The sequence below is a fragment of the Cardiocondyla obscurior genome, linkage group LG09 (genome assembly GCF_019399895.1).
Source record: "Cardiocondyla obscurior isolate alpha-2009 linkage group LG09, Cobs3.1, whole genome shotgun sequence".
NCBI classification, from domain to species: Eukaryota; Metazoa; Arthropoda; class Insecta; order Hymenoptera; family Formicidae; genus Cardiocondyla; species Cardiocondyla obscurior.
In genome coordinates, this window is record NC_091872.1 from 1,695,765 (window position 1) to 1,767,853 (window position 72,089).

The 72,089-nt window shown below is 42.6% G+C and overlaps 6 protein-coding genes, 2 long non-coding RNA genes and 1 pseudogene across 8 annotated transcripts; 5 read left to right on the top strand and 4 right to left on the bottom strand.

Moving 5' to 3' along the window:
* Positions 1-2,954: 2,954 nt before the first annotated feature.
* Positions 2,955-6,540, bottom strand: LOC139105299 (uncharacterized). The gene is made up of 3 exons (XM_070661312.1): positions 5,805-6,540; positions 5,214-5,459; positions 2,955-5,161 (listed from the first exon to the last, which is right to left on the bottom strand). Exons 1-3 carry the CDS (start codon positions 6,538-6,540, stop codon positions 2,955-2,957), a joined length of 3,189 nt encoding a protein of 1,062 aa, XP_070517413.1.
* A 567-nt stretch (positions 6,541-7,107) lies between these two features.
* On the bottom strand, positions 7,108-8,151 carry LOC139105300 (uncharacterized). The gene has a single exon (XM_070661313.1). The coding sequence runs from the start codon at positions 8,149-8,151 to the stop codon at positions 7,108-7,110; it is 1,044 nt and encodes a 347-aa protein (XP_070517414.1).
* A 12,324-nt stretch (positions 8,152-20,475) lies between these two features.
* LOC139105365 (uncharacterized) lies at positions 20,476-22,592 on the top strand (annotated as a pseudogene).
* A 79-nt stretch (positions 22,593-22,671) lies between these two features.
* Positions 22,672-25,203, top strand: LOC139105301 (uncharacterized). Its single transcript, XM_070661315.1, has 3 exons — positions 22,672-23,083; positions 23,210-24,280; positions 24,437-25,203. The coding sequence occupies exons 1-3, from the start codon at positions 22,672-22,674 to the stop codon at positions 25,201-25,203; spliced, it is 2,250 nt and encodes a 749-aa protein (XP_070517416.1).
* A 757-nt stretch (positions 25,204-25,960) lies between these two features.
* On the bottom strand, positions 25,961-28,409 carry LOC139105361 (uncharacterized). The gene has a single exon (XM_070661413.1). It carries the CDS (start codon positions 27,961-27,963, stop codon positions 26,833-26,835), a length of 1,131 nt encoding a protein of 376 aa, XP_070517514.1. The 5' UTR covers positions 27,964-28,409; the 3' UTR covers positions 25,961-26,832.
* A 5,325-nt stretch (positions 28,410-33,734) lies between these two features.
* LOC139105302 (uncharacterized) lies at positions 33,735-34,937 on the top strand. Its single transcript, XM_070661316.1, has 3 exons — positions 33,735-34,170; positions 34,273-34,569; positions 34,693-34,937. Exons 1-3 carry the CDS (start codon positions 33,735-33,737, stop codon positions 34,935-34,937), a joined length of 978 nt encoding a protein of 325 aa, XP_070517417.1.
* A 13,470-nt stretch (positions 34,938-48,407) lies between these two features.
* LOC139105426 (uncharacterized) lies at positions 48,408-49,190 on the bottom strand. Its single transcript, XR_011546189.1, has 2 exons — positions 49,114-49,190; positions 48,408-49,032 (listed from the first exon to the last, which is right to left on the bottom strand). It is a non-coding gene; the product is annotated as an uncharacterized lncRNA (long non-coding RNA).
* A 15,880-nt stretch (positions 49,191-65,070) lies between these two features.
* LOC139105294 (uncharacterized) lies at positions 65,071-67,407 on the top strand. The gene is made up of 2 exons (XR_011546159.1): positions 65,071-66,702; positions 66,783-67,407. It is a non-coding gene; the product is annotated as an uncharacterized lncRNA (long non-coding RNA).
* Positions 67,408-68,929: 1,522 nt separating this feature from the next.
* On the top strand, positions 68,930-70,105 carry LOC139105303 (uncharacterized). Its single transcript, XM_070661317.1, has one exon. It carries the CDS (start codon positions 68,930-68,932, stop codon positions 70,103-70,105), a length of 1,176 nt encoding a protein of 391 aa, XP_070517418.1.
* Positions 70,106-72,089: the final 1,984 nt, after the last annotated feature.

Sequence of the window (72,089 nt, forward strand, 5' to 3'; positions counted from 1 at the left end):
CGAACTCTGAGGCTCGCCGGGTGAGGTCTTCTAGGTTGTTTATATCTCCGATTCTAATGTACAGCTTATACTCGGGCCTCATATTCTCGTAGACCTGGTCGAGAATTTCGTCGGCTGACAGTTTTTCAGCGCGGCGTGCCATGGTCAGTAAAGCGGTGGCGTATTGTTTGAATGGTTCGCCAGCCCGCTGTATGCGGCCATGAATCTCCCGGGTTAACTGAGCACGGTATCGGTGCGGCAGATAAAAATTGCGGAAACTGTCTTGGAAGTCGGTCCAGCACCTCCATCGGGCCTGGTTATTGCGAAACCACAGCAATGCGTCGCCCTTCAACATTTCCGGCAATCCAAGTAATAGGAGATCTCCGGGATAGCCGTAGGCGCGCTGAAGTTCCTGGATCCGTTCAAGGAATGAAAACGGATCCCGCCCGTCGAAGTGCACGCCCCACTTCCGGATCTGGTTGATAGTTTTTGCATGGTCGATTGCGCCGAGGAGTTCCTCATTTCGTGGTGGTAGTGGTTCTGCCCGGTCGGGGGCGGTTTCCTCCATGTCGATTCCGGGGACGGGTGCTTGTAGTGGCAGTAACTCCTCCAAGTGGCTGAATGCCGGGAGCGGATGATGCCGCGGCGTGCCGGCCGCAAAGGCCTCTATTTGAGCTGAGGTATTTAACTCGACGCTGGTTTCCCCTCGGAGGCCACCTGATTGCGACTGACTTTCCGGCTTTGGCGGCACCGTTCTATTTACTGCCATCGGGGGTTCGTAACTGGGGTTAGATTCCACAAATCTTCGCAGGCGGTATCGTAATTGATCGCAGGGGCTGTCGTTATCGATTTGTAGGCGGGTCAATTCTTCGGACAAGTCTCTTTTGGATAATTTATAGATCCAGCTCTTCATTTAGCTTTAATCACGTCTCAGTTCGGTCAGGTTTCTGTTCGGGCGCCATGTAACGCGGTAATTTTATCAAGGGAAAGCTCGCCGGGAACCGGGGTACGAGTAAGTAGTGAGACGTGATTAAAACGTGAAAAGACATAAACGATACTTTATTATAGACTTAAAGAATAAATGGTAACACACAATAAAGCTTTAATACAAAGAAAAAGATAATTCTAACGTTACGCAGAACCAACACAAAAATACTTTAGTCGCTCGGTGGAACGGTACACGACCAGCCTCGAACTGACGGATCGATTGGTGCTACGCTCTGTGGGTGGCGGTATACGGCCGCGAGCCGTCTTTGCGTGGTCCAAGGTGGGCCCCGTGTTCGGGGGTCACGCGGTCGTGAGGCGGCGGCGCAGCGTGTGGGGCAAGCCCTCCGAGTTGTATCGTCTGAGCGGAGCGGCGTGCTCGCGGGTCGGCGACGTGGTGTGTAAGAAGTTCTCCGAGTCGTGTCGTTCGGACGGGAATACGCGGTCGCGAGTTGACGGTACGATGTACAAGATAGGCCGTTCAGGCCGTGACGGTCGGACAGGTTTCGCGGTCGCGAGTCGGTGGTACGAATACACAAGATAGGCCATTCAGGCCATGACATTCGGACAGGTTTCGCGTTCGCGAGTCGGCGACGCCGGTTACATGGTAGGCCGTTCGGGCCGTGGCGGTCGTACAATTACCGCGGCGCGTGAGTTCGCGGCGCAAAGTCCAGGGAGGACCGTTCGGACTGTGGCGAGGGAGATCCGCGAGCGTCCGGACGAAGGAAGGCTTAAGAACGCCCGAGTCCTGGGGGGGAGGGTAGCGGTGTCGAAGGCCAGGTGAGCCTGGTCGAGGACAGGCTCGGGAGCGCCCGAGTCCTGGAGGTAGCGGTATCGAAGGCTGGGTGAGCCCGACCAAGGACAGGCTCGGGAGCGCCCGAGTCCTGGAGGTAGCGGTATCGAAGGCCGGGTGAGCCCGGTCGAGGACAGGCTCGGGAGCGCCCGAGTCCTGGAGGTAGCGATATCGAAGGCCGGGTGAGCCCGATCGAGGACAGGCTCGGGAGCGCCCGAGTCCTGGAGGTAGCGGTATCGAAGGCCGGGTGAGCCCGGTCGAGGACAGGCTCGGGAGCGTCCGAGTCCTGAAGGTAGCGATATCGAAGGCCGGGTGAGCCCGGTCGAGGACAGGCTCGGGACCGCCCGAGTCCTGGAGGTAGCGGTATCGAAGGCCGGGTGAGCCCGGTCGAGGACAGGCTCGGGAGCGCCCGAGTCCTGGAGGTAGCGATATCGAAGGCCGGGTGAGCCCGATCGAGGACAGGCTCGGGAGCGCCCGAGTCCTGGAGGTAGCGGTATCGAAGGCCGGGTGAGCCCGGTCGAGGACAGGCTCGGGAGCGTCCGAGTCCTGAAGGTAGCGATATCGAAGGCCGGGTGAGCCCGGTCGAGGACAGGCTCGGGACCGCCCGAGTCCTGGAGGTAGCAATATCGAAGGCCGGGTGAGCCCGGTCGAGGACAGGCTCGGGAGCGCCCGAGTCCTGGAGGTAGCGGTGTCGAAGGCCGGGTGAGCCCGGTCGAGGACAGGCTCGGGAGCGCCCGAGTCCTGGAGGTAGCGGTGTCGAAGGCCGGGTGAGCCCGGTCGAGGACAGGCTCGGGAGCGCCCGAGTCCTGGAGGTAGCGGTATCGAAGGCCGGGTGAGCCCAGTCGAGGAAGGCTTGGGAGCGCCCAAGACCTGGAGAGTCGGATGCTGGAGTGCTCTCCAGCGAGGAAAAGGTGCCTCGTCTGCGTATGAGGCAGCTTATATACCCGTGGGTCCAAGAGTGGGGGACCTCCCACTCCCGAGCGGTCGGTGGCGGTGTGCGGTGTGGGCGGTTGGGCGGCCCATGTTACGCATTACGGTGATCCGCGCTACGCGCTGCGGGCGGCTGGTCGGCTCGCGTGATTTTAGTTTCTGGTCGGGACCGCGCAATATTTCGGGCGAAAACGATGGTGGTCGCGGCGCGGGGTCTACACGGTTTTAACTCAGAGGCCTAGGGCCAAAAAATTATAATGCTATTGAACTATTGTTCAATGGGCAATGGGCAAAGATATTTGACCGCTCGTTTGAGCTCTCCATGAGTTGTTTTAACTGTCGCAGCGCGTACAGTTCCGTCTTCTTCTGGATGGATCGAGGTGATACGTCTTAATAGCCATTGCGTACAAGAGATGTTTTTGTCTTTAATTAGTACGATCGCGTCGACTTCCACCTTAGGCCCATCTTTGATCCATTTAGTTCGCTTCTGTAACTCGTTTAAGTATTCGATACTCCAGCGCTTCCAGAAGTCTTGTCTGACTTTACTAATGTGCTGCCAAACGGACAGTCGATTATCTGGAACTGATGATAATTGCGCTTCCGGTAGAGATGTAATAGGTTTTCCGATAAGGTAGTGAGCAAGTGTCAAAGCAAGTGGATCGTTAGGGTCGGAAGAAATACAGGTTATAGGCCGGGAATTTAGAATACCCTCGATTTCGGCCGTAAATGTATTCAACTCTTCAAATGTAAAAAGAGAGTCACCTATTACTCGTTTGTAATGGTGTTTAAATAACTTGACCGACGACTCCCATAATCCACCGAAATGTGGAGCCGCAGGAGGGATGAAGTGCCATGATATTCGTTTTTCGATAGCATGGTTGTATATTGAATTTTTGTGATCGTCGGAATTTAGTAGCGCGTACAAAACCTTTATTTCATTATTCGCGCCTACGAAATTCGATCCATTGTCGGAATATACATTGCTAGGAACACCACGTCTGGCTGTAAATCGTCTGAACGTCGCTAAAAATCCATCGGTGGATAAATCGCTCACTAATTCGAGATGTATGGCCTTAACGACCATGCAGACAAACACGCACACGTAAACCTTTATCCGAGACCGATTTCTGTACTTTTTTTCTTTAATATAAAAGGGCCCACAAAAGTCAATTCTAGTATTATCGAAAGGAGTCGCCCTTTGTATACGAGATGATGGAAGATTGCCCATTTTGTATGTAATCGTATCTGGAGTAAATCGCCGACACCGTATGCATGAGCGTATTATACTTCTAACTTGGTTACGGCCGTCCAAGAGCCAGAATTTGCGACGTAAAATATAAAGCGTCGTCTGAATCCCGGTATGGAAATGATTCTCGTGAATCTCGCGAATAATTTTGTCCGTCAGTTGATGCTGACTAGGAAGCAAGATCGGATGTTTTTGCGAAAAAGTTAATTTAGACGCCTGTAACCGTCCGCCGACATGCAACAAACTTTTATCGTCTAAAAATGGGTTGAGATACACTAATTTTCCGGAATAAGATGTGCGATTGTCTTTAATAATTTTGATGTCTTTGTGGAAGTAAGAAGATTGTATTATTTTCAAAATATGTTCCTCAGCTTCGATCACTTCATCTGAGGATAACGGACCAGAAAATCTATTACGGGTTTTGAAACGGCGACAATAAGCGATGATACGGGATAATTTTGAGAATGAGGAATAATTTTTGAGAAATTCGGGTTCGTCAAGCGTAATAAGTAAACAACTATTTGTTTTCATTTCCGGTATTGTGATAATTGGTATTGTTTCATTGTGCCATTCAGATTCGTTTTTTAGTAACCACGCGGGTCCTTCAGGCCACAATTTATTATTTATAAACTGACGTGGCAATTGACCCCTAGAAAGAGCATCGGCCGGATTATCTGATGTGCGAATGTGACGCCATTCTATTAAGTTAGTAATTTCGGATATTTCAGTGACCCGATTCGCAACGTACGTATTTAATAAATATGGAGATGTTTTTAACCAATGCAAGACGATGGTCGAGTCACACCAAAAAATGATTTTGTCAGGATTAATATTGACCGTTTTAATAGTCTCGGAATACAATTTTGCCATCAATAATGCGCCACATAACTCTAAACGGGGTATAGTTATAGTCTTCAACGGAGCAACGCGAGATTTTGAGCAAATTAGTTTAATAAAAACTTCACCGTTATTTGCTATAGAACGCACGTATAAACATGCGCCATAACCGTTGTTACTTGCGTCACAAAAGTCATGAATTTGTACATTATTGTATTCTTTGCATATAACCCGACGATCGAACGATATGCAACGCATATTTTTTAGTTGATGACAAAATTCTGACCATTGTGTGTGGATACTCTGTGGTAGAGATTCATCCCAGTTTATTCCTGTTCGCCATACGTCTTGCATTAATCGTTTAGCGAAAAACACTATAGGACCTATCAACCCTATCGGATCAAAGATTCTCGCTATTTCCGATAAAACCTTTCGTTTCGTTACCGCTCCCGAAATTTCCATAATGTGTCGTATAGCAAATTTTGTCGTCTCGCGTGTTCCAGGTAACTCCTAGCGTTTTTAAAGATCGATCATTATCTAAAATTAAATTCATATGCACCGCCTCGATGTCTAAGTCGCTAATTATATGCAGATCGTTAGACGCCCATTGGCGTATAGCGAAACCGCCTCGACTCAACAATGCGATTATTTCGTCCCTAATCGCGCGTGCTTCGTCGAGTGTGTCGGTACCTGATAATAAATCATCGACGTACATATGATGTTTTAATACATTCGATGCTCTCGGAAACGATTGAACTTCGTCATCGGCAAGTTTGTGTAGCGTACGGATTGCGAGATACGGCGAGGAAGACACTCCGAATGTAAGAGTGTTTAACTGAAGCGTTTTTATTACCGAATTTTCACGCCAAAGTATACGCTAGAATCGTCGGTCGTCTTCGTGTACTAAGACTTGACGATACATTTTTTCTATATCTGCAGAAAAGACATAATTATATGATCGGAATCGGATAATATGTGAGAATAACTTGTCTTGTATCGTTGGTCCGACCATTAAGATGTCATTTAATGAGATACCATTGTTGGATTTCGCGGACGCGTCGAATACGATGCGAACTTTAGTGGTGTTGCTTAAATCTTTGAAAACGGCGTGGTGTGGCATATAAAAACCATGATCGGAAGGCGTTTTTATTTCGGATATATGATTTAACATTTTATATTCTTTAATATTTCGTTCGTATTCAAGTTTCAAATTTGGATTGGAAGTTAATTTGCGTTCTAAAGAAAATAAACGTTTTAATGCAATCGATCGCGATTCGCCTATGGATTTATTTAAAACGCGAAATGGAAGACGAACCACGTAACGTCCGTCTTGTCTCCGGGAAACTGTTTTGATGTAAAAGTTTTCACATTCAATCTCTTCCTTAGTAGAATACGGTTTGTTTGTAAAAACTTCTTCAATCGTCCAAAATTTCGTAATTTGATTTTCTAAATTTGATAAATAACATGAAGATGTTTCCGATTCTGATGTTATCGACGCGTCTCCTCCGATAACCCAGCCTAAACGCGTTTTCTGCAGATATAGATCTCGATCATTTTGAGATAAGTTAATTTGACCGACGAAAAAGATTGACAACGTAGGACCGGAACCGATTAATAAATCTACGGGCCTAGGTAGATGAAAATTAGGGTCTGCTAACTTTATGTTCGCCGGTATTGCAATAGTATTTCGTTGACAAATCTCTGATGGAATGGAATTTGATATACTCGGAAGAGTCAGACAAGTTAAATTCTTTGAGAAATTGCTGTGCATTGATTGAATAATGACTCGCGCACTACTCTTTGATACCGTGCCTGTAGCATTAATTGTATTGACCGGTAATGAGTGACCCTCCGCCTTTATTTTTTATCGTTTTATTAACGATTCGGTTATACAATTCGCCGTAGCACCCGTATCGAGCAATGCTCGACATTTTATCGATTTCATACGATTAATATCGCTTACGCGTACCATTGCGCTAGTCAGCAATTGAGGTGATAAACTATGATTAATAGCAAAAGTGTCAATCGAATTTTCATCGGTAAGCTCCAATTGTCAATCCCTTTGTGTCGCGTTAATTTTATTTGTCTCGGACTTATTAACGGATGTAAAATTATCAAGATGTAACAGAGTGTTATGCCGTTTTTGGCATATCGTGCAATTGGAAAATTTGCATTGCATACCGCGATGTGAACGCATACAGTTATAACAAAGTTTCGCAGATTTTACAGTATCAATACGTTGCTGAACCGTCATTTTCTTGAACGCGTCGCATAAGTATAGTGGATGTTTTTTAGTCTTACATACAGAACAATTTCGCGTGGCGTTCGTCATAAATGATTAGTTCGATATTTTTCTACGTTTGTTCGGTGGCTCAGCCTTACTTTTTTCTGTATCGTTTAATTTAACACGTTCTCTCTTTGACGCACACACGGCAGACTTGTATAAAAATTCATACAATTGGTCAAGATTCGGAATCTCGTCGCGACCGAGGCTAGCCTCCCATTTCTCCAACGTATTTTTTGGCATCTTATTTTCTATAATATGTATTATCATCTCTGGTCCCACTGTAACACCGAGCGCTTTGAGTGACGCGAGATGTTGTTGCGTGTCGTCGGCGAGCTTTGATAGGCCTTGCGCGGACTCTTTGTCGTATGTCGGCAGATTTAAGATCAAAGATAAATGTCTAGAGATCAGGATTCTTTTAACCTCATATGCCTTTTCCAATAAAATCCACGCTTCCGCGTAGTTGATGCCGTCTACTGATAAGACGCTTATTTTATTGGCGGCATCGTCTATTAAGGCTGATTTTAAGTAATGCAATTTATCTAAATTTGATAAATCGGGCTGAGAACTTATCAGATTCTGAAAGTTATTTTTAAGCGTTAGCCAATTTTCATATTTACCGTCGAATTTCGGCAACGGTGCGTCCGGTAATTTAATTTTACGTTTTGGCAAAACCGATACTGAAGTTTCTGGACGAGTATCGTTACTTGCGGTACTGGTATTGACGCTTGAGGTAGTAGCCGCGTTTAGATGGTCTTCAATTCTACTTGCAAGTGCATAAAAACGGTCTTGGACTTGTGTAAATTCACTCTGATGGTTGTCATCAGATTCTAATAGAATGAGTTCATCGTTTAACTCTTCAAACGTATGATATAGCGCGGTCAGACGAGCCAGACGTAATTTTAATGCGGTGTTATCTAATTTTCCTTTATCAAACAGATTCGCGAGATTAGTGATTTGAGATTTTAGTGACACTCGTTTTTGAACGATAAATTTACTCCAGTAGGGAATAAACACGGGGAAGCAGGGGACGAAAAAACCGCGATGAGCGGAGAGGTAGCCGTAGGTGGGAAGAGACCGGGGGTATCCGTCACCCATTCATATACCCCCCCCGGTCTCTTTTCACCTACGGCTACCTCTCCCCGCGCTCCTCTCATCACGGTTTTTTTCCCCGTCCCCTCGCCTCCCTCAACGCTCCTGAGTTAGAACCCGTGTTTATTCCCCCCTCACAACACCCCGCACTAGCAGCTACCATTCACGTCAACCCACCCACACATTCCCCAAATTTTTATATAAAATATAAATAATTGATATTAAAAACTTACGTTTTTAGTTTTGCCGCATTTTTTTTACCGGCGGCAATTTGCTGTCGACAAAAGCGAATCGTTTCCCGTGGGTGCACAGATTTAATCTTTTGTCCACGACGTAGCCGCACTCACCACCCACGGGATTTTCGGGTATAGAACGAGGGGTCCTGTCAAAAGTTAATGTTTCCCCTCGTTCACACTCACCGCGTATGCGGTTATCGTAATATAAGTTTAATTGTGCCGAATTGTTTTTTTGGTGTGCGCCACACCACACACCACCCGCACTAAACGGGGTACGATGCCCCAACTCGCTGCGCGCGAGAATGTGTACCAACGATGAGCACTTATCCATCTAATTTTTTTAATATGCGTGTTGCACTTGAAAAAATCAGCATGCGACTGACAGGCAACAGCTACGAGCTCACTGCAGACAGTCAGAAAGTAAAAACGAAAGCATTTTTTTATCAACAGCAGTCCCGAAGGTGTGACATATACTCGTGAGAATCTTTTACAGCGTTTAGCACGTTTGAAACTTAAGATGCATTCTATCACGCAATGAGAGATTAAGAAATTATTTCATTTAAAAGATGTATCTCGAAAATGTGACATATACTTACGCAAATCTTTTTACATTTAATTCTGAGTTTTTAAAGAAATATGTATGAGATCAATCAGTAGTTCATGGATATTGGGGAAAAAATGCAACAATAAAAAATTTTTTAATATAAACATTTAAATTATATATATTTATTATAAAATATAACATTATTTGTATATTTTGATGGCAATAAAAAATGTTTTAATATAATATAATATTACTTTCGCGCTCCGAATACTAGAGCTAGCAGCTCACAATCAACAATTTGATTCCCATCATAGCAATCGCTAGCATGTATCACGCTTACAACCTCGTCACGAGTTTTAGCAGTAGAAGCGATGCTAGCAAATCGTGCAAATTTCGAATCAATTATTTTAAGAAAAGATGTTAATTTATTAAACGCTAATGTAATACACTCATCAAGATCAATCATTTTAAGAAATGTCGATTCCATCATCATTAAGCATTTGCCAGCAGATTCAAACCGCAGGACATCCATGCCATTAAAGTTGCGTAGTCTGGCTGTCAACGCACCGAGGTACACGAAGTCTTGAGGATTTTTAAAATCGTTGTGGAGCAAACTTAAAATGTCTGCACGATACTCGCAGAGTGATTTCCAAGCCTCGAGAGATAGCGGCATTTCCAATCCTCGATTATCGCCAATAATAATTTCCACATAACTAGGTGTTCCAACATTAACACCAATTTCTAAATATTTATAACTCGTAGCCGTCAATGCATATCGCTTACATAGAATACGGATTGCATGATCTTTAGATGAGCTAGTGTAAAAACAAAAAAATGACCATATAAAGTTTTTATTAAAAAAAAATTTTTTAGTTAGAAAAATTAATACTCACTCATTATTTACACATGATGTGCTAGATGCATTAGCTGGCGTGTAATAATTCATATTACACACATATGATGTATTAGCTGGCACATTAAATTCCATATTTGTATTAGTTGGCACGTAAAAATCCATCATATTAAAAACGGTAATAACAGATCAGTTTGATGCGCATGTTACATTTAATGTGATATAATTGTTCCGAGATTTTTTATATATATATATTCCCACTACTAAGAAGAAATGCATCAATTAAGTGGGGGGATTAAATCTTCAAATTGTGTAAGTTTTATTCCTAGGCAACACACACAGGACACATGTTGCATGGAATTATCATATACATTGGAAGTCCATAATTACCACATGATCTACCGCATAATGCGTTTTGAGTATCAATTTCATGTTTGCGAATGGCAATCATTGGCCCACCCACATCAGCTAAATTAATCATACATGGTGCACATACTGCAATAGCTTCACTAGGTGTGCAATAATAAAAAGACAACATACAATGTTTAGTACGTCCATTAAACGCGAAAAGTTGTGGTGAATCTATTTTTCGAGAAATACAATCTTCGAGATCTTCACTTTGATCACTCATATAATCACTATCGTTGGGCAATCCAATATCGTCCTCATCAGATAAATCCATTAATTCTCCATTGTCATTTACAGCATTTAAATCAGCCATATTCTCTTAACACAAAATATAAATTTAGTGAACTGTCACCCGATGGTATTTATATAGATCACATTTGTAGGTAATAGTGGGGATCACAAGAATTAGTCTTACAATAAAAAATGATATCATAAAGATGTGGCCTGAGGCCACGAACAGGTATAACTTCAGACCCCGCGCCGCGACCACCACCGTTCGCCCGAATTAATCGCGCGGTCCCGTCCACAATTAAATTAAATTAAGCACGGGCCGACCAGCCGCCCGCGGCGAGTAGCGCGGACCCTTCGCAACGAACAACATGGGCCGCCCAACCGCCCACACCGCGCACTGCCACCCGACCGTTCGGGAGTGGGGGCCCCCACTCCCGGGCCCACGGGTATATAAGCTGCCTCGAGCGCAGACGAGGCACCTTGTTCCACGCTGGGGAGCACCCCAGCATCCGATCCTCCAGGTCTTGGGCGCTCCCAGGACTTCCTCGACCGAGCTCACCCGGCTTCCGAAACCGACTTCGCTCTTGACGACTCGGGCGCTCCCGAGCCTTCCTTCGACCGGGCGCTCCCGGCCACCCTCGACTCCGCCATCTAAGAGACTCGGGCCCTCCCGAGCCTTCCTCCGACCGGGCGCTCCCGGCCATCCTCGACACCGACATCTCCGAGACTCGGGCGCTCCCGAGCCTTCCTCCGACCGGGCGCTCCCGGCCGTCCTCGACACCGACATCTCCGAGACTCGGGCGCTCCCGAGCCTTCCTCCGACCGGGCGCTCCCGGCCATCCTCGACACCGACAACTCCGAGACTCGGGCGCTCCCGAGCCTTCCTTCGACCGGGCGCTCCCGGCCGTCCTCGACACCGACATCTCCGAGACTCGGGCGCTCCCGAGCCTTCCTTCGACCGGGCGCTCCCGGCCGTTCTCGACACCGACATCTCCTAGACTCGGGCGCTCCCGAGCCTTCCTTTGACCGGGCGCTCCCGGCCATCCTCGACACCGGCCTCTCCGAGACTCGGGCGCTCCCGACTCTCTCTCTCTCGCTTCTTCGCGCCAACACGGCCCTGGCGTTCTGACGCACGATTAAATAAGTCGCGGCGCCGCCGACTCGCGAACGCGAAACCTGTGCGTCCGACACGGCCCTCACAGCCTGGCTTGTAATCCGCGCCGCCGACTCGCGAACGCGAAACCTGTGCGTCCGACACGGCCCTCACGGCCTGGTTTGTAATCCGCGCCGCCGACTCGCGAACGCGAAACCTGTGCGTCCGACACGGCCCTCACGGCCTGGTTTGTAATCCGCGCCGCCGACTCGCGAACGCGAAACCTGTGCGTCCGACACGGCCCTCACGGCCTGGCTTGTAATCCGCGCCGTCGACTCGCGAACGCGAAGCCTGTGCGCCCGACACGGCCCTCACGGCCTGGTTTGTAATCCGCGCCGCCGACTCGTGGACGCGAAGCCCGTGCGTCCGACACGGCCCGAGCGGCCCGTCCTGTAACCCGCGAAGACCTGTATAACCGACACGGCCTGTTACCTAGGATAAGTCCCGAAGCGACCCGCACTAGCGTTCCCTGGGAATCCAGCTCACGGCAGATAGCCGTTTTTCGTGACAATTTATTCTTGAGTTTATTTCTGTATATATCTTCCTTTGTTAGATTAAGTGTATTATTTCGACTAAATATTCTTTCTTACTTTTATTAATAAATTCTTTATTTTTCGACTAACCCAAGTCTCGGTTTTCTTTATACTCGTACCCTGGCTTCCGACGAGCTCTCCGGACCGGAAATTACCGTGTTACATGGCGCCCGAACAGGGACCTGACCAGACCGAGACTTGAGTTAACACGAATGAAGAGCTGGATTTACAAACTGTCCAAAAACGATCTAGCCGAAGAATTAGCGCGAATTCACATTGACAATAGCGGTCCTTGCGGTCAATTGCGACACCGACTTCGAAGGTTTGTAGAAACCAACCCCGACTATAAGCCCTCGATGGCCCTTAATAGAACCGATCCACCGAAACCACAGCCAGCCATCCTCATGGAGGTACCAGACGACGAGCTACACGCCTCCAAGCACCTAGATGCGTTCGCGGCTGGCACACCGCAGCACCAACCGCTCCCAGCATTCAGCCACGTGGAAGAACTGTTACCATTTCACGCCCCGGCACCAGAAGCTCGGATGGAGGGTGCCGCCATCAGTCGGGCCGAAACGAGTCCCCCTTGTGAGGACGAATCTGTCAGCCTGACCGATCACGCGAAGGTCATCAATCAAATTAGAAAGTGGGGCGTCCACTTCGATGGAAGAGACCCGTTCGCATTTCTCGAACGCATCCAGGAACTACAGCGAGCATACGGCTACCCGGGGGACCTTTTGCTGCTAGGGCTACCCGAGATGTTAAAAGGAGATGCCTTGCTCTGGTTCCGAAATAACCAGGACCAGTGGAAACGTTGGACCGATTTCCAGGAGAGCTTCCGGAACTATTATCTGCCCCACCGATATCGAGCCCAGCTCACGCGAGAAATACACGGCCGAATACAACGAGCGGGAGAACCATTCAAGCAATATGAGGCCCGAATACAAATTATACATCCGAATTCGAGACGTGAGCAACTTGGAGGACCTCACTAACCGGGCAGCCGAGTTTGAAGATATCAAACGCCAGGAGAGGGAACATACCGAGAAACAGCAAGCCAGTCGACCACCGGCAGTGGCCGCCGCCGTCGCCTATAGCCGAGAAGAGTGCTGTTGGCGCTGCAAACAGCGAGGCCACACCAGAGCCGAATGCCGACGCCCCGCCGTAAAGTTTTGCTCCCGTTGTGGCAAGGACGGCGTCCTAACAAGGGATTGCCACCCGTTGACGGGAAACGCACAACGGGCCGGGGGCATCGACCACGCCGACCGGCCCAGCACCAGCCAGAGTTAAGGTTTCGGCCCCGGCCGCACCTGCCGATCACGCTCGGGAACAACGAGATTGAGGCATTACTCGACTCGGGATCCAAACTGTCATGCGTCAATGCCGAGGTAGCAAGGTTGGCCGAAGACCTGGGCCATCGTCGGCAGGCGAATCGACAGCAGGTCAGACTGGCGGACGGAGAAACCACGGAGACCGCCGGTAGTCTGCAACTTCCAGTCTGTTATAAAGGGAGGACGTATCAGCACGAATTTACAATCATGCCACACGCTCGCACGCCCATGATCATAGGGATAGATCTCTGGGAACGGATCGGTTTAACCCTGCGGATCCCACCTGGCAGCACTCGACTGAAACAAGCATGCGGGTTGAACAAGGCCGGGTTGGCCACGCAAACACCAGAAGAGGAGGATCGCCTCAAACATTTTCTCGAGGTAGAACTTGGCAAGTTCCGAGATGTGCACGGGCCTACCGATAAAATTACTCACCGGTTACGCCTGAAAACCGATCAACCAATTAAACAGAGATACCGCCCACGCAACCCAGCCATGCAGGAGGTAATAAATCAGGAAGTCAACCGAATGGAGCAAGAGGGAATTATCGAACTCTCCCGCGGGGCATGGAGTTCGCCAATTGTGCTCGTCAAGAAGAAGGACGGCCGGTATCGGTTCTGCATCGACTATCGTAAGGTCAACGAAGTGACCGAAAAGGACGCATACCCGCTGCCTCAGGTTAATGCCACGCTCGACAAGTTGCGAGGAGCGCGATACCTAACTACGCTGGACCTGAAGGACGGCTATTGGCAGGTGCCACTGGAGCCGGAAAGCCGACCGATCACTGCGTTCACGGTCCCCGGCCGAGGCCTGATGCAGTTCAAAGTCATGCCGTTCGGACTGCACTCAGCGCCGGCCACGTTCCAGCGGCTCCTGGACGCAGTGATCGGTCCCGAATTTGAGCCGTGGGCACTGGTTTACCTCGACGACATTATCATCCTCAGCCGTACGTTCGATGAACATCTAGACCACTTAAGGACAGTTTTCGAGCGCCTGTGTGATGCGAAGCTACGCCTAAATCCAGAGAAATGTTATTTCTGCCGACCACAGTTAAAGTACCTGGGACACATAATTGATCGCCGGGGTATACGCACCGACCCGGAAAAAACGTCAGCCGTAACCAACTGGCCACCACCAACAACCCTCCGCCAAGTACGACAGTTCCTGGGCATGGCTTCATGGTACCGCCGATTCATCGAAAATTTCTCCAGCATCGCGGCCCCGCTGTCACGTCTTACCAGGAAACATGCCCGTTGGAATTGGGGCCCCGACGAGGAGAAGGCGTTCACCGGCCTGAAAACCGCACTAACAACGGCGCCAGTACTGGCCTGCCCGGACTTCACTCGCCGCTTTGTACTCCAAACGGACGCTAGCACCAGTGGCCTCGGCGCAGTATTGACACAGCACTTGACGGAAGGAGAACGGGTGGTTGCGTACGCCAGCCGCACACTCAACAAGGCGGAGAAAAATTACAGCGCCACGGAACTAGAGTGCTTGGCGGTTGTCTGGGGTATACGAAAAATGCGTGGATACGTCGAGGGTTATTCTTTCACGGTAGTCACCGACCACCAGGCATTGAAATGGCTGCAGCGCCTGGAGGAGCCCACTGGACGACTGGGGCGATGGCTGTTCGAGCTGCAGCAATTCGACTTCGACGTACGTTACCGACGAGGGGCGGCCAATCAAGTGGCCGACGCACTCTCCCGACAGCCGATCGTGGCCAGCACCGAGGCAGTAACCTCCGACAACTGGTACCAACGTATCCTCAACGGAGTGCGGGAAAACCCAGCGAACTTCCCCGACTACAGGGAACAAGAAGGACGCCTGTTCCGTCACATCCTACACGAATTAGATTTTAAGGAGGTCGACCTAGCAACGCAGTGGAAACAGTGCGTGCTTAAACCAGAGCGACCACAGACGATAGCCCGGCATCATGAGGGCGTTAGCGCCGGACATTTTGGCACCGCCAAAACCATTGCCCGCATGGCCAGATTGTTCTACTGGCCGGGCATGTTTCGCGATATCACCCGCTTCGTAAGACAATGTAAGAATTGCCTCGCCTATAAGGTGTCACCTACGAAGCCAGCCGGGAAACTACACACGGCACCAGTATCGGCACCATGGCAACAAGTCACCATGGATCTGATCGGACCCTTGCCCCGCTCTCGGAGGGGCCACACGTGGCTATTGGTCATGCAGGACCGATTCTCAAAATGGGTGGAACTCCAGCCGTTACGTAAAGCGACCGCCGGGGCAGTGGCCACCGCAATAGCAGAAAGAATCTTGTACCGGCATGGGTGCCCTGACCAAGTAATTTCGGATAACGGCACACAATTTAAGTCTCACTTACTAAAACGGCTGCTGACGTCTTGGCACATCCAGCATCGCACGACGCCCATCTACACCCCTCAATGCAATCCGGTCGAGCGGACTAACCGCACCATCAAGACGATGATTGCGCAATACACGCAACGACATCACCGACGCTGGGACGAACAGTTAGGCCCCATACAATTCGCATTTAACACCGCTCAGCACGATGCGACTGGATTTACACCCGCCTTCCTGAACCACGGACGCGAGTTAGCACTCATGCACCCCGACGACCGCCGGCATGCCACGCCAACGACACCGCACCGAACTCAGCGCGCGCTGCAAGAGGCTTTTCAAGTCGTCCGCGTTAATCTAGCTCGAGCATTTCAACGCCAAGAAATCTCCTACAATCTACGACGACGAGACTGGCGCCCCCAAATAAACGACGCCGTGTGGAAAAAAGAACACCCACTGTCACGAAAGTGCGAAGGCTTCAACGCGAAATTAGCGCCAAAATATTCGGGCCCGTTTACAGTGGCCAAATTCCACTCGCCAGTTATTGTGGACCTCCGTGATAGCCGAGGGCGCTGGCAGCGCCGAATTCACATTCAGGACCTAAAGCCGGATCCCCCACCACCGCGACCCGGCCAATCCACGGCCAAGGGACCCCCACAGTTAGGATATATAAAGCATGCACGACCAGAACAGCCATCAGTCGAGCAATCGAGCGACAAAATGACGCAGAGAGAAAAATTACGCGAGTTATTCGGCAGTCTTAGCGAAGGAAGCGACTCGCCGCCGGCCAGTCCGCCGCCGGGGACCTGGCCTCCTCCGGTCGATCCGAGCCTACGCTACCCGGTGCCGCGAGTAGGAACGAGTATCCAGCGGGGAGATAGCAGCCAACAGAGACGCACCCGCTGGCTGGAAGAACCTCCACCAGCACTTCCAAAAACATCCCGGAGGGCTCAAGGACCGTTCCGACCAACCGAGGTCCCGGCCGCCAAGACAGCTGTCAACGTTCCGGCCACCGGGCAGCCAGGAAAGGGCCCCGGATCGAGTAAAAAGACGCCAAAGCCAGGAACGCAGCCAGCCGATGCTACCAAGGCGGCTGCCATGCCGGGCCGACTTAACGCAAGCAGCGGCCAAGGAAGGAAAATGGCGACCGAGCCACCACGTGGCGAGGCGAGGGCCATGGCGAGCCGACAGCGGGAGCGGCTTCCGAAGGCACCACCGGCACCGACGAAGGTTCTGACGATAAGATCTCGCGGTCCACCACCACCAGCCGGACCAACGATACGAGAGATAAGAACAATCCGACCACCAAGATCCGAGGTCGTGGACATAGCCGGGATAGAAAACATCACGGCTGCCAGGGACCAACCGCGGCCATCTTGCCCGGCCACGAGACCTGGAACCAGCAGCAGGACCGTTGAGCACGGGACGCGGCCGGCCGAACCAACCGTCACCTCCGTACCGCCAACACCAGCACCGGCGGTACTACCAGCGGACCCGAGGGAGATGCCAGCAACATCGGTTTCGCCGACGTTCAGCAAAACAACCGGACCTACGTCAACGGGAACGTCCGCGGTGCTCGCCATGCCACTGCCTCCATTCGCGATAGGGCTACTACAGCCCACAGCACCACCGGCGGCCCCTCCACCAACTCCGCCGGCATATGTACGCGAGAAGGGCTGGGCAGCAAGGCCAGGCGTCCTGCTCGCAGTACCCATCCAGCTACCGGACGGAGAGTACACATCGATGCTGATGTCCGCCATCCGCCAGAACAGGAAATGGCGAGCCCAAACCTCGACTGGGAGATGGCTGCTACGTTTCGCCCCGGACGGCCGTCTATCACTACTCCAAAAGCTCCCGGAGGACGCATCAGAATAAGAAGGGGGTGATGTGGCCTGAGGCCACGAACAGGTATAACTTCAGACCCCGCGCCGCGACCACCACCGTTCGCCCGAATTAATCGCGCGGTCCCGTCCACAATTAAATTAAATTAAGCACGGGCCGACCAGCCGCCCGCGGCGAGTAGCGCGGACCCTTCGCAACGAACAACATGGGCCGCCCAACCGCCCACACCGCGCACTGCCACCCGACCGTTCGGGAGTGGGGGCCCCCACTCCCGGGCCCACGGGTATATAAGCTGCCTCGAGCGCAGACGAGGCACCTTGTTCCACGCTGGGGAGTACCCCAGCATCCGATCCTCCAGGTCTTGGGCGCTCCCAGGACTTCCTCGACCGAGCTCACCCGGCTTCCGAAACCGACTTCGCTCTTGACGACTCGGGCGCTCCCGAGCCTTCCTTCGACCGGGCGCTCCCGGCCACCCTCGACTCCGCCATCTAAGAGACTCGGGCCCTCCCGAGCCTTCCTCCGACCGGGCGCTCCCGGCCATCCTCGACACCGACATCTCCGAGACTCGGGCGCTCCCGAGCCTTCCTCCGACCGGGCGCTCCCGGCCGTCCTCGACACCGACATCTCCGAGACTCGGGCGCTCCCGAGCCTTCCTCCGACCGGGCGCTCCCGGCCATCCTCGACACCGACAACTCCGAGACTCGGGCGCTCCCGAGCCTTCCTTCGACCGGGCGCTCCCGGCCGTCCTCGACACCGACATCTCCGAGACTCGGGCGCTCCCGAGCCTTCCTTCGACCGGGCGCTCCCGGCCGTTCTCGACACCGACATCTCCTAGACTCGGGCGCTCCCGAGCCTTCCTTTGACCGGGCGCTCCCGGCCATCCTCGACACCGGCCTCTCCAAGACTCGGGCGCTCCCGACTCTCTCTCTCTCGCTTCTTCGCGCCAACACGGCCCTGGCGTTCTGACGCACGATTAAATAAGTCGCGGCGCCGCCGACTCGCGAACGCGAAACCTGTGCGTCCGACACGGCCCTCACAGCCTGGCTTGTAATCCGCGCCGCCGACTCGCGAACGCGAAACCTGTGCGTCCGACACGGCCCTCACGGCCTGGTTTGTAATCCGCGCCGCCGACTCGCGAACGCGAAACCTGTGCGTCCGACACGGCCCTCACGGCCTGGTTTGTAATCCGCGCCGCCGACTCGCGAACGCGAAACCTGTGCGTCCGACACGGCCCTCACGGCCTGGCTTGTAATCCGCGCCGTCGACTCGCGAACGCGAAGCCTGTGCGCCCGACACGGCCCTCACGGCCTGGTTTGTAATCCGCGCCGCCGACTCGTGGACGCGAAGCCCGTGCGTCCGACACGGCCCGAGCGGCCCGTCCTGTAACCCGCGAAGACCTGTATAACCGACACGGCCTGTTACCTAGGATAAGTCCCGAAGCGACCCGCACTAGCGTTCCCTGGGAATCCAGCTCACGGCAGATAGCCGTTTTTCGTGACAATTTATTCTTGAGTTTATTTCTGTATATATCTTCCTTTGTTAGATTAAGTGTATTATTTCGACTAAATATTCTTTCTTACTTTTATTAATAAATTCTTTATTTTTCGACTAACCCAAGTCTCGGTTTTCTTTATACTCGTACCCTGGCTTCCGACGAGCTCTCCGGACCGGAAATTACCGTGTTACAAAGATTGCATCAGAAATGCAAGATTTGCAGGCACCTCACGTGCTACTGCATTGCATTGGAAATGCAAGATTTGCAGACGCCGCACGTGCCAGTTATCTCAGGCAATGATGTGGATTACAAGCGTTGTGGCCTGCGGCCACGTACTTTAGACCCCGCGCCGCGACCACCACCGTTCGCCCGAAACAATCGCGCGGTCCCGAACATAGTTAAATTACGCGCGGGCCGACCAGCCGCCCGCGGCGAGTAGCGCGGAGCTACGCAACAGGGAACATGGGCCGCCCAACCGCCCACACCGCGCACCGCCACCCGACCGCTCGGGAGTGGGGGCCCCCACTCCCGGGCCCACGGGTATATAAGCCGCCTCGAGCGCAGACGAGGCACCTTTTCCGCGCTGGGGAGCACCCCAGCATCCGATCCTCCAGGACTTGGGCGCTCCCAAGTCTTTCTCGACCGGGCTCACCCGGCCTCCGAAACCGACTTCGCTCTACACGACTTGGGCGCTCCCGAGCCTTCCTTCGACCGGGCGCTCCCGGCCGTCCTCGACACCGACATCTCCGAGACTCGGGCGCTCCCGAGCCTTCCTTCGACCGGGCGCTCCTGGCTCTCTCTCCCTCTCGCCGACACGGCCCTGGCGTTCCGTCTCATAGGCAAATTAAGTCGCGGTGCCGCCGACTCGCGAACGCGAAGCCTGTACGACCGACACGGCCCAGACGGCCTGGCTTGTAGTCCGCGCCGCCGACTCGCGAACGCGAAGCCTGTACGACCGACACGGCTCAGACGGCCTGGCTTGTAGTCCGCGCCGCCGACTCGCGACCGCGGAACCTGTACAACCGACACGGCCCGAGCGGCCTGGCTTGTAAACCGCACCGCCGACTCGCGACCGCGAAGCCTGTACGCCCGATACGGCCCGAGTGGCCTGGCTTGTGATCCGCGCCGCCGACTCGCGAACGCGAAGCCTGTACGATCGATACGGCCCGAGCTGCCCGTCCTGTAAACCGCGTCGCCAACTCGCAACCGCGGAAGCCTGAATAACCGATACAGCCTGTTACCTAGAATACATCCCAAAGCGACCCGCACTAGCGTTCCCCTGGAATCCAGCTCACGGCGGATGGCCGTTTTGTTCAACTCATCTTTAGTTCATTTCATTTGTTTATTCCTTTGTTTCAATTATTCTTAGATTAAGTGTATTATTTTGACTCTATATTATTTCTTATTAATAAATCTTTTATTTTACGATTAACCAAGTCTCGGTTTCTTTCCACTCGCACTCTGGCTTCCGACGAGCTTTCCGGACCCGAAATTACCGTGTTACAGCGTTTAGTCTTAAATGAAAAAATAGTGATTTTATATAGGCGATAATGTTATGAAGATTGCATCAGAAGCGCAAATTTGTAGGCGCCGCTATTAAAATGTAATAAAAATAATATCATATAAAGATTGCAAGATTTGCGGACACCACACGTGCTACTGCATTGCACTGCATTGGAAATGCAAGATTTGCAGACGCCGTACGAGCCAGTTATCTCAGGCAATGGTGTGGATTACAAGCGTTTAGTCTTAAATGAAAAAAAACAGTGATTTTATATAGGCGATAATGTTATGAAGATTGCATCAGAAGCGCAAATTTGTAGGCGCCGCTATTAAAATGTAATAAAAATAATATCATATAAAGATTGCAAGATTTGCGGACACCACACGTGCTACTGCATCGCACTGCATTGGAAATGCAAGATTTGCAAGATTTGTAGACGTCACACGTGCCAGTTATTTCAGGCAATGGTGTGGATTACAAGCGTTTAGTTTTAAATGAAAAAAACAATGATTTTATATAGGTAATAATGTTATGAAGATTGCATCAGAAGCGCAAATTTGTAGGCGCCGCTATACACATGTGCTGAAAAAAATACTAAGCAAAAATTTGTAGACGCCACATGTATGTCACTTATTACAATATGCACGTGCAAAACTGCTAACATTAAAAAAATATAAAATTATCAGGCGGCTTCCAGTGTTTCATCTGTTCTCCATCGTTATGAAGGTTAATACTTAAAATGCTGACATAATCGCTATGAATTCATTGAACTTACTTAAAAATGTAAACGTAGCAGTTTGTCATATACCACATATAAAACTGTGGAGCATACATCACATTTTATCATTTAACATATTGAAATCTCGAGAATAAAATGGATCGACGAGAACAACAGTTGACAGCGCAAGCAGATCGATTGACTTTAGAAGAATTTAATGCATGGAATCAGCAATGTGAAGAATATATCGAATTATTGGAGGACCAGGGGCGAAATAAACGTACAAGATTATCAATCGGTGCGAAGCAATCACTAGTTGCATGTATTGCACGTATCGAAAGTTTAAGAGATTTAACAAAACAACGTTTCATTCATGTGGGTGCTGGACATAATACAAAAAATAAAGGACTTTGATGGAGTGAAATTGACACAGCTTTTGAAAGCCGCATATTAACTGGTGTGGTAATTAATTCAAACTATATCGAGCCTCGCAAATTTCTGGAAGATGCGCAAGACATTGTATTAAAACATGTGCAAAATGTTATGCATAAACATAACAATATAAAAATTAATGTTGTATTTAATGGTGAATTTGTAGCTAACAATAAAACTGCAAATAAAAGTGTGTGCACAAAAAACTGTGAACTCTTTCGTTCAAGTGATCTACAAGAGTGGTACGAGTCACGCATTATCGAGCCTATTCTCACATCCTTGGATGAATTTTAAGAACGTGACAGCGGGTGGGCACTGTCGCGTATACATAATTTGATGATAAATGTAAATAAACACAATCCATTACATGCTGGGTGCCATGTGATATTACCACAGGAAATTAAAATGAAAAGAGCTGTGATAAATATACAATCTGCTGACAATGCATGTTTCGCATGGTCAGTGGTAGCCGCTCTATACCCAGCCGAGAAACATGTGGATCGAATAATATCATATCCACATTATGCAACAGTGTTAAATCTTGAAGGTATTGAGTTTCCAATAACTATGAAACATGTTAAAAAATTTGAAAATCTTAATAATATTTCCATCAACATATATACGATTGAGAAGAAAAAAATTCTACCAATACAACTCACAGATAAAGTACGAGAGAGACACATTCATTTGTTGTACACACAGCGAGATAATGATGTTGGACATTTTTCATTGATAAAAAATTTATCACGTCTTATAAGTTCACAGCTTAGTAAAACAAAGAGTAAGAAATATTTTTGTGATCGGTAAGTATAAAATGTAAGTAAAAATGTTTTTTTCTTTTATACAATAAAAAATTTTTAATGCATTTATATTCTTTATTCCAGATGCTTACATTACTTTAGTTCAAGTGAAAGATTAATGGTACACAGCGTAGATTGTGGAAAAATTAATGAGTGCGCAATTATATTACCATGTGATGAAAAAAAATGGTTAAGTTTTGACAACTATACTAGAAAGGAACGAGTTCCATTTGTGGTATATGCCGATTTGGAATGTACCCTAGAAAAAACGAATGCTGACTCTACCACATCTACATGTGCACACCAACATCATAAGGTTTTTAGCATAGGGTATTATGTATGCTGTTCATACAACAAGTCGCTATCAATGTATCGGTTTCATCGCGGTAATAACTGTGTCGCATGGTTCGCCGAGGAACTTAAAAATTTAGCGCATAATGTAAAAACAATTTTATCAGCTAATGTACCCATGGCTGATTTTACACGAGACGAGTTGGAAAATTTTAACAAAGCTACACATTGTCACATATGTGAAAAACCATTTGTATCAGATGACATATGAGTCCGCGATCACTGTCACTTAACCGGTCGATATAAAGGACCAGCACATTCAAATTGTAATATAAATTATATGGATTCGAATTGTATTCCCATAGTTTTTCATAATTTATCGGGTTACGATGCACATTTTATTATCAAAGAAATTGCAACTGCCTATGAAGGAACTATAGAACTGCTTCCCATAACGAAAGAAAAATATATATCATTTACAAAAAATGTTAAAAGCACCACTGATAATAGAAATAATTGTATAAAATTAAGGTTTATTGATTCATTTAAATTTCTAAATACGAGTCTTGAGAAGTTAGCATCATTTCTAAGTAAAGATAAATTGCGAGTGTTGCGATATGAATTTTCTAATCTAACTAATGAAAATTTTGATTTATTAACACGTAAAGGAGTCTTTCCATATGAATATGTTGACAGTATTAAAAAATTGGAAGATGTATGTTTGCCTCCATGTGAATCATTTTACAGCTCATTGACTGATGATACAGTATCCGAAAATGATTATGCACACGCTATAGATATCTGGCAACGATTCTCAATTCAAACGCTCGGAGAATACAGTGATCTGTATTTAAAAACTGATGTCTTGTTATTAGCTGACATATTTGAAAACTTTAGAGACAGCTGTATAGTGAGTTACAAACTTGATCCCGCATATTATTACACCTTACCAGGTTTTACGTGGGACGCGATGTTAAAACACACGGGTGTAAAATTTGAACTTCTTACTGACATTGATATGGTTATGTTTATTGAACGTGGTATACGCGGCGGTTTAAGTCCATGCTCAAGCAGATATGCACGTGCCAGTAATAAATATATGCAGTCATATGATTCATCAAAATCATCAACATATTTAATGTATTTTGATGTTAATAATTTGTATGGATGGGCGATGTGTCAACCGCTACCATATGCCGATTTTCAATGGGTTGACAATGTTTCTAATTTTGATGTGATGAGTGTGCCACTAGACTCCCCCAATGGTTATATTTTCGAGGTTGATTTAGAGTATTCACAACGTTTACATGATGCGCATGCCGATCTGTTATTCTGTCCAACGCGCGATAAGCCACCCGGTAAGCGGCAGGACAAGCTTCTCGCAACCTTATATGATAAGAAGCGTTACATCATTCATTATCGCAATTTACAGCAATGTATTAATCATGGACTGCATCTTACAAAAATACATCGCATATTACAATTTAAACAATCCCCATGGCTACGTGTTTATATAGAACTTAATACCAAATTTAGAACGTTTGCAAAAAATAATTTTGAAAAAAACTTGTAAAAATTAATGAATAATGCAGTATTTGGAAAAACTATGGAGAACGTGCGTAATCATGTTGATGTAAGGCTCGTAACACATTGGGAGGGCAGATTTGGTGCTGAGGCATTGATCTCGAAACCGAATTTTCATAGTCGTAGCATTTTCGCCGAAAATCTGGTAGCGATTGAAATGCGTAAACTTGAAGTGAAATTTAATAAACCGATCTATGTTGGAATGTGCATTCTGGACATATCTAAAACATGTTTATATGAATTTCATCATGAGTACATGCAACCTCTTTATCAAAATAAATGTAAAATTATGTATACTGACACAGACAGTCTTATATATCATATAGAGTGCGAAGTTTATGAGATTATGAAAGGTGATATTAATAGATTTGATACAAGTGATTACGCTTGTGACAATGTGTATGGTATTCCACAAGTCAATAAAAAAGTACCAGGTTTGATGAAAGATGAAAACAATGGAGCGATTATGACTGAATTTATTGGACTTCAAGCAAAAATGTATGCATTACGAGTAGATGGTAAAAAAGATACAAAAAAGATTAAAGGTGTTAAGAGTAATGTTGTCGCCAAGAAGATAACGTTTAATGATTACACACGATGCTTGAAGGAGGAAATAGAAATTACGCGTCAGCAAACATGTATAAGATTTAAGCTGCACGAAGTGTATACTATACGTGAGGAAAAAACTGCTTTAAGTCCATATGATGATAAACGATATATTATACAGGATTCTATTGAAACATTACCATGGGGGCATTATAAAATACCGTTGTAAAAAATTTTATATATATTATACATTATACATTATACATTATACATTATACATTATATATTGTAAATAAAAAAATTTTTTTAATTATAGAAAATTCTTATAAAACGTTATTCTTGCATATCTATGAGTTATGCAAATTATTAAATCCCAGCCACTTTACATAAACATTATTTCCTTGTTTTCGTAACACTTTTTCAACAAGATATACATCAGGATTATTTACGTGAAGCAATTCCTGTTCATAGAATCCTCCAGCGATAGGTTTTCCACAAGAATCCTCCAACAAGTATGTCACAGGATTAGTTTTTTGCACTTTGACGATTGTAAATACTTCCGTAGTCCAATTTGGTGTATAGTCTTTTTCAAATATTGTTTTGAATTTGCTAACACGTACTGAATCACCAGTTTTAAACCGTGCTGGAGCAGCAATCTTTATGCGGCTGTAGACCGTTGCCAAGAGTTTGCCTGCGTTTGCAGGGGTAACATCGACAGGTCGCATACCAATAGTTCGATGTTTTCGCATATTATAATCCAAAACAAGTTGCTGCAGTGAATCAAGCCATTTATAATTTCCATTGAGTGTAAACATTTTCCACATAGCGTTTTTAAGCGTTTGATTAAATCGTTCGACAACTGACGCTTTCATTACAGTGTATGTAGAATAATGGTTAATATTATGTTTTTTTAAGAGTTTTTGTACGTTTGCGTTGTAAAATTCTTTTCCTTTACCAATTTGAAGATTATTCGGACATTTTTTATTATTGCGAAAGATCTTTGCAATCGCTGTTGCAACTTCGATACCGCTTTTTGTCTTTAATGGTACAGCCCATGCATGCTTGCTCAGCACATCGATAACGGTGAATATGTAGTGGTAACCTTGGTTGACACGTGTGTATGGGCGCATCTCGACTACATCAGCTTGCCACAAGTCATCATACCCACGCACTATGACACGCCTTCGAGAAAAATTTCTTCTCGCCGGTGTATGCAATTCGTTTACCAATTGTAGTTTTTCTGAGCTTATTTTCTTTGACATTTTTTAAAACTATGAGATTTACCGCACTATTAAAAAAATTTTTTTCATAAATATGAACAATAGCAACACCAAAAACGATAACAAAAACGGTATTAACAATAGAAAACGGCAACGGCAACGGCAACGGCAACGGCAACGGCAACGGGAACAGCAAACGGCAACGGCAGCTGTTTAATTCTGTTCACCGCGAATAAATTTATTGCGAAGCGTGTTTACCACAACCTGTAGACTACTCTGTAGTATTTCCATTTTCTTATTCAATTCATTTAGTTGATCTTTTAAATTCAGTACATTCTGTTGAACATTATTATTAAGTTCCACAATTTCATTCTTTAAAATCTGTAAATTTTGTTGAACATATTGTTTGTTGACAGCATCATCATCGTCCAAAGGTTCAGCTACATGCTTAATTTTGTGTGATCGCGCGTCGTAATCGGTGGATGTTACACAAAGAGCGTTATCACGCACGTAATTTCTAACTAACGCATTATATCGATAATGTTGATTAGTATTACTTCCTCCACCATCTTTAAGCAATGTTCCAAACTTGTTAATCGGCATTTCGATATCAAATGATTTAATTGTGTATGCATACTTCAATTTATAATAAGCCCCACTTCGCGAAGTTCCTCAATAATTGATAAAATCTCATTGTCGTGAGCGTTATGACCTGCATAGCGTGAGGCTTCGAGCAATCGAAGACGATCTACGAGCTCGTTTGGATCATCCCAATGAACATAATCGATTTTATTATTGTTTAATGTTACAGCGTATGGTATACCTTGTCCAATTTTTTTACTCAGCACAGGAGCGATTATATTCTTATATTTGTGACCTTTGTTACTCTTTACTTGATTTTGAGAATTGTAGTCACGTTTATGTGCATTCGTTGCCATGAGTATACTTTTATAATTTTCTTTATCGGTATCAGTATAACTGCTCTCATCGGGAAATCTCATAAAAATCAATTCGTAAAGTCCCACTGTTCCAGGATACTTTTTACCATCTATCAATATATTATCATTTTTATCTAAATCAACACGCTTGTTGCCAATCATCGTTCCATTGTCGTTGAAATAAACTCCGTAAACGCTATCGATGTTAATAGATTTTTTTCCGCTCAAAACAGCGCCTAGATACTTTTGCCCCAACGGTCCATAATGAGTTTGAAGAGTCTTCCAACCTTCTGATGTTTGCAACTTTTGTCGAATAGATGTTACCAACGGTTCATCTGCGGTATCGAAAACGTCTTCAATGGAATGTGAGTGTGAACGTTCCCTTGATGAAAAATTTCGTTGTTGCGCAAACTTAGGCGTCTCGTTTAATGTGAACGGTATGGTGTGTGATCGTTTTAACGCTGATTTAATTGGAGTCGATGCTGTTATCGGTGACGTTGCATTTGATCGTTTTCGTTTTGGTGTCAATCTACTTTCATCTTCTTCTCCCAATAAAGATATCAGCGATGTATTTATTAATCGATTCCGTTTTGGTGTCGATCTACTTTCTTCTTTTTCTTCAGGAAATGATATTGGAGATGCTGTAATTAATCGTTTTTGTTTTGGTGTTAACACATCTTTTTTTTCCGGAAAATACGATTCGTTCTTTGATATGGCTGATTCAACTTCGTTGTTTCCAACTGTGTTTTCTACAATCTGTTTAAGAGGCTCAACGATGGGTTTAAAATGTCGCTCCAACGCGATATCTTCTTCCATTTTTCCCGTCTTCATGGCATGATACTTTTTGCGAATCGAATCGCTCGTTTGAGCAATTTTCTTCGCAATTATCTCTCGATTTTTAAGTTCACTGTTGTTATTCAAATTGAGCTTGACAGTTATCAATCGGTGTATCGACAACGACTGATCACATTATGATACCACGAAGTCGTTAAATCCCTTTCTATAGCGACCGTTTGAAATAGCACTGTCCTTATCAATCACCACAAATCCATACTTTTGTTGCCAACATATTCGACACAATTTATCAAAATCTTCGAATGACATATCAGTGTTAACATGATCATTATATATATGTTTCATATTTGTAACATCCTGTTTAAATAGAATTAAAAAATTCGTATTGTCACGTATAAGATGCTTCGGTATTTTCGCATACGTTTGACAAAGATAAAAACTGTCAACGTTCACGTGTCGCCCCATTGCAAAGTATTCTCTTGCCGCATCCTGCTTATCACATGCTATGTCATCAAAAATAAATATAGAATTCGGAAGTGCTTCGCTCGGTGGAACAACATCAATATTATTTGAAAATGTGAAATAATTAATTTCTTCTATTGGTGCCAATATCTTTTTCAAATACTGATATTTTGGTTGTTGCAACGATTTCGAGTATACATATACGTTTTCAAATCGTATACCATGCGGACTTTCAAACAGACTTATTAATACATTAGTTTTGTCGCAATTTGATGGACCACAAATGATAGCGCGAATAGAACTCGGTAACATGTTTCCATGTCTATGTAACACACACTCGGATAATAACTTGTCATCGAAATTCACCACCTTGATTGGTGGCGCTTGCTGTATGAACCGCATTCTACCTTCTAAATGAGATCAATATCATCCATGCTGATATATTTATAGTTGTGTGCATAAAAATTAAACGCTCAGTATTCACTATGTTTTTGTTGCTGTCGGACGATTGTAATATTTGTGATTTAACCGCTGAACAACTACAACATATTCCAAAAATATTCTTATTACAACGATTTTCACAACATATTGACTATTTGTGGTGTTACGTCAGAGGTAGGAAATTTTAAATGGGTTCATTCACCGTTACTCGGATGCTTAGGAAAAAGGCACAAGAGTAGGTAAAGAGGAGGAAATGGCTTGGAGAGCGACGTAACAGCCGATCCTTGCGTGGCGCGTATTTAAAGGGCCACGCGTAAACGCACTAGGAATGGGTTCGAGTCGGTTGAGTGGAGGAACTAGTGCGTAATATTTGTTCTTTTTAGGGAAAGAAATTTAATTCTTATTCCCTGGGATAGAACCAGAGGTGGTTTTCGCAACAAGGGTACCAGGGTTAAAATAAATAACTGATTCAGAAATTCCAATTATGAAATGCGTAATTTTAATCTTAATTAGAATACAAAATTTGAATAGAAAAATAGGTTAAATGAATTTAAAGAGATTATGAGGTAAAAAGAGAGAGGAAGAGGGCTTAATAAAAGATATAATTTAAACATTTTTAAAAAAATAAAAAAAAGAATGAAAGAAAATGAATTACGAATTAAATAATAAAAAAAAGCTAACAATAATAATAACGATTGGTGAACATTATTCTAGATTAATTTCTATGAGTGCTGTTATCCGGGCCGTCGACCTCGGGAATACCCTGTCGATCAACCTGATCGGAGCCAGGAAGGGATGTTCTATTCCGGGATAGTAAATGAGGATATTATGGTCAGGAGTCGCCCTCCTGGCTTCCCTCCTGATCTCCTCGGGATCAAAGGAATCAGGGCCTATTGTATAGGCCCTTTCGGGGACGGGATCCGTCCACGGAGTGCAGGTGCTCCGGAGGAGTTCGAGGAGAGGATCTACGACCTCTCTCTGTTCCTCTTGCTCCTCCACGAACTCTACGCTCGGGACGGGGGAAGGGGAACGTTCCGAGCTGTCAGGCTCATGCCAAGAGATGGTCTCATCTTCAGCAAAAGAGTCGACCTCCTCGGGTTCCCCAGGGTAAGGAGTCGGTGACCGGACGGGAGAAGAGCATGCCTGAGGAGCAACTCCAGGAGAAGGTCCGGACGAGTTCAAAGAAACGTCCGGAGTATAGGAGGGAGTAGTGGGGCGGAACAGCTCCGGCTCAGGTTGAGGGGGCGAGGTCGATCTCGGACGCGACGGCGATGGTGTTCGCCCCGGAGTATTCTCTTCCGTTTCTAAATCTTCGTGGTTAATTGGCGAGTTGGGAGGCACGGAAGGCAGAGGAGACCATGAACGCTCTGTTCTGAGTTTCGGAGCTTCCGGTGTGACCTCCCTTGGCGCTGCCGCGAATAAGAACTGGACAAAGAAACTTTGAACCAGTTCTCGCAACTCGCGTATTTTGCGATTTCTTCGGGCGCGACTTTTCTTGATGGATCGAAGATTTCTTGATTCCACTAAAAGGTATCAATTTGAGTTTAATTTTAAATAAAATGATTAAAGCGGGAAATATGTCAGGGCAACACGCCGCATTCCTCCTTCCGGATCTCTCAATAGATCGCTTCGAAAATTCTCCCGGTACCTCTGTCCGGATAGGCCATCACTCGAGCTAAGGTTTAGATAGTCACCATTTACTGGCAGCATATCGTAACCTCTGACAGGAGGAGACCCATTAACCGAACCGAATCAAGGGAGAATCCAAAGGATACTAGAGAGATACCTACTCCGGAAAGCGCAAACGGCACCCTGGCAAAACCCACGTCATTTATTTTTCAAGAATAAGAATTTTAGAAACTTTAGAATTTTAGTGGAATCATTTTAAAAAAAAGGGAAGGAAGTAATGAGGTTAAATGAAATAATGAGACTTACTTTTCGATGTCTTCGGTTGCTCTTGGACGAGTCCCTTGCAACTTCTTTATTAAGATCGGCACAGCAGAGGGTCACAAGTCACACACAGTATCAATGATATGATCGAGGTAAAATTCAGAGACTGAATGAGAGCGAGTCCCGCAGGAACACGCGGTTTAATAACCTCGGAAAAGGGGTGGGCTAGCGCCGGATTTCCATTTTTGGAAAAGTCAGTGCTCTGATTTGGCGGCCATGTCCCTCCACTTTTCCTTTTTCTTAATTATTGGTTACTCCGATCTTATCCCTTCTCTGATTTTCTTAAGCTCTAGTTTTCGTCCTTAGCTTTTTTAATTAGTGGTGTGGAGTTCCCGATATCTATTGGCTCGAGAGAAAAAACTCGGTTGTACGAAACTCCGCCCGCATGGCTTCCCCTTCCAACCTTCCAGAATATTGTCATTAATAGTCGGGGAAAAATTCCTAAGGACCCCCTTTTCGTTATCACCGGGTCGCGTTTGTTTATGGGATCCGGTCGCGTGTCATATTCTTATGACTGTGGAGCTTTCACCCTCTTTGTTTACGTTTCGTAGTCGCGGTCTCAAGTGCTTCACTTATCGCCAGATATTTGATATCGATTCCAAATTGTTTTAGGTTCCTTCTAATATTCTTTAAAGAGTTTTCTGTTTATATTTCCCGTTGGTATCTATGCTGTGATTGTTCTAAGTTTCATTTAAGCATCCGGCGATAAGAATTTCAGAGTGTAAATTATTTCTTCTGAAAGCTTGGAAGTTCTCTCTCGTCACCAAATAGTCACGGTTTACTCCTTTTATCTAATTTATTGAACGCGTGTCGGAAAAAAGGAGATGTGGAGTCCGAGGACGTAACAGTGGAATAAGCTTCCTGAACACTTAAAGGCTGATTTAGATGTTCAACATTACCGTCGATGTTTAAAACATTATAATTTATTGAGTTATGAAACGCATGTTGACGGTCCTGCGCCATTAATAAAAAACTGTATTGAATGTCTGAGAAAATTGGGCGAGGCTTGTTAAACAGAGCGATTAACGCACTTCCGTTTGAATTGCACATACCAGGGTACCAGTTTTGTGGCCCAGGAACTCGATTAAACGAACGATTTGCCAGAGGAGATTGTGGAATTAATCCGTTGGATGCGGCTTGTCGCGATCACGATATAGCCTACTTACGTAGCAACAATCTCACAGAGCGCCACGTGGCTGACAATATTCTTGCCAATAAAGCGCTGCAACGTATTAACGCAGAAGATTCAAGTTTTGGTGAAAAGGCCGCAGCCACGACCGTATGGGCAGCTATGAAAGCAAAAACGAAACTTGGTATGGGCTTATGTGTAGCGAGGAAGAATACGTTGAAGAAGAAAACGGTGAAGAAACGAACACTTCCGATAGCAAAACGTGGTGGCGTTATACCGCTTCTGCCCTTACTGGGTGCTATCGGTTCGCTCGCCGGTGGAGCCGCAGGAATCGCAAAAGCTGTAAATGATAAAAAAGCCTCACAACGCCAACTTGAAGAAATAAAACGTCACAATTACGCCATGGAAGGTCGCGGTGTTTATCTCGCTCCATACAAACGTGGTGGTGGAGTTCGAAAAAATAATGGAAATAAGAAAGGAAAAAAAAAAAACGCCGATGAGACGTTAAAACTTCCCAAAGGTGCTACTACCGATATACAGTTGCGACAATTAGCGAAACACATGCGCATTCCATATTTTAGAGGCGTTTTTATGCGTGACACTACCGATTGGGGGAATACATCAAAACGAGAGCGGTATTGTGAATTTAGATAAAGTTGAAGGATTAGGTACCCACTGGGTGGCATATGCGAAAAGAGGAAATTGCGCTATGTATTTTGATAGTTTTGGTAATCTTCGACCGCCACAAGAACTTGCTCGATATCTGGGGAATGATGCAACACAAATTGAATATAATCGCTTACCATATCAACGATATAATCAAAACAACTGTGGGCAATTGTGTCTACAGTTTCTACAGACGATTAATACACAATTTAAGAACAAACATTATGCGCTGTAAACTCAGTATCAAACATGTCGCTGACGCTCACGTTATTGGGCAAAAGTAGTATCCTCGCGGTGAGCTACTTTCCCGCTATAGATTTAAGCGATGGAGAATATGAACTCGAGCTGGCTGATTTTGAAACGTATTTTACAATTCCTAATGTAAACTCATCAAATAATACATTCTATTTCGATAATGCTGATGATGATAATGATGGAGAAAGTATTACCATTCCCGACGGCTCGTATGAACTGTGTGATATTGCTGAATATCTAAAACGTACGCTCGACGAGCTTCATATCAATGATGTTGCAAAGAACGTGATTTCATATGGTAATGATGAAAAAGATTATCCTTTAACGATTAAAGCTAATAACAATACGATGAAAAGCGAGATTAAGTGTATTTATCAAATAAATTTCACCAAACCATGCAACATTGGATCGTTGTTAGGATTTTTATCAGATCGCATACTCGAGCCGTTACGTTGGCATGAATCGGACGCACCGATACAAATTATCAATGTAAATGTTATTCGCATTGAATGCAGTGTAACGGGGGGTGCATACAGTAATGGAAAACGTGTACATACAATACATGAATTTTCACCTAAGGTTCCACCCGGATATAAGATATCTGAAACTCCAACACAGATCATTTACCTTCCAGTCGTCGTACGAAGCGTTACTGATTTGACGATTCGCATTGTAGATCAGAACGGACGATTGCTTGATTTTCGTGGCGAAGAAATTACCGTGAGACTGCATGTGCGGAGACGACTTTAGTGTGAGATGCTCGTTTTGAATAAAACGTCGAACGTGAGACAAACTAAATACACAGCTTCCACCAAAGGGGTTCAATTATTGAAGAAAAAACTTACTACATCAAACGTAGAATTTTTAAAATCATTGGGTTTCATTGTGTGTGCAACATCTAAAAATGGCTGATATATTGATTATTGATGATAAGCCGATCTTTGACAATAGTATTGTTAAAATTGAAACTCATACGTACAACCCATATGCTAACACAACGTTTGGATATAGTGATGAAATACGGATACCAATACAACAACAGGATTTGTATACGTTGCCATGTGACAGTTTTCTCTATATTGAGGGAAAAATAAAAATAAAAAAACCTGACGATAAGTTAATAGCTGCGCTAGGAAATAATTGTGTAGCATTTATGTTCGATGAAATCCGTTATGAACTCAATGGTGTAGAAATTGATCGCAACAGAAACGTTGAAATAACTAGCACTCTTAAAAATTATATATCGCTAACATCTGATAATGCTGTGATGCTGCAAAATGCTGGATGGAGTAAAACATCAACTACGTCAGAAGAATTCTTTAATTTTTGTGTACCCCTCAGTATATTGTTAGGTTTCTGTGAAGATTATAAACGAGTGGTTGTCAACGCTCGCCATGAATTAATTTTAATACGCGCTCGCAATGATAATAATTCCATTATAGGAGATTCGAAATTAGAGCCAGAAATTAAATTGCATAAAATACAGTGGCGAATGTCTCATGTCATATTAAATGAGGTTAATAAATTATCCATGCTGCGAACTTTAGATAGTGGGCGATATTTAAGCATGACTTTTCGCTCATGGGATTTGTATGAATATCCTCTTTTGCAGAGTACTACAAAACATTCTTGGGCCGTCAAGGCTGCAACGCAACTTGAAAAACCTCGATACGTTATCTTTGCTCTGCAAACCGATCGCAAAAACGTTATGTCTAAAAAATCAACCATTTTTGATGATTGTAAATTAACGAATGTGAAACTTTTTCTCAACTCTGAATATTATCCATATGATAATCTGAATTTAGATTTTGACAAAAAAAGATACGCCATTCTTTATAATATGTATATACGTTTTCGTAAAGCTTATTATGGCAACAGTTCTTATGAGGCTTTTTGCAATGTAGCAGCATTTCTATCATATGGACCATTTGTTGTTATCGATTGCTCGCGACAGAACGAGTCAATCAAAAGCGCCACTGTAGACGTGCGATTAGAATTTGATTGCAAGGAAAATGTTCCTGCAAATACAACCGCATATTGTCTTATTTTACATGATCGCATAGTTGAATATAGTCCACTGTCTAACGTTGTGCGCAAGGTCTTATAAAATTGCTATATCAGCAGTTTTTATCATATATAAAGAAACAATTTTATCTACACATCATTATTGTTTCAAACATGCGTTTATCATGATTGCGCCAACGTTTGTTGATCTTCAAGGTTTTAATATTGGACGGCGATTTATTGTAAAAGAAGTTGCAGTGCTAAGAGAGGGTACTGTTCTAACTCATTACATCTTTAAAAATCCAGTGCCTTGGAAATTTTTAGCGCAATTTGAAAAATCATGCATTTCTTGGATAATAAAATATCATCATACATTGTCATGGGAAGAAGGAACCGTGCCATACAACATGGCAAAACAATTAATTACAACAGCTGTAACAGGTGTAGACGGTGATGAAGTGTCACGTCTTATATACGTCAAAGGATATGAGAAATGTGCATGGTTGGCTGATATGCTCGACGATGATGTTAGAGAAGATTACACCATTGAAACCTTAGACGCTGATTATGAAGATATTGAATCTTTAAATATTTTAGATACTATTAATACCGTGCGATGCGGAAATCATCTTACGCATTGCGCTTTACAGAATGTATTTAAAATATTCAACTGGTGGTCGCAGCGTCAAAAGGAATTATAAAGATTAAAAAATTTATGTTAACGGGGATGGCGATGAAGTGTAGCATCTTATATCAAAGGATATGAGAAACGTACATGGCTGATATGCTCGACGGTGATGTTAGAGAAGACCACATCATTGAAATCTTAGACGCAGATAATGAAAATGCCGAATCTTACAAAATATTTTAGATCCTATTAATAATCATCTTACGCATTGCGCTTTACAAAATGTATTTAAAAATATTTAACTGGAACATCAAAAAGTTGTAAAAAAATTTTAATAAAAAAAAATTTATGTTGCGGATGGTGATGAAGTGTAGCACCTTAAAATTGTAGAGTTGGATGAATAAAATAAAGAACATAAATGATTTAATTGTTTGTTAAAATATATTTAATAAAAGAGATACACTTGGTCTTTACTGAGTGGCTGCTCGAATGCATCTAAAGCGCTCCGGTTTATTTCGTGGCCCGTTGGCCCTCTCATTCCTTTGTCTTATAATCTATGCATACTATTCCTATCAAGCACGTACTAATGATTCATTTGAATCTATATCTTTTATCCTCACGGTTCATTACCCTCTTCTTGACTCCGGAGCACGTTCTATTTACTTAATATCATATTTCTATTTAACACACTCATTTTGTCTCATATTTTAGTATAAAGTTTTTTTTCAACTCCCCTTCTTAACTTTATACTAAAATGTTACATACAAAGCCTTAATGAATTTCTATGTTTTATAAAAGTATTTTTGCTAACACTTTTGGTTAGTAGATCCGCAATATTGTTTTCTGAATTTATTTTTACAATTTCAATAATTTCTTTTTCGATATTTTCGTGGACATAATGATATTGAACTTCTATATGTTTGGAATTTTTTGTCATATTTCCATATTTTGCTATAGCTATAGTACTTATGTTGTCTTCATAAATTGTAATTGGTTTATTTATTTTAATATTTAATGTTTTATTTAACATATTCTTTAAAAATAACAATTCCGTTACTACTTCAGATAATGCCACATATTCTGCAAATGTTGATGACTTAGTTACTGTCTTTTGTTTTCTTGCTTTCCAATAGATTACATTGTTAAATAAGCGAATTACATAACCAGTGGTAGATTTTCTATCTGTGGAATCTCCTGCCCAGTCGGCGTCCACCATACAGTCTAATATTACTTCATTATTAGATTTTTCATATGTTAATTTTAAGTCTTTTGTTTGATATATATATTTTAAAATTCTTAATGCATATTTATGTGTGGCATTATAACAGCTCTGGAATCTGCTTAGGTAGTTTACACTATATGCGATATCAGGCCGCGTGCCTATACTTATATAAAGAAGTTCTCCTATTATATTTCGATATTTTATTTCACTTTGAATTTGAGTTGAAGGTTCCAAACTTAGGTTTGTTTCCATGGGGGTATCATAAAGTTTTGCATTCTTTAAATTATATTTTTCAGCCAGTGATTCTATATATTTTGTTTGTGATAATGTCATAAATTGTTTCTTCTTATCATACACTATATTTATACCCAGATAATTTTCTATTTTACCCATGTCTTTCATTCTAAATCGATTAGCTAAACTTCTTTTAATTTGATCTACTAGCATTTTATTTCTGCCACAAATTAATAGATCATCAACAAATATTAGAATATAAATTTGATCTTTCCCTTCATTATAATAATACATACAATAATCGTAGTTGCTTCTTTTGAAATTCAAAGTCAATAAAAAATCGTTGAAACATTCATACTAAGCTCGGGGGCTTTCTCTCAAACCATACAAAGATTTATACAATTTATAAACTCTATTAGTATTATCCGTATATCCTTCAGGTTGGTTTACATGAACTTCAGAAATTATCTTACCATTTAGAAACGCCGTTTCAACATCCATTTGTTCTATATATAATTGTTTTTGGCAGCAGATCGAAAGTAACATTTTTAACGTCTGTGTTTTAGCTACAGGTGAATAAATATCTTCAAGTACCTCCCTTTGTTGAAATCCCCGAACTACTAATCGTGCTTTAAATTTATTATTTTCTTTTCGTGTATATATCCATTTTACATCTAAAACCTTTTGTTGTTTTGGTCTCTCAGTCAAATTCCAGGTTTCGTTTTTATTTAAACATTCTAATTCATGCTCCATTGCTTCTTTCCATTTGCTGCTGTCCTTATCATTTATCGCCTCTGAATAATTTGTCGGACTGTTTGCATTTATAAAATTAATATATACTAAATTATTATATGTTTCACTTATTCCGTATCTCTCGGGTTGTTTCTTAGTGCTGTTTGACCGTCTTATTAAAGGAGATAAATCACAAGAACTATCAATGCTTTTAAATGATTCGTCTAGGCTCTTATCACTTTTATTTGGACTTTCTAACTCTATATCTTCTATTGATTCACTAAGATCTATTAAATTGTCCGAGCTACATTCCGCTTTATTACTTTCTGTATCATTTACTTGTCCTTTTAAATCAATACATTTTACGTCCTCATCTATGATATCTATATGACGTGTAACAATTACTTTATTATTTATTAATACTCGATATCCTACATCTGTGTATCCTACTAAAATTCCCGGATCTGCTTTTTTATCCCATTTAGATGCACGTTTCTGTTCCGGAATTCTAACAAATACTTTACTTCCAAATGGTCTTAAGTACTTTGCGCTAGGTCTCTTTCCAAAAAATATCTCAAAAGGTGTTTTACATTCTATTGTATTAGCTAATGTTCTATTTTTTAAATATGTTGCTGTGCACAATGCTTCCGGCCAATATTTCGTATTTAATTCTGCTTCAGCTAATAAACAACGACTCATATCCATAATGGTTCTATTAAATTTTTCAGCTGTTTCGTTTAACTCGTGTGTATAGGACGGACAAAGACTCATCATAATCTCTTTTGTTCTACATAACTTATAAATTTCCTGATTTAGGTATTCTTTTCCATTATCGCACCTAAGGGTTTTAATCTTTTTTCCGGTTTTATTTTCTACCATATTAATATATTCTTCAAAACAATGATTAACTTTAGATTTTGATTTTACAATATATGTTTTCGCTAGTTTGCTATAGTCATCAATGAAACTCACAAAATATTTTTCTCCGTTATATCCTTGAATCCGATGGGGCCCATTGACATCTGAATGTATTATTTCTAAAATCTCTGTGGCTCTAGTGCGATTGTTATCAAACGGAAGATTGTGCATTTTATTTTCTATACAAATTCTACATTTCATATATTCTGTTTCTAGGTTTTCAGGGAAATCATTTAGTAATTTATTTTTACTTAAAATATTCAAATATTTGAAATTTATATGGCCAAGAATTTTATGCCATTTTTCTTTTACTGTCATTTTACTTGAACTTGGGGTTAAATTTATTTGTGAAGTAGTGTTTACTAGAGTACTGGGTAAATAATAAAGATTTTCTTGTTTATAGGCTACTGCAATTAATTCATTAGTGTATTTGTAAATTTTCAATATATCCTGTTGAGCTATAATTGTATTTTTTTCTGTTATACGGGCAAAACTTATCAGATTTACATTTAAATCTTTAACAAAGAGAACATTCGTTAGTCTAATATGCACTACTCTGTCGTATACTTTTACGTTTATGTCTACCAGTCCTATCTTTGAAGCATTTAACGATCTACCGTCACCTAGCATGACATCCACGGGATTGCTGATTTCCTGGCTTTCACTAAAATAATTTTCATCGTTAATAATATGCCCGGTGCATCCTGAGTCTATTATCCATACTATCTCAGTATTATCCCTAACCTCGGGTATGTTGTCATTAATACTCATCATGAAGCTGGCATAGCCTCCGCTTTGAAGAGCTTCTATAGTTTTTCTTGATGTAGACGGACGTTCTTGAATTTCTCGATAGTTTCCTCCATTTCCATTGTCATGGGCAGTGTAGTTAGATGTTCTTCCTCCGCGATAGTTTCTTCCCTGTCCGCGCCAATATCTTCCTCGTCCTCTATGGAAAGCACCTCGATGTTGTTGTCCAAAGCCTCTGTTTCCGATCCATTCAGAATTTTTTCCTTGAATCCCCTCCTTGTTGTAATTACAATTTTTAATGAAATGTCCCACTTTGCCACAGCGGAAACATTGTCTTCCTCTGTCCGTATTTGTAGTGAAAGCACTTGATTTTATTTTTTCCACGATTTTCTTCTCTTCCTTTTATATCGATCATGGCAATTTTTCCTTTCAAATATTCAACTGTTTGTTGATCTCGATCCAATACGTCAATTAAGTCACCAATGTAACTTAATGATTCTGGTAGCGTTCTCAGCATGTAGTTTAATTTTTCTTGTTCCGTTACACTAGCTCCGGCAGATTTTAAATCATTGACAGCCTTTTCAAAATCATTAAAGAAATCAGTCGTGTTGGTATATTCTGCTAATTTGAATTTTTCCAATCGATTACGGTACACTATTTGTAGTGCAGTGGATTCTTTCAGATAAAGTTTATCAAATTTGTGGATTATATCAAACGCTGTCTCACATTCACTAACGAATTCCAGTTGTTTATTCGTTATAGAGCTGTATATGTAATTAAGTGCCTTTAAGTTTAAATCAACCCACTCTGGTTCTTTATCAAGTGCAGTGCGGTATCTCTGTGCAGCTAATTCACACTTGTTCATTTTTAAAAATGCCATAATTCTTTTCTTCCAATTTCCGTAGTCTTCTCCATTGAATACGGGTATCTTAATATCTGTCATTGTTGATGACATTTTTACACTTTCACTTTCTGCCACTCAATTTTATTTAGGCCACTTAATTCACTTCTTTTTATACTTCTTCTTGTCACGATTTTTATTCAACCACGCTCTGCTACCATGTAGAGTTGAATGAATAAAATAAAGAACATAAATGATTTAATTGTTTGTTAAAATATATTTAATAAAAGAGATACACTTGGTCTTTACTGAGTGGCTGCTCGAATGAATCTAAAGCGCTCTGGTTTATTTCGTGGCCAGTTGGCCCTCTCATTCCTTTGTCTTATAATCTATGCATACTATTCCTATCAAGCACGTACTAATGATTCATTTGAATCTATATCTTTTATCCTCACGGTTCATTACCCTCTTCTTGACTCCAGAGCACGTTCTACTTACTTAATATCATATTTCTATTTAACACACTCATTTTGTCTCATATTTTAGTATAAAGTTATTTCTCAACAAAAATATTTAATTAGTGGTTGTGTCAGGAGGAGTTATAAAGATTAAAATAAAAAATTATTTTTTATGTAAAATTATGTATTTTTTTTATTTTAACAAATATATATAAAATATTTAAAACATATATAAAATATTTAAAAACATATATTTTTAATCTTAATCTTAATCTTAATCTTAATTTAAATCAGGTTTTGGGGGCTGAAAAATATATAATTATAAATTAAAAAAATACAATTATAATATATTTAAAAAATATATATATATATATATATATATATTTATTTATTTATTTTTACCTAATTCCAACTTTCCGGCGCAAAGGCGATGTCCTCCTCCATATCAAATAAGCGGCGCAGCCCGAAAACATCACCACCTTCATGGGGGCCCATCCAAATATACCTGTTATACTCCCTATCGCGACGGCGTTCATTTTTTCTCGCATATTTTTTTTTATATTAATAAACTCTTTTATACTGATTTCTTCCGGATCAATCCAATCCTAAAAATTAAAAAATTAAATTATTTTATTTCTACATTCTTTATTATTTAAATATATTTTTGTGTAAAAAGATGACTTACGGGCTGTACGCGTGGAATTTTTATTTTCATGATATGCTTTATTTGCACCTCATGAAACGGTTCGCTGTCTATGTATATGCGCTGAAAAAAGTATTATGATACATTTTTTTCATTAAAATAGTTTGTATTTTACATGATAGTTCTTACCCCAATCGCTGGATATGTCACATCAATGTGTGTGTGAAAAGACGGGATCAATACAATTTCGGTTTAAAGCAGCTATATTTAGTCTCTGTACAAAAGTAATGTTTATTGTGCGCGACGGCGTCGCAAAAACTCTAAGCGTGCAGCACGCGATTAAATCGAGACACTTGTCTCACGGTACTCGACGCGTCGAGCAGATGACAGATCGCAAAAAACGGGGAATCCGCACTCTATTTTCGAAACGACTGTGTCGCGTCGAAAGGAGCCGCTCCTTTTATACCGAGAAAAGGCCCAGAATTTTCTGGAAGTGCCGGCGCCGATAACACGTTATTATGAAGTGATCTAGATCGCTTCAGGTGAATTTACCGGCGTGACCGCGGTAAAAACAGAGTAAAGGTGAGGTGACACGATGCTCACCACGGCGGGTTAAAAATATTGTTGCCGTGGCTGGCGTTGAAGCCACACTGAGAAAAAAATATAGTTATTTGAACCTAATGCATTTTGTTACAGAAAAATTTAGTAAATCTAACAAATCTTTAATTACATTAAATACGTAAGAGTTTATTCACTCAAGTGAGTTTGTTAAAGCGTATGAAAAGTACTTGACTAAATTATTTATTTTAAAATATAATTATTATTTCTATATATTTTCAAAATATTTTGTTGCAACATTGATATATTAATTTAATTTACAAATATAAAGACGACCTAATAGTTTCGTGGTAGTTAAAAATGTTTATACATTTTGAACTAAATAAGTTACGTAGATGTACAAGAAACGATTTGTTTAATAAAAAAAATCAATTAATTTGTTTATTTTCTTAAACGAACAATATATTTTGTATATGTTTCCCATCTTGGTTTAATGGATGGATTAAGTGTTATAAAAAATAGACTAAATATATTTGTAATACACATTTTTAGTTTAATCAAATATTGAATTGTTTTTAATTTTATTTTGTTAAATATACAAATAAAATTTTCTTTTACAAATATATAAAATGTTTTGGAAAGTATACTATTGCGTTAACATTATTATATTTAACACATACTATATTAACAAATTTAAAACGATAAAACATAAATTTTATTTTGTCAAATTTCGTTTAGTTTATAATACTTAAATTTTTTTTTATCACGAAATTATTTTGTCATCTTCATATTTTCTACTTTAATAAATATATAGTTAAAGTAACAAAAAATTTTAGAAGATATCTATACAATAATAATACATCAAAGTAACAAATATTTTAGTAATTTTTATGTGAATTACTTTCGAAGAACTAAATGGTTTAGTTCGTACAATTCAACTAATTCTGTTAATTTCATATGACTTGAAACTACAACCATACATCTTATTTGGTTAAAAGAACAAAATCACGGTTTGAAAATTAGTGAAACATATATAATTTGGTCCAAAGATGTTTAACTAAATAAAAGTTTGATTCAAAAATGAAAATTTGTAGAATCATACAATGTTGCCGATTTCCGGAATTTTTCTGGCGCGCCTACGTGTTAACACACGCGCGGCCCGCGATGCGTTTTTGTTACGGTAAGGAGAAGGGCATAGCAGTTTCGCCTAACATGTCACAACGTGCTCGTCAGTTAGAGATAGCTGTGGTTAGTATCAGACATCAGTGGCTGTTTTATTTCTGTGCAACAATTTGTGATCCTTGTATAAATTTTAACAGTGCGAAATGGCCAACATTATCCGCAGCTGGGGATTAAAAGATTCCGTCGAAGAGAATCTTGTAAAAATAATTGAAGGTACGTATTTATCTAAAAGTATTTTCTATTGTGCCATGCTTCGTTTCTGGAATAACATTTTTTTACAAACATATTTGTACATATATAGTTACTGCGTACATATATAGGTAAAACTTTCTACAAACGGTATTTCTCCTCGCCATACACTAATAGATAAATTTTTTCTAATATCTGATATTGTACAGAAAAAAAATGTTATTTTTGGTTATCCCAACCAAAGGGATGTTTAATTAATGTTTAATGTTAAATTTAATATTTAGTAAAAGATGCAAATGGCGTGTGAAATCTAACCAAATATTCAGTTGCTTCTTCTAAACGTACATATAACTAAAAAATTATTTGTTTACAGAACTGTACTATTTAGTTGCATATATTATAATCAAGCATTTGGTTCGGACAATAATACATTTTTCTTTTACTAAATTTTTTATTCTTTCAGATGATGTTCATAAATAAAGAAAATATTTCTTAAGTAAAACAGAACAATTTGGTTTGGTATTTGTAACCAAGTATTTGGTTAGAAATACGCAGTCAACTTGTTCTGTTTTACTTCAAAAATATTTTCTTTATTTATGAACAATTATCTGAGAGAATTAAAAATTTAGTTAAATCCAACAAAATATTTTGATTTAAGTTCCTTGCAGTACCAACCAAATGCTTGGTTAGAAATATACAACCAACTTGTTCTATTTTACTCTAAAAATATTTTCTTTATTTATGAACACTTATCTGAAAGGAATAAAGATGTAGTTAAATTCAACTAAATATTTTGAAAGATAAATGAAAGTCTCTATGTTATTTTATAAAATTTTACTTTTATTTTTTAATAAAAATAATAGTAAGTAGCTGTTGTGATAAATTTTATATAAGATTTGGTTGATACTTTTAAAGATTTGCATAGTGGACAAAATTCTTTTTTTCAAAAAAATTATTGATTCCGAGAACTAAATAATTAATTTATTTTAATGTAAAATACATATAGTAATTAAAAAATATTATTTTTAGAAAATCTAATAAGTGATGACACTCTGGGCGATTTGACTCCGGATTTAATAAAAGAGATGATAAAACCTATCGGTTTAAGAATAGAATTTTTACGGAAATGGAAAATAACATATATTAAAACAAACTGTAATGTTAGTATACGTTATATATGTACAATTTAATGGTTTAAAAAAATACTTTAGTATAGTAAATATCTAATATGTATTTTAATGAAAAGGTTGAGCAAACCACTTCCAAGATAGAGACAGAGACAGAAACAGAGATGGAGACTTCGTCAGATATATCCGGTCTAAGTCAAAATCTAGTAGATGAACATAATAAATCATTAAAAAGACAGTTGACTTTTTCTGGAAAATTGTCTTTTGAATTAAGATAAAAAAAAATATCGGTTAAAAATATTTTGAGTAAAAACCTCCAAGGACAGGCAATAATCAAGTCATATAAATTAAGTAAATTTTTGACCCGAAAGTCACGAAATTTGATCGTTGATATAATATTAACAGAGTTAATGAACGAAGCATCCCGGTAAATTTTTTAAATACATTAGATAATTTTTATTTTTATATTTTGGTAATAATTTTTTTTTGTTATATTATTTCTTACAGTTTAACTAACGAAGATTTTCAACATATTGCTGAGGCAATAGTAAAAGATTTCCCTACCGAAAACATTTCTACATATTTTATTCCTGCAATTCCCAAAAAATTATCTCGCGTGGGAAAATCTATAATTTCTCGGGGAAAATTGGTTGACAAATACAGGAATAGGTTACGCGACCTAAAACGCATTGACGCTGATAATTTATCATTAATTTCTCAATCATGTAGTCAGTCAACCGAATATCTATCTTCGGATGAAGGTAAAAAATTTATTTTTTCATATGTACATCATCATTTTTTTTAAAATATATGTTAAATCTTTGATTTCTATGCTCTTAAATATTTTACAGAATCTACTCCCGAAGCAGAAGAATGGCTTAGAGCCCATTCTACACCGTGGGAACTTGTTTTAAATAAATGGAAACAGACTGTCGAACATCGACAAAAAATTCTGAAAGCAAATCGGAAATTAACATTGGGCGAAATTTTTGAGCGTTGGCCCATTTTGAAACATTCAAATGCATATAAATTAATTGCAGAGGATTTTAACTTTTTGAGGTTATCAGCTGAAAAATTAACATTCGACAATTGGAACAAGTTCTTTACGAACATCTTGAAAATTAGACCGGCAAAAAAAGATGACGACAATGCACGTTCTCTATTAGAAGTTCTTGAACTTGAAGATTTAACCGAGAGTAAGAATATTTGCGTAATTTTGAAATACTAGTTCCCCTAATTATTATGTTATTTAATTGTTATTTTAAAGAAATCATTAAATTTATATTTTTATATCTGTATTTATTTGTATATTATTTTAACTTTATAATCTATTTTATTTTTTATCACAGATAGCAAGATTGTTATACAATTAAAATTATTGCCCCACTTGCTGCCTCCGAAAGGTCGCGTATATCTAAAAAAACAGCATTGGAAACCGTCCATTATAGAATGCAAAGATAGTTTGATTGTTCATATAACAGTAAGTTAAAAATAGTGAAATTGTAATACGATTTTTAACAGTATTGTTTCTAACTATACTTTTTTACAGATACTCGGTGATATAACAAAAATACAAGAAAACCGAAGAGCAGCAGCGGCGAATATCGGTACAACCTTGCAGCCGTATGTGATTGCTGTTGGTCCAACTTGCTAAAAGTAACGAATTTTTTTTAGCCGTAGATACCACAATCTATAAAATATTATCAGCTCTGGAGGCAATTGATATATGTTACAAAATATATCACGTGTTTGATTTAGAATACCCGGTTGAAAGTGCTCATTTATGGTTGCTTATGCAAAGAGAATTATATCATTATAGTAGCGATGTCGACAAATTGACGCCGTATGTAACAGAAACCATCAGTGATTTACGAACGCTTGAAAACACGAACGCCTAGTGTACAATTGTATTGTGCAAACTTTTACCTAAACTTTTTTTTTTGAAGCGTGTAAAAGAATTTACTTATATAATACCAGTATACAGGGTGTCCCAGATCAGTGGACGATGCCGTAAAAAATTTACGTTGAATTCATTAAAATACAAATAATGTCATGGAGAGTCAGGAAAACTTCCCAAGCATTATGATTAACAGAAACTAAGTCACCGATAAGAACACCTAAATGTTGAACCAAAAACACCATTTCCGACGCAGAGATTATTAAATGTTGTGTTTTTAGAACATTGCTCGAAATTGCAATTGGTACATTTTTGGAAAAGTTTCGTCCACAATCAATATGTTGTAATCTACTATTTAAGATATCGAGAGAAAATAATTTTTCTTTACAAATAAAAATATGTAATAATTGTGCAATCTCATATCTACAGATACCCTCGAATATATCGTGCATTACATCAACAGTTGCATTTTCGATAATGTGAAAATTAGGTATTTCGTTAAAAACGCATTCTCCTTTAACGCCACTACAAGAATTAATACAATGTTGTTTGTAATTTGTAACGGTTCGTAGCAAATGCTGATCTTCTTTAATTTGATTTTGCGTTTTTGTTTTTTGAGCAATACATACTCTGCACCAATTATGAGAGTTGAAGCTAGTATTAAATTCGAAAATTTCATTTATTGCCAAATTATCGCCAACAATACCTAATAAAGAAAAATAAATAGTTTGTTCTTGTCCATGTATATTTATTATAGATAATCCATTACTCGAGAGGTCAATAATTTGATCAATAACATTGCGAAAGATTTTAACATTACCAGCTCTTTTGTGATTCTCCGTGTTGTGTAATTGGGCAAGAAAAATATTATCCAAGGTACTGCTGTATTCATATGGAATACATGGTAGTAAGAAGTAGACAGCACCGAGCTTATGTATGTTAGCGCGAGAGCCGAGAGGGTTGTTTATTTCGAAATCGTCAAAATATAATAATAACGGTAAGACTAATTTTCCTTCGAATTTTAATTCAATTTTTTTCCACACTTCACTTTGATTATATGAAACTATCGCATCACTACGCTTGCATCCTCAATGTGCAGTAAAATATTAGATAATGTATCAGGCAATTTTTTTTAAGAACCTTTTTAATATTTATTACCTGAATTTGTATATTAGAAATCACAGCTTTCCGTTTTCCTTTGGTTACTCGAGAACTTAACAGTCCACAAATGTTTATTGAGTAGATGTATACTGAGCGGTTCTGGATCACTACGTGTTAGTGTATCCGTGTGATCTAGGGCGAGGGGTAATGACGTCACGCGGGGAGGGGGTTGTTAATCGTTCCCTCTCGCTCGCACTCGTTCGCGCCGCCCATCATCTCCTCTCGCTCGCACTCGTTGAACGCATGGAGCGGTTCTGGATCACTACGTGTTAGAGTATCCATGTGACCTAGGGCGAGGGGTGATAATGTCACGCGGGGAGGGGGGGTGTTAACGGTTCTGGGTCTGTGAGACCTAGGGCAAGGGGTAATGACGTCATGCGGGGAGGGGGTGGGTATTTATAAATCGCCCCTGTGTCGGCGATTCTAGGAACGAATTGTTTAGAAAATAATAACAACATCGAAACTCTGAAATGCAATATTATTTTTAAAAATGATAAGCGTGTCGTCGCGCAGCGGCATGTTTATGCGGCATCGCGACTTTCAAAGGAGTCGCGATTTTTCAAAGAGTCGCGATTTTTAAAAGGGTCGTGTGGCGTCGCGGCGGCAACGGGCGGCGACGGCGGCGGCAAGCGGCGGATCGCAAGGTATCGCGCCCAGCGTCCCCTCTCGCTCGCACTCGTTCGCGCCGCCCATCGTCTCCTCTCGCTCGCACCCGTTGAACGCACAAGTGTCGCGCGCCCAGCGTTTTCTCTCGCTCGCACCCGTTGAACGCAAAGTATGGCGCGCTCATCGTTCCCTCTCGCTCGCACTCGTTAAGCGCCGCCTATCGTTTATCAACGATTCTTTTATGCGCTTATACGATTCGAATGCGGGTGACGCTGTACACACCCCCCCGGGTAATCGCTCCTCCTTATCTTATTTCTTTCTCTCTCAGATACATACGTTACATACGAACAAGGCGGATTCACGAGGTGGACTTACGCCTCACAATTATAAGAAGATGAAGGATGGAATAGAAATAATTAAAAATGTTACATAAAGACTACAAAGTATATATTTTCTAAATATGCGATACAATATATTTCATTATACTTTTTTCTTACACATTTATTATAATCGCAAGCATTTCACAATCTATAATTTGTTGTTCGTCGAAGGAATCGCTGCTGCGTACAGCGCTCACCGCTTCGGTACGACTTCTTGATGCGGAAGCGATTTTACAAAATTGCTCGTATTTGTCGTCGATCTTCGGTAGGGCTTTGGTGAGTACGTTGAATTTCAAAGCGACGCAATCATCAAAATCCAACATTCGCGTGAACGTAGCCTCGGTCATAGCCATACGTGCGTCGAGAGATTCAAGTCGCACAAGTTTCATTTCGTTCATATAACATATTCGCACTGTGAGCGAACCTATGTTCAAACAGTCGTATGGTTGCTTCGGTCGATCGCGAAGCATATTCTGAATTGTCCATCGATGCTCGCAGAGTTCCTTCCAGGTGTCAAGCAACATCGACAATTCATCTCCTCGATTATCGCCTACGATGATCTCCACAAAACTACGCGGACCAACGTTCACGCCGATCTCGAGATATTTGTATCCCGTGCGGGTCAGCGGGTATCGCCTGCATAGTAAGCGCGTCACGTATCGTTTCGGTGGATCGCTGGAAATTAAATAAGAACAATCGTGAATATTAATATATTAATTTTAAAGTAAATAATTTTTATAATAAAAAAATACTTACTCGTGAGATGAGGAGGGTTCATTACCGCAATCAATTCGACGCACTTTGTAGCAATTTCTCTCGGTGTAATACATTGTCGTATTCGTAATCGTAGACGTAATCGTAGACGTTGTCGTAATCGTTGCTGCTGTTGCGGCCAAAGCGAAAAATGTACTGATCGCACGATCAGAGGGTACCTCGAGTCCAGGACGGTTGTAAAAAAATCCCCTCTTTCATTATTTAAAATTTTGCATAGAGTGGGGTAATATAAAACGCAGTTAGACAAATTATCGGAGAGGGTAATTAAGAGAAAGTGATTGGTAGAAGGTAATTGAGAGAGGGTAATTAGGAGAGGGGTAAAATAATTCAAAGGCGCAGAAGTATAAGTATGAAAAAAAAAAGTTTATTCAAAAATTATACATTATCATCATTTTGACGGTTACGCCACCAATTGTACAATTTAAATACATTTTGCACGGCGCAATTTTTGGAATGTCTCCTACAGCGGAAAGTATTCGAATCGTTTAAATCGCTAAGTGATTCAACATGTTCGAAATCATCTTCGATGTTTCTGACGATCAGATTGTCCGTGTAGAATTTGTGACCATCGTCATAGTCGTCGCCGTAGTAATCCTCTTCAAGCATATCTCGCAGCCAATCGCGTTTCTCGAGTCCTTTGACGTATACGATGGCGTGATCGTAGCAATCTTCCTCGTTCTGTAGGGCCCTGATGATCTGGCGTTTAGCCTGATTGTACGGAACGTCCCCGTCTTCCCACGCTATACCGTGATGATTTCGTACCAACCAGGTAACGAGGCGTCTGTCGTCTCGCGATACAACACCCCATGGCATAGGCTTTGCAAAGACGTAATGCGCAAGAACGGTACCACCTCGCAGCACCGCCGCTTCCTTCACGACGAAACGTCGTCCGATGGGATATCCTTGGAGATCGACGAACGTTGGCGTGGACATGATGATGATGATGATGATGATAACGATGCGACTCGATCGGAGGAAATTTCGTTACTGAACACGCGCGAGCGTATTCATCAATCTTTTAATTTTATCCCCCTCTTTTCCAAATTGTATTACTTTTTTAAATGCTTCGAGACAAAATCCGTCACGCGTTCCTGAAGTCGTTCGCTTCGCGACTTCTTATCCGTTTGCGTGGCTACGTCAACCACTGTGTTTCCCGTGGATGTCACTCGATACGTCATTCCTCTGTTCAATAAGTGATCCGTCGGTCTAGGATCCGTTTGCGTAGCTTTATCTTCCTTCATGCGACTCGCGTTCTCGCACCAACAAGACGGTTGATACTTTGATGGTTTCATGACGACGATGACAATCTCTCTCTCTATCGACGTTACGCATACGACGGAATGGAAGTGAATACGCAACGTTCGTCGATTCACCGCTTTACATACACACGTCGAAGATCATTTCTACGTGATCTTACGTACAACGTTGGTCAACGGATTGTATTGAACCAAACGATCGTGTATGATGAGACAGTAAGCCGTGGTATTTGGCGCTACATTGTCCTTGCATTCAAACTCTAATCTCACGTCCACGGTAGCGGTTTTAACCGACTCGTTTTGACGCGAGCAGTCGATGATGACGAACGGACCGTTGAGCAGAAACGACGTGACGGTGAGATTCGGTTCGAGATACTCGTAGCCGTAGTATTCTTTGCAAAAACGCGCGTACGCGTCGTAGAGAATCGCGTATCTACGTTTGCCAAAGTCGAGGTTCATATCGTCGTACGGGTAGCACTCTGAATTGAGATAGAGCTTCACGTTGGTCAGTTTGCAATTGTCGAAACGACTGTTGTCTTCAGACATAACGTTTTTTCGACCCGTCTGCAGAGCAAAGATAATGTATCGAGGTTTCTCGAGTTGCGTGGCGGTCTTGATGGCCCATGAGTGTTTGGTCGTGAGTTGCAGTAGCGGAAACTCGTACAGATCCCATGAGCGAAAACCCATACTGACGAATCGGCCGCTCTCCAAGGTGCGCAACATCGCCAATTTCTTTACTTCGTTCAAAAGTACATGAGGCATACGCCATTGTATCTTCAGCAAGTCAACTTTAGGCTCGAGCGCGGAACTGCCCACTAGACAGTTGTTGTCGTTGCGCGCTCGTATAAGAATCAATTCGTGACGAGCATTGATCACGACGCGCCTATAGTCTTCGCAAAATCCTAGCAGCATGTTGAGCGGTACGCAGAAATTGAAGTAACCGTTCGCATTGATCGTGGGACCGAGCCATCCCGCGTTCCGCAGAATCACGCTCCTGTCGGATGAAACGGTCGCGTAATTTTTCAGCGTGCTGGTTACGCCAACGTTTCTGTTACGATCGATCTCCACACCGTCGAGCTCGTATCGTATCTCATCGAACATGAAGGCGATACAGTTGTCCCCGAGGATCACGTCGGCTCCCGCAACCACCTTGCCCTTCGTTAATTTTCCCTCGATGTAGAGAAAACTCTCGTGCGGCAGCGTGTACAGATCTTGTTGCTGTATCGGTATTCTTATCTCATCGCTGTATCCGAACGTCGTATTGGCAAACGGATTGTATGCGTGAGTCTCAATCTTGACGATTCGATCGTCGAAGACCGGTTCGTCTTGGATATTCAGAATGTCGGCCATCGTTTAGATAAAATTATTTCGCACAGCGAATCCGAGCGATCTCAGAAATTCAACGTTTGTTTCGGTTAGTCTTCTTCTTCTTATCCTTCCAACGCTATTTACAGCGATATGTTGTCGCGGTTCAGGCTGTTGAATCGTACCAGTACCGAAACTGATCGTCGTAACGCGTCTCGTTTCGTTCGGTATTAACATGCCACGTTATCGTTGTCGTTGTCGTTGTAGTCGCACGTGCAATCTGATGGTGATCTCCTCTCCGCGAAAGTCGAGCGGTCGTCCGTTTTGGTTGGTGACGCGTATCGTGAGATCCGTAACGTATCGCACGATGATCGGTAGGTAAATGACCTGTGTGGGCGTTTCCGTGATCTTATATCCCGGTGGCACTTTCGGTGAAAATTCATGAATCGTGTGCACGCGTTCGCCGTTGCAGTATGCGCCCGCGGTTACGTTACATTCGATGCGAATAATATTCAGATTGATTATATTGATCGGTAAGTCGGACTCGTGCCACTTTCGCGGTTGCAGTACGCGATGCGGTGAGAATCCGAGAAGCGGTCCCAACGAGTTTGGTTTTGAAAAGTTCACTACGTACGCGGATTTGATCTCGCTTTTCATAGTGTTGAAGTTGGCGCGAATCGCTATCGAGAAATCATCATTCTTCTCATTCTTCTCATTCTTCTCGCTCTTCTCATTACGATTTCCATCGACGGTGTCGCGTTGTCGCGGCATCGCGTGTTTCAAAAATTTGTCTATGGCCTGTATCTCGTACGATCCCTCGGGAATCGTAATTTCTTTACCGTCCGTGCCATAGTAAAATTTGTTGTTCGTAGAATCGACGTTCGGTATGGTGTTGTAAGTCGCAAAGTCCGTGAGCCCGAGCTCGTAATCACCGTCACTGAGATCCAACGCCGGTGAGTAGCTCGAATGGAGAACACTGCTCCTACCGGTTAACGTGAGCGTGATCGACATGTTTGAAGTGATACTGAGGCAAAGTGCGTCGCGACGTCAGTTTTTAAACGTAATCGCGTCGATTGTACTTAAAAAACGTAGACACAGCTGTCCGCAGATACTCTGATCGTACGTTTGATAAGATCGTCGATTGTACTCTATCGATGAGACGTTGACTCCGAGATATCGCACCAATTCCACAGGCGGTCGGAGATTACCGAAGCCGTCAAAGTACGCGACGCGATCTCCCCTTTTGGCGTACGCTACCCAGTGAGTCCCCGGACCCGTCACGTTATCCAGGTTCACGATACCGCTCTCGTTTGTACGTGCGCCACTCGTAGGTAGGGCGTCGCGCATAAATACACCTCTGAAATAAGGAACGCGCATACGTCTGGCCAGATGATTTAATTGCACGTTCGTAGTAGCACCCGTGGGCATTTTTAACGTCTTCTCGACGTTTTTTTTTCTTCCTCTCTTCGCAACAGTCGTACCTCTGCCGTACCTGTACGGCTTGAGAGAGAGACCCCGTCCACCGTTGTACGGGGCCAGATGTACGCCGGATCCACCGGCTGCTGCGCGCGCAGCTCTTCTCTCATTTACAGCTCTCGCTATACTCGCAGCTCCACCGACAAGCGATCCGACTGCGCCGAGAATCGGAATAATCGGCAGCATGCCGCCGCGCTTTGCTGTTGGAAGCATGCGTTTTTTGCGAATCGTACTTCTCCGCCTCTTCGTAATCGTTCTGTTTCTCACAGTCCTCAACCTCTTCCTAGTCGTAGTAGACATACCCATGCCAATTTTCGTTTTAGCTTTCATCGCAGCCCACACGGCTGCTGCGGCGGCTCTCTCACGTAAGCCTGAATCTCTCGCTATAACGCGTTTTCCCGCTCTCTTGGCGAGTTCTCTGTCCGCTGCGTGTCTGTCCGTGAGATCGTTGCTTCGCGCGTACGCCAAGTCGTGCTCGCGACACGCTTCGTCCAACGGATTGATGCCTCGATCACCTCTCGCTATGCGTTCCTTCAATCGAGTTCCCGGGCCACAAAATTGATAACCGGGGATGTGCAGTTCGAAGGGAAGGGCGTTTATCGCGCGATTCAACAGACCCTTGCCGCAGCACTTTACTTCCGACGAATCGGTAGACGACGTTGACACTCGCCGCACTCTCGGATTAACGGAGCAGGTCCGTCGATGTGCGTTTCTTGCCAGGGTTGATTGTAATGCTCGAGGCACCTGCGGTAGGTTCGAACCTCCGGATCTTCCGTCAAGTGCGCGGGAAGTTTGTCCCACACGTGATGAATGTAATCACCGCAAACGTGCAGTAACACGTCCTTTGGTATGGTGCTCAACTGTTCCGCGGTTAAGTTCAACACGTCAAGAGGATGTTTCAGCGCGAGATACATATCGATTAATGAGCTATTCGCAGGTTCGCGCGACTATAAATAGGCGCGCGAGCGGTTGTCTCCGTACAGCGGGGACAAGATGCGATTCGTGCGACAACCGCAGACGATACGCGTCGCGAATTGTGACGATAGATTACGATTAATGGATAGTCTCGAGGGAGAGAAAATACGCAGGCACGGTGAGATGCTGCCAAACACCGTGCGCGCGATCGTGTGCGGTCCATCAAACTGCGGCAAAACGAACGTTCTGATCAGTCTGTTGGAAAGTCCGCACGGTTTGCGTTTCGAGAACGTGTACGTGTACTCGAAATCGCTGCAACAGCCCAAGTATCAGTACTTGGAACATCTGCTGACACCGATCGACGAGATAGGCTATTTCACGTTTTCCAACAACAGCGACGTCGTTCCACCGAGTGAGGCACTTCCGCATTCGATTTTCATCTTCGACGATATCGCGTGCGACAAGCAAGACGCCGTGAGGAGTACTTCGCGATGGGTCGTCACTCGAACGTAGACTGCTTTTATCTGTGTCAGTCGTACGCGAGGATACCCAAGCATCTAATACGCGATAACGCAAATCTGCTTATTTTGTTCAAACAGGATGGAACAAATCTGAAACACGTGTACAACGATCACGTCAACACCGACATGTCGTACGACGAGTTCAGCGTGTTGTGTCGCGAATGCTGGCAACGCGATCACGGTTTCGCGGTGATCGACAAGGACAGTCCGCTCGACAACGGGCGATACAGGCGAGGATTCGACGTGTTCGCGGTACCGTCGAGTTGATTTAACAGGTTGTCGAAATCGCGCGACATCCAGTCATCGAAGACGCTTTGTCGAGAACAGATCGGAGGGAATACAATCGATTGATCGATATGACGGGGAAAGATGACAACCACGACGTGCGCGAGCGTGAAAAGATTACGCGGGAGATCGAGAAGACGAGCGAGGCGATTCGCAGAAAACATCGAGCCATAAAAACCGACACGATCGACGCCGACATTGCGTCGGAGAAGCGTCTCAAGCCCATCGTCGAACCTCTAAAACGGATGGTTGAGACCGTCGAGGAATCCGGTATCGCGGTACCGAAGATGGAGTCAAAATCGGAGCGTTTGACGCCGAAACTGGAGCGACGATTGTGGTCGACATCAAAACCTGAACGGCGTTTAAACGTCACGTTTGACGATTCGTTGTCATCGGCAACGTTGGGTGATACGATTGTAGCTAATCCGTCATTTGGTGATACGACCGTCGATTCATACGTTACGACCGAAAACGCCGAACCTCCGTCGACGCCACGGCCCCGGACATCAACGCCGCGGTCCGGCATATCGACGCCGCGACCTGGCGTATCGACACCGCGACCCAGCGTATCGCTGGCAACGATGTACCTTGAAGCGGCGAGCGGTGACAGAAGAATAAATATCGACGACGTTTTCGGTATATACTTTGACACAAACAAAGTAATGCTCGGAAACAAACACGTTGAATTCGACCATAAGAACGACGATATAATCATCGCTGGTAAGAGATATCCTGGAACGGAAGGTCTGTATGAGTTGATTTTCAAGAAGGTACCCGACGTAACTGCTTACACCGAGGCGGATAAACGTCACTACAAAAGCATACTCGAATCGACGAACGCGCATAAAAAAATTTCAGCGACGACGGTCGCGTCATGGGTAACAGAGGCTCAAAGTATTTGAAGGTGATCGCACCGCTGATGTCGGGCGATTCGGCCAAGAAATCGAGAAGAAAAAGTTCCGGTAAAGGATTACCTCACCTCATGACGTTGAATGATCACGCGATCGACTACGTGCACTGGGACGATCCCAACGAGCTCGTGGATCGTCTTAGATTGCTGGATGCTTCGCGTCGAGCCGGTCACAACGCTCACGACAATGAAATTCTGTCAATTATCGAGGAACTGCGTGAGGCTGGTTTGATTATAAATTAATCGACTGAAGGAATCAAGCGACAGAATCGGCGTGCTGCGGGACGTGATTGATCATGTCTAAATCACGCAAGTCTAACGACACGGGTCCTGAGAGGAGGCGACTTGTCGACGAGTTACACGCCCCGGCGAGAAGAAACTTTCCGCGAAGACGCGTCGTGGTCAAGGGATACGACGATTTGTGGCAGGCTGATATCGTCGAGATGCAACCGTACGCGCGTTTCAACCGAGGTTACCGTTACATTCTCACCGTCATCGACGTACTCGGCAAGTATGCGTGGGCAATACCGCTGAAGAATAAAGGCGGCAGCGAAACGGCTGACGCTTTAGCGGAGTTGATGCGAAAGAGCGGGCGATGTCCGAAAAATTTACAAACCGATATGGGAAAAGAGTTTTACAACACCGACGTACAACGGCTCTTCACGAAACGCGGTGTCAATCATTACTCAACGTACTCGGTGTTAAAGGCGTCAGTAGTTGAGCGATTCAATCGCACACTCAAAAACATTATGTGGAAGATGTTTACGCTCAACGGCAATTACGAGTGGTGCGACGCGCTACCGCGTCTCGTAGACGAGTATAATAGGCGCAAGCATCGAACGATCGGCATGCGGCCCATCGACGTGACACCTGAGATCGCCAAGAAACTTCTTGACACCGTGTACAGCGCGATAAAGATAGCCGCTCCGGCCAAATTCAGGGTCGGTGATAAAGTACGCGTGAGCAAGTTTAAAATGATTTTCGAAAAGGGATACACTCCAAATTGGACCACCGAGGTTTTCACGATCGTCAAGGTGCAGCAAACCAATCCAGCAACCTATCTGCTCGAGGATTATCGCGGTGAGGCGATAGCCGGAGCGTTCTACGAGCATGAGTTGCACCGCGCGACACATCCGGACGTATATCTGGTGGAGAAGGTTCTGCGTAAGAAGGGTGACAAGGTCTACGTGAAATGGTTGGGATTTGATGGATCACACAATTCATGGATCGACAAAAACAGCATCGTTTAATAAAGTTTTTTTATTTTTACACATGTATATGCGATTCAATGTATTTAAAAAATAAAACTATATACTGCATAGATGTATATCCTTATTATTTTACACATTTATATGCGATTCGATGTATTTAAAATAATAAAATATAAAACTGCATACTACATACTGCATACTGCATACTACATACTGCATACTACATACTGCATACTGCGTACATGTGTACTGCGTACATGTGTACTGCATACTGCGTACATGTGTACTGCATACTGCGTACATGTGTACTGTATACTACATACATGTGTACTGTATACATTAACGCAATCTATAATACATTAACGCAATCTATAATACATTTGATACATCTGTAATACATATATAATTATAGAGGTATGCGATAATGACCCCATGGTAAGGTGTTGGTCGAGTCTGGCACGAGATATCGCTTGTCATCATACGGACTCAAAGCGATCTTTGTCTCGGATACGGTGTACACTTGATGCAATTTCGATCTTACGCACGATTGGTCGCGAGTCATAGCAATCTCATTCTCGAGACACTTGACATAATCGTCAAACGTTATAGTTCGCGCCACGACTCCACTCTTTACACCTTTTGCTTTTTTAGTGTCACTTTTACCGTCCACCTTGATCGCGTACATTTTCGCTCTGAGTCCTACAAATTCTGTAACAATCGCACCGTTGCACTCATCCTTCATTAAACCTGGTATTTTTTGTTCGCGAGAGGCATACCGTACGCGTTATCAGGTGGATAGTCGCTCGTGTCGAACCGAGCGATATCACGCTTCATCATCTCGTATACATCGTCACACTGGACGCTGTACACGAGACTGTCCGTGTCGGTATACATGACGCTACATTTGTCTCCAAAAGTTGGTAACATGTACTCGTGATGAAACTCGTACAAACACACCTTAGATATGTCAGTATGGACATACCAACGTATATCGGCTTAGCGAATTTTACCTCGAGTTTACGCAATTCCACAGCCACCAAATTTTCCGCGAATACACTTCTGCTGTGAAAATTAGGTTTGGCGATCATCGCTTCCACACCGTACCGACCGTCCCACTGCGAGAGCAATCGAACGTCGACGCGATTTCGTACGTTCTCCATCGTTTTACCAAACACCGCATTGTTCATAAGTTTAAACAAATTTTTCTCGAAATCATTGGTCGCGCGAGTTCGATGTCGCGTGTTGAGCTCGATGTAATCGCGCAACCATGCTGACTGAGTGAATCGCAGCGCGCGGTAAACCTTGGTGACGCGAAGACCATGACGCGTGCACAGCTGCAGATTGCGATAGTGTATGACGTATCGCTTCTTATCGTACAGCGTAGCCAAAAGTTTTTTATCATGTTTCACCCCCGGTGGTTTCTCTCGTGTTGGACAGAACGGCAGATCGGAGTGCATGTCGTGCACGCTTGCAGGATACTCGAGATCCACCTCAAGGATATAACCCGTGGGCGAGTCCACGGCGATCGCGTCTACGTCGAGGTTCGCGAGTTCTTGGTCGTTGACCCATTCAAAATCCGCGTACGGTAACGGCTGACACATAGCCCAACCGTACAAGTTGTTTACATCGTAATACACGATGTACGACGAAGGTTTCAACGAGTCGTACCCCGACCGCATGTATCTGTTATTAGCTCGCGCGTATCTGTTGGAGCATTGACTGAGACCGCCGCGTATACCGCGTTCGACGAACATCACCATATCGATGTCAGTTAACAGTTCAAATTTAATACGCGTATGCTTGAGCATCGCGTCCCACGTGAAACCGGGCAAGGTGTAGTAGTGCGCGGGATCGAGTCCGTAACTCTCGACGCATCTATCGCGAAAATTTTCAAATACGTCAGCCAATAACAATACATCGGTTTTGAGGTACAGATCGCTGTACTCGCCTAAAGTTCGAATAGAGAATTGCTGCCATACGGTCTCGGCGTGCGCGTAATCTGTCTCACTCACCGTGTCACCGGTCAGCGAGCTGAAGAACGATTCGCGCGACGGTAGGCTCGACTCATCAAATCTTTCGACGCTGTCGACGTACTCGTACGGAAATATACCTTTTCGTGTCAAGAGATTGAAATTTTCCTCTGAAAGTTTTGCAAATTCACCGCGCAAGATTCGCATTTTATCTTTAATGAGTAAAGACGATAATTTGTCGAGGCTAGCGTTCAAAAATTTGTACGAATCTATAAAGCGCAATTTTATCGCAGTTCGCAAGTCCTGTCCCTTAGCTGTATCGTTTACATGTTTTGTAAAAGAGATGTATTTCTTCTTCGTTATCGGCAACAAATCGACTTTACCCTCATACGCCGTGGTGATTTCCTTTATGACAAAGTGTGCGTCGTAGCCTGACAAATTATGAAACACGACGGGGATGTAACGCGTGTCGCGGTATTGCAAGTTACATTTTGAGTGCGCGGGACCTCTATACCGACCGGTCATATGGCAATGATCGCGCACACGCTTCTCGTCCACCGCAAACGGACTTTCACACACGTGGCATACTGTCGCGTTCTCATGCTCCTCGCGCTGCATATTCGACAAAGTCTCCATCGGGATGGTTTTCAATATTATAATTTTTACGCGATGAGCCAGTTTCACTAACTGCTCAACGAACCACTCGATGCAATCGAGTCCGCGATGATATTCATATCTTGACAGCGACTCGTCGAACGAGCATCGCACGTAGTATCCCACGCTGAATACTTCATGACGTTGGTAGTTAAACGTCGTTTGCTCCGGCGACGATGGTGGATCGATCTTTCGCAACACGCACTCCAGATCGGCGTATACGATGAATGGTACGCGTTCCTTGTTGTAGTGGTTGGAAAAGCTGAGCCATTTGTCATCCTCGCTAGGTAGTCGTATAGCGCAGTTGTTTAAAGTTCCACAATCCACGATATGAATCTTAAATTTCTCGCTCGAATTAAAGTAATGAAGACACCTAAAATAAAATTTTTTTTTTAATATATTTAAAAAAAAATCAAATAAAATATTCAAAACTATACGTACCGATCACAAATATATTTACGATGCTCGCGTCCGCTTAGTTGTGAGCTGATGAGACGTGACAGATCACTGATACATGCAAAGTGTCCTACTTCCTGTTCATCGTTGTCGTCGTCGTCGCGTTGTACGTACAATAAATTTACATGTTTCTCTTTCTTCTCGTTAGTGAGGTGTACAGGTAGAACGTTAATTTCTTTTCCACATCTCTCAGTGGCGTACACATTGATCGAGATATCGTTTAATCGTTCGAGTCTCGCAACGTCTTTAAGAGTCGCGGGAAACTGTACACCCTCGACGTTCAACACCGTTGTGTAATGCGGGTACGACGATTCCCGATTCACGTTCTGCTTCGCGGGATACAGAGCCGCCACTACCGACCACGCGAGACACTTATCGTCCATCGACTTTACACATATCACTGCTTTTTTAGCGGCTAACTTCCGTGGCAATGTAACGTAGCATCCCACGCGCATCGGATTGTACTTATTTACGTTGATTATCAAATTCAAAATTCGCGACAACGCCCATCCGCTGTCACGCTCCTGAAACTCCTCGAGAGAAGCCAGCGTGGGTTCGACAACGTGTAGCCGGTACCACTCGCGCACATCCGTTTCTTGAAAAATCTCACAGTTTTTCGCGGTTATACTTTTGTTGGCGCGTTTGTCCCCGGCCGTAAACTCACCGTTGAACGCAGTATTCACTTTTACACAATTGTTTTTAAGCATGATGTCTCGTATGTGCTCGTACACCACGTTACCGGCATCCTCCAGGAATCGCAGCGGCTCGATATAGTTTGTGTTTATCACCACACCCGTTGCGATACGACTTTTGAACGCGGTCTCGATCTCACGCCAATCGAGTTCATTAGTCGTTTTGTCACCATCACCGTCGGCAGCACTAGTGCTCGCGTACTCACCACCCTGGTGCACGTAACGTTCGTATAAATGTTTCTTGGCACCCAGGAGTCGCGCGATACTCGCCACCGTGGATTGCGCGCACCCGACGGATACGCGCGCTCGCTTAGCGCGGCTACGTTCCTCGAGCTGATTTACTAGCTCGTCGCATCTTTCAGCCCAAGTGAAAAATTCTACCAAGGTAGTCACGGTGTTAGCCTGCAACAGGAGTTGACGCTCTTCTTCTTCGAGGAGACTTCGATCCATTTTTATGTTTATCATACGTCTCGCGCACTCAAAAGTTGAAAGACAACAACAGTAGCAATAAGTACGACAAAGACAACGATATTAACGACAAATACGGCATTAACAATAAATACAACAAAACAACAACATTAGCGATAAATACAACAAAAAACAACGACATAAGTAAGACAACATTAGCGATAAATACAACAAAATAAAAAAACCTACATTAGCAATTAACGCGAATGTAGAATCGAAGTACATTGCTCGCTCACGCAGTTGTGCACACCGGGCACATATCACACGAGATTATAACAAACGTTGCGGCTTTGCAATTCGAGCACCACGTACCGTAGAGGCTGTCATAGGATCCTACAACGTGTTTGCGAATCTTGAAGATGGGGTCATATAAATCGTATTGCATCGATATCAAACAAGAAGCGCACACGTTGTATTCTCGCTCGTCACCGTAATAAAAATATATAGCGCAAAATTTCGTACGCGGAGTAATCGCGCTTAAATTCTGCAAATTGATCGTTTTCCGCGTAGTATTTTCAACCATTTCATCGTCGTCGGTGTTGCAAGCACTATCCTCCGACAAGGGATGAATCTCGATTTCTTCATCAACTTCGATTTCTTCATCAACTTCGATTTCTTCGTTGTTCATTTCATACATAGTCGTCGATCGCTCAATCACTAATGAGATTCACGCATTGTGACAAAAGAGGTATAACGAATGCATTATATCCTACCCCTACTACCAATTAATCATGTGATTTCATTTCTTACCCTCTCACAAATTATATTGAGTCATTTGCTAATATTAAAAAAACCGTTAGTAAAAACCGTTAGCTTATCTTTTTCAGATAAAAAATTCGATCAATTTTGTGGCCCGGGAACTCGATTGAAGGAACGCATAGCGAGAGGTGATCGAGGCATCAATCCGTTGGACGAAGCGTGTCGCGAGCACGACTTGGCGTACGCGCGAAGCAACGATCTCACGGACAGACACGCAGCGGACAGAGAACTCGCCAAGAGAGCGGGAAAACGCGTTATAGCGAGAGATTCAGGCTTACGTGAGAGAGCCGCCGCAGCAGCCGTGTGGGCTGCGATGAAAGCTAAAACGAAAATTGGCATGGGTATGTCTACTACGACTAGGAAAAGGTTGAGGACTGTGAGAAACAGAACGATTACGAAGAGGCGGAGAAGTACGATTCGCAAAAAACGCATGCTTCCAACAGCAAAGCGCGGCGGCATGCTGCCGATTATTCCGATTCTCGGCGCAGTCGGATCGCTTGTCGGTGGAGCTGCGAGTATAGCGAGAGCTGTAAATGAGAGAAGAGCTGCGCGCGCAGCAGCCGGTGGATCCGGCGTACATCTGGCCCCGTACAACGGTGGACGGGGCCTCTCTCTCAAGCCGTACAGGTACGGCAGAGGTACGACTGTTGCGAAGAGAGGAAGAAAAAAAAACGTCGAGAAGACGTTAAAAATGCCCACGGGTGCTACTACGAACGTGCAATTAAATCATCTGGCCAGACGTATGCGCGTTCCTTATTTCAGAGGTGTATTTATGCGCGACGCCCTACCTACGAGTGGCGCACGTACAAACGAGAGCGGTATCGTGAACCTGAATAACGTGACGGGTCCGGGGACTCACTGGGTAGCGTACGCCAAAAGAGGAGATCGCGTCGCGTACTTTGACGGCTTCGGTAATCTCCGACCGCCTGTGGAATTGGTGCGATATCTCGGAGTCAACGTCTCATCGATAGAGTACAATCGACGATCTTATCAAACGTACGATCAGAGTATCTGCGGACAGCTGTGTTTACGTTTTTTAAGTACAATCGACGCGATTACGTTTAAAAACTGACGTCGCGACGCACTTTGCCTCAGTATCACTTCAAACATGTCGATCACGCTCACGTTAACCGGTAGGAGCAGTGTTCTCCATTCGAGCTACTCACCGGCGTTGGATCTCAGTGACGGTGATTACGAGCTCGGGCTCACGGACTTTGCGACTTACAACACCATACCGAACGTCGATTCTACGAACAACAAATTTTACTATGGCACGAACGGTAAAGAAATTACGATTCCCGAGGGATCGTACGAGATACAGGCCATAGACAAATTTTTGAAACACGCGATGCCGCGACAACGCGACACCGTCGATGGAAATCGTAATGAGAAGAGCGAGAAGAATGAGAAGAATGAGAAGAATGATGATTTCTCGATAGCGATTCGCGCCAACTTCAACACTATGAAAAGCGAGATCAAATCCGCGTACGTAGTGAACTTTTCAAAACCAAACTCGTTGGGACCGCTTCTCGGATTCTTACCGCATCGCGTACTGCAACCGCGAAAGTGGCACGAGTCCGACTTACCGATCAATATAATCAATCTGAATATTATTCGCATCGAATGTAACGTAACCGCGGGCGCATACTGCAACGATGAACGCGTGCACACGATTCATGAATTTTCACCGAAAGTGCCACCGGGATATAAGATCACGGAAACGCCCACACAGGTCATTTACCTACCGATCATCGTGCGATACGTTACGGATCTCACGATACGCGTCACCAACCAAAACGGACGACCGCTCGACTTTCGCGGAGAGGAGATCACCATCAGATTGCACGTGCGACTACAACGACAACGACAACGATAACGTGGCATGTTAATACCGAACGAAACAAGACGCGTTACGACGATCAGTTTCGGTACTGGTACGATTCAACAGCCTGAACCGCGACAACATATCGCTGTAAATAGCGTTGGAAGGATAAGAAGAAGAAGACTAACCGAAACAAACGTTGAATTTCTGAGATCGCTCGGATTCGCTGTGCGAAATAATTTTATTTAAACGATGGCCGACATTCTGAATATCCAAGACGAACCGGTCTTCGACGATCGAATCGTCAAGATTGAGACTCACGCATACAATCCGTTTGCCAATACGACGTTCGGATACAGCGATGAGATAAGAATACCGATACAGCAACAAGATCTGTACACGCTGCCGCACGAGAGTTTTCTCTACATCGAGGGAAAATTAACGAAGGGCAAGGTGGTTGCGGGAGCCGACGTGATCCTCGGGGACAACTGTATCGCCTTCATGTTCGATGAGATACGATACGAGCTCGACGGTGTGGAGATCGATCGTAACAGAAACGTTGGCGTAACCAGCACGCTGAAAAATTACGCGACCGTTTCATCCGACAGGAGCGTGATTCTGCGGAACGCGGGATAGCTCGGTCCCACGATCAATGCGAACGGTTACTTCAATTTCTGCGTACCGCTCAAAATGCTGCTAGGATTTTGCGAAGACTATAGGCGCGTCGTGATCAATGCTCGTCACGAATTGATTCTTATACGAGCGCGCAACGACAACAACTGTCTAGTGGGCAGTTCCGCGCTCGAGCCTAAAGTTGACTTGCTGAAGATACAATGGCGTATGCCTCATGTACTTTTGAACGAAGTAAAGAAATTGGCGATGTTGCGCACCTTGGAGAGCGGCCGATTCGTCAGTATGGGTTTTCGCTCATGGGATCTGTACGAGTTTCCGCTACTGCAACTCACGACCAAACACTCATGGGCCATCAAGACCGCCACGCAACTCGAGAAACCTCGATACATTATCTTTGCTCTGCAGACGGGTCGAAAAAACGTTATGTCTGAAGACAACAGTCGTTTCGACAATTGCAAACTGACCAACGTGAAGCTCTATCTCAATTCATAGTGCTACCTGTACGACGATATGAACCTCGACTTTGGCAAACGTAGATACGCGATTCTCTACGACGCGTACGCGCGTTTTTGCAAAGAATACTACGGCTACGAGTATCTCGAACCGAATCTCACCGTCACGTCGTTTCTGCTCAACGGTCCGTTTGTCATCATCGACTGCTCGCGTCATAACGAGTCGGTTAAAACCGCTACCGTGGACGTGAGATTATAGTTTGAATGCAAGGACAATGTAGCGCCAAATACCACGGCTTACTGTCTCATCATACACGATCGTTTGGTTCAATACAATCCGTTGACCAACGTTGTACGTAAAATCACGTAGAAATGATCTTCGACGTGTGTATGTAAAGCGGTGAATCGACGAACGTTGCGTATTCACTTCCATTCCGTCGTATGCGTAACGTCGATAGAGAGAGAGATTGTCATCGTCGTCATGAAACCATCAAAGTATCAACCGTCTTGTTGGTGCGAGAACGCGAGTCGCATGAAGGAAAATAAAGCTACGCAAACGGATCCTAGACCGACGGATCACTTATTGAACAGAGGAATGACGTATCGAGTGACATCCACGGGAAACACAGTGGTTGACGTAGCCACGCAAACGGATAAGAAGTCGCGAAGCGAACGACTTCAGGAACGCGTGACGGATTTTGTCTCGAAGCATTTAAAAAAGTAATACAATTTGGAAAAGAGGGGATAAAATTAAAAGATTGACGAATACGCTCGCGCGTGTTCAGTAACGAAATTTCCTCCGATCGAGTCGCATCGTTATCATCATCATCATCATCATCATGTCCACGCCAACGTTCGTCGATCTCCAAGGATATCCCATCGGACGACGTTTCGTCGTGAAGGAAGCGGCGGTGCTGCGAGGTGGTACCGTTCTTGCGCATTACGTCTTTGCAAAGCCTATGCCATGGGGTGTTGTATCGCGAGACGACAGACGCCTCGTTACCTGGTTGGTACGAAATCATCACGGTATAGCGTGGGAAGACGGGGACGTTCCGTACAATCAGGCTAAACGCCAGATCATCAGGGCCCTACAGAACGAGGAAGATTGCTACGATCACGCCATCGTATACGTCAAAGGACTCGAGAAACGCGATTGGCTGCGAGATATGCTTGAAGAGGATTACTACGGCGACGACTATGACGATGGTCACAAATTCTACACGGACAATCTGATCGTCAGAAACATCGAAGATGATTTCGAACATGTTGAATCACTTAGCGATTTAAACGATTCGAATACTTTCCGCTGTAGGAGACATTCCAAAAATTGCGCCGTGCAAAATGTATTTAAATTGTACAATTGGTGGCGTAACCGTCAAAATGATGATAATGTATAATTTTTGAATAAACTTTTTTTTCATACTTATACTTCTGCGCCTTTGGATTATTTTACCCCTCTCCTAATTACCCTCTCTCAATTACCTTCTACCAATCACTTTCTCTTAATTACCCTCTCCGATAATTTGTCTAACTGCGTTTTATATTACCCCACTCTATGCAAAATTTTAAATAATGAAAGAGGGGATTTTTACAACCGTCCTCGACTCGAGGTACCCTCTGATCGTGCGATCAGTACATTTTTCGCTTTGGCCGCAACAGCAGCAACGATTACGACAACGTCTACGATTACGTCTACGATTACGAATACGACAATGTATTACACCGAGAGAAATTGCTACAAAGTGCGTCGAATTGATTGCGGTAATGAACCCTCCTCATCTCACGAGTAAGTATTTTTTATTATAAAAATTATTTACTTTAAAATTAATATATTAATATTCACGATTGTTCTTATTTAATTTCCAGCGATCCACCGAAACGATACGTGACGCGCTTACTATGCAGGCGATACCCGCTGACCCGCACGGGATACAAATATCTCGAGATCGGCGTGAACGTTGGTCCGCGTAGTTTTGTGGAGATCATCGTAGGCGATAATCGAGGAGATGAATTGTCGATGTTGCTTGACACCTGGAAGGAACTCTGCGAGCATCGATGGACAATTCAGAATATGCTTCGCGATCGACCGAAGCAACCATACGACTGTTTGAACATAGGTTCGCTCACAGTGCGAATATGTTATATGAACGAAATGAAACTTGTGCGACTTGAATCTCTCGACGCACGTATGGCTATGACCGAGGCTACGTTCACGCGAATGTTGGATTTTGATGATTGCGTCGCTTTGAAATTCAACGTACTCACCAAAGCCCTACCGAAGATCGACGACAAATACGAGCAATTTTGTAAAATCGCTTCCGCATCAAGAAGTCGTACCGAAGCGGTGAGCGCTGTACGCAGCAGCGATTCCTTCGACGAACAACAAATTATAGATTGTGAAATGCTTGCGATTATAATAAATGTGTAAGAAAAAAGTATAATGAAATATATTGTATCGCATATTTAGAAAATATATACTTTGTAGTCTTTATGTAACATTTTTAATTATTTCTATTCCATCCTTCATCTTCTTATAATTGTGAGGCGTAAGTCCACCTCGTGAATCCGCCTTGTTCGTATGTAACGTATGTATCTGAGAGAGAAAGAAATAAGATAAGGAGGAGCGATTACCCGGGGGGTGTGTACAGCGTCACCCGCATTCGAATCGTATAAGCGCATAAAAGAATCGTTGATAAACGATAGGCGGCGCTTAACGAGTGCGAGCGAGAGGAACGATGAGCGCGCCATACTTTGCGTTCAACGGGTGCGAGCGAGAGAAAACGCTGGGCGCGCGACACTTGTGCGTTCAACGGGTGCGAGCGAGAGGAGACGATGGGCGGCGCGAACGAGTGCGAGCGAGAGGGACGCTGGGCGCGATACCTTGCGATCCGCCGCTTGCCGCCGCCGTCGCCGCCCGTTGCCGCCGCGACGCCACACGACCCTTTTAAAAATCGCGACTCTTTTGAAAAAATCGCGACTCCTTTGAAAGTCGCGATGCCGCATAAACATGCCGCTGCGCGACGACACGCTTATCATTTTTAAAAATAATATTGCATTTCAGAGTTTCGATGTTGTTATTATTTTCTAAACAATTCGTTCCTAGAATCGCCGACACAGGGGCGATTTATAAATACCACCCCTCCCCGCATGACGTCATTACCCCTTGCCCTAGGTCTCACAGACCCAGAACCGTTAACACCCCCCCTCCCCGCGTGACATTATCACCCCTCGCCCTAGGTCACATGGATACTCTAACACGTAGTGATCCAGAACCGCTCCATGCGTTCAACGAGTGCGAGCGAGAGGAGATGATGGGCGGCGCGAACGAGTGCGAGCGAGAGGGAACGATTAACAACCCCCTCCCCGCGTGACGTCATTACCCCTCGCCCTAGATCACACGGATACACTAACACGTAGTGATCCAGAACCGCTCAGTATACATCTACTCAATAAACATTTGTGGACTGTTAAGTTCTCGAGTAACCAAAGGAAAACGGAAAGCTGTGATTTCTAATATACAAATTCAGGTAATAAATATTAAAAAGGTTCTTAAAAAATTTTTGGAATTGCCTGATACATTATCTAATATTTTACTGCACATTGAGGATGCAAGCGTAGTGATGCGATAGTTTCATATAATCAAAGTGAAGTGTGGAAAAAAATTGAATTAAAATTCGAAGGAAAATTAGTCTTACCGTTATTATTATATTTTGACGATTTCGAAATAAACAACCCTCTCGGCTCTCGCGCTAACATACATAAGCTCGGTGCTGTCTACTTCTTACTACCATGTATTCCATATGAATACAGCAGTACCTTGGATAATATTTTTCTTGCCCAATTACACAACACGGAGAATCACAAAAGAGCTGGTAATGTTAAAATCTTTCGCAATGTTATTGATCAAATTATTGACCTCTCGAGTAATGGATTATCTATAATAAATATACATGGACAAGAACAAACTATTTATTTTTCTTTATTAGGTATTGTTGGCGATAATTTGGCAATAAATGAAATTTTCGAATTTAATACTAGCTTCAACTCTCATAATTGGTGCAGAGTATGTATTGCTCAAAAAACAAAAAAATCAAATTAAAGAAGATCAGCATTTGCTACGAACCGTTACAAATTACAAACAACATTGTATTAATTCTTGTAGTGGCGTTAAAGGAGAATGCGTTTTTAACGAAATACCTAATTTTCACATTATCGAAAATGCAACTGTTGATGTAATGCACGATATATTCGAGGGTATCTGTAGATATGAGATTGCACAATTATTACATATTTTTATTTGTAAAGAAAAATTATTTTCTCTCGATATCTTAAATAGTAGATTACAACATATTGATTGTGGACGAAACTTTTCCAAAAATGTACCAATTGCAATTTCGAGCAATGTTCTAAAAACACAACATTTAATAATCTCTGCGTCGGAAATGGTGTTTTTGGTTCAACATTTAGGTGTTCTTATCGGTGACTTAGTTTCTGTTAATCATAATGCTTGGGAAGTTTTCCTGACTCTCCATGACATTATTTGTATTTTAATGAATTCAACGTTCACATCTGCAACAATTGAATTGCTTGAAACATTAATTACTGAACATCATTCATTGTATTTACGAGTTTTTAACGAAATGCTGAAACCTAAACACCATTTTTTACTGCACTATCCCCGTGTTATCAAACAATTAGGACCAGTTAAACATTTATCGAGCATGCGATTTGAAGCTAAACATAAGGTATTCAAAAACAATGCTAAAGTTATAATGTCGCGTACAAATTCTCCTTATACTTTGGCATTGAAACATCAGCTTTCTTTGTGTCACAAATTTCTTAGTGAAAAAGGATTCTCAAAAAGATTAAGTTGGGGACCTACATTAAAGATATCAATAAATAATATCGCTGATTATTATAATTTTAAGCATGTTATTCCGGTAGGCATCCAAATCAAATACATACTTGATACTTGGGTACAATTTAATGGAATAATTTATTATAAAGACGCTGCCATACCTATATGTTTAAGTGATAATATTGTATTTGGTAAAATTTGTTATTTTATTATCGATAAGACAGATCAAATATTTTTTGTATATGGAGAATTATTTACCAAAGGTGCTAATAAACACTATTGCGCATACGAAGTAATAAACACAAAAGTTTGGAAAGTCATCAAGTTTTAAGATTTGGCTTCGTATAACGTACAAAATATAATTGCCATAAATGAAAAAAACTATATTTTATTTAATTAATTATATAATTGTACGTGATGTTCTCTCTTTTGTACTATTTGTAATAAATATAATAATTACATACTAAGATATTCTGTGCATTTTTATCATTACGTAGGAAAATGAATGTAGAATAATAAAGTAATTTATTTTCAAAAATATTTAGGTTTCCTGGGCCTTTGGAACAATTATATTGTAAAATTATGATTTCGAAATTAGAACAAAGAAATAAGTATACATTAATATAATAGTTTAATGTATAGTTATTTTTTTGCTCTAATTTCGAAATCATAATTTTACAATATAATTGTTCCAAAAACCCAGGAAACCTAAATATTTTTGCAAATAAATTTCTTTATTATTCAAAAAAGTTGTAAGTTAAATTAACCATATAATAGGCTCCAGTGAAATAAATATTTAGTTCAAATGAAAGGACGTCGAGTAAGATAAACTAAATATTTTAACAAAAGAAACAAAAGTATTTTGTTAACTTTATATACTATTTAATTTTTTGAATTATATATTTGGATTATTCAATTCCTATATTACATTTTTTTCAACAACTTTCTTAGTATAACAAACTTTACCGATATTATTTTCATACATATTTTAGTTAAAAACACAATTGCATCAATACATGAACCATAAATTCTTTTCATTTATTTGAATTTAGACTTCAATCAATAAAATATTCTTGTCTGTTAATGAAATGTTTTAAGAACCAATGTATCCGCCTAAATACAACAATTAAATCTTTTGTTCATGTTGTAGAAAATTTATTCTTAATAAAAGAATCTTTATTTGGTTTACTCTTATAGTTTATTATATACTTTATACATAATAAATATTTAGTTACTGTAAATGAACAGAATTGTAGAAAAACTATACAATTTGGAGTATGAATAAAGTTTTAATTTTAATAAAACACATTTTTCTTGATTTAATAAAAGTTGTTTAATAAAATAACTAAAATTTTGAATACAGCATTTATTAACAATGTCTACTGAATCAAATCAACTAATATTGACGCCAAATTTTTCATTAAATCAACGACAGATTTTCTTCAGAGAAATAAATATTTTGTAGTTTTAATTTTATATTTAGCTGCACATATCACAAGTTCGATTAAAGTAACGTAATTTTAGATGCTTCGTAATTCCACAATCATCAATTTCAACTGAATATCAATTAATGTAACTAAATATGTATTTCGTTAAACTTCATATTTTGTTTTTTAAAGCAGTCTTTTAGTTTCAGACAGAAGAGTTTGGTTTATTTAATTAATAGTTTCTTAAGATAACTGACGCTATCTACAAATTAAACAAATATGTTTATATATCAAAGCCTTATTTAATTGTATTAACCGCAAATGGTTATATTAAATACATACTTTTTTTACTTTAAAAATGTTTTATTTAAAATGTTAACAAATTATTTTGTCTAATTTGGAATATATTTTTTTGCACGTATGCAAACAAATAATTTAGTAAGGTGAAATAAATTTTACCTTTTTTAACTAAATTTTTTTCTCAGTGCAGCTGTTCGGCACGCGGGCGCGGCGTGATCCCCGCGACATCGACTCACTAAGCGGTGACAGCGACGGTTATTATTTTCCTTTCTGAACAATGTGATTTTCTATACAATCGTTATAAATAGAATCCATTTTTAAACAAAAACTTTTATAATAAAAATTGGCTCACAAAAACTCAAATGCTTCACGACTGAATAGATTTTCATCTCACAGCCTCTCTTATATATATACATTTTGCATATTGATGCATTTTTTAACACATGTCGATTTGACAGCATTTTTTAAATGATTCGCACGGGTATATGTCACACACACCTTAAGATAGTAGATGATAAAAAATGCTTTCGTTTTCTTTCTGACAGTCTGTAATGCTCTTATTTTCAAAGAAAGATTTGCATGAGTATA

What these genes read in the sequence shown, in the direction of transcription:
- LOC139105299 (XM_070661312.1), bottom strand. Translation starts at nt 6,540, where the DNA reads ATGCACAGCAATTTCTCAAAGAATTTAACTTGTCTGACTCTTCCGAGT. An exon ending in GTCCGCGAAATCCAACAATG is followed by an intron (nt 5,460 to 5,804) that starts GTATCTCATTAA and finishes ATTTATTATCAG; the next exon opens with GTACCGACACACTCGACGAA. An exon ending in TTATGGAAATTTCGGGAGCG is followed by an intron (nt 5,162 to 5,213) that starts GTAACGAAACGA and finishes TTGATCCGATAG; the next exon opens with GGTTGATAGGTCCTATAGTG.
- LOC139105300 (XM_070661313.1), bottom strand. Translation starts at nt 8,151, where the DNA reads ATGGGTGACGGATACCCCCGGTCTCTTCCCACCTACGGCTACCTCTCC.
- LOC139105301 (XM_070661315.1), top strand. Translation starts at nt 22,672, where the DNA reads ATGGTACACAGCGTAGATTGTGGAAAAATTAATGAGTGCGCAATTATA. An exon ending in AGCTACACATTGTCACATAT is followed by an intron (nt 23,084 to 23,209) that starts GTGAAAAACCAT and finishes GTATTCCCATAG; the next exon opens with TTTTTCATAATTTATCGGGT. An exon ending in TTATCGCAATTTACAGCAAT is followed by an intron (nt 24,281 to 24,436) that starts GTATTAATCATG and finishes TGAATAATGCAG; the next exon opens with TATTTGGAAAAACTATGGAG.
- LOC139105361 (XM_070661413.1), bottom strand. Translation starts at nt 27,963, where the DNA reads ATGAAGACGGGAAAAATGGAAGAAGATATCGCGTTGGAGCGACATTTT.
- LOC139105302 (XM_070661316.1), top strand. Translation starts at nt 33,735, where the DNA reads ATGGCTGATATATTGATTATTGATGATAAGCCGATCTTTGACAATAGT. An exon ending in TAATTTTTGTGTACCCCTCA is followed by an intron (nt 34,171 to 34,272) that starts GTATATTGTTAG and finishes ATTCCATTATAG; the next exon opens with GAGATTCGAAATTAGAGCCA. An exon ending in ATCAACCATTTTTGATGATT is followed by an intron (nt 34,570 to 34,692) that starts GTAAATTAACGA and finishes GTTTTCGTAAAG; the next exon opens with CTTATTATGGCAACAGTTCT.
- LOC139105303 (XM_070661317.1), top strand. Translation starts at nt 68,930, where the DNA reads ATGAAATTTTCGAATTTAATACTAGCTTCAACTCTCATAATTGGTGCA.